The 72,089-nt window shown below is 39.7% G+C and overlaps 3 protein-coding genes and 3 non-coding genes across 7 annotated transcripts in view; 2 read left to right on the forward strand and 4 right to left on the reverse strand.

The window, feature by feature from the left end:
- LOC148879757 (reticulon-like protein B2) overlaps positions 1–205 on the forward strand; it is a 2,124-nt gene extending 1,919 nt beyond the window's left edge. The window contains exon 6 of one of the 2 annotated variants that reach the window (XM_088961424.1): positions 27–205. The gene's annotated coding sequence lies outside the window, so the exon portion shown is untranslated. The remainder of the gene's footprint in view (positions 1–26) is intronic. The other variant, XM_088961425.1, reaches the window with a different exon arrangement.
- A 4,361-nt stretch (positions 206–4,566) lies between these two features.
- On the reverse strand, positions 4,567–6,742 carry LOC148879758 (S-adenosyl-L-methionine-dependent methyltransferases superfamily protein). Its single transcript, XM_088961423.1, has 2 exons — positions 6,472–6,742; positions 4,567–6,320 (listed from the first exon to the last, which is right to left on the reverse strand). Exon 2 carries the CDS (start codon positions 6,212–6,214, stop codon positions 4,790–4,792), a length of 1,425 nt encoding a protein of 474 aa, XP_088817549.1. The 5' UTR covers positions 6,215–6,320; positions 6,472–6,742; the 3' UTR covers positions 4,567–4,789.
- A 3,560-nt stretch (positions 6,743–10,302) lies between these two features.
- Positions 10,303–11,381, reverse strand: LOC148879759 (RING-H2 finger protein ATL67-like). Its single transcript, XM_088961426.1, has one exon. It carries the CDS (start codon positions 11,247–11,249, stop codon positions 10,638–10,640), a length of 612 nt encoding a protein of 203 aa, XP_088817552.1. The 5' UTR covers positions 11,250–11,381; the 3' UTR covers positions 10,303–10,637.
- Positions 11,382–29,880: 18,499 nt separating this feature from the next.
- On the reverse strand, positions 29,881–29,987 carry LOC148879760 (small nucleolar RNA R71). Its single transcript, XR_016106268.1, has one exon. It is a non-coding gene; the product is annotated as a small nucleolar RNA R71 (small nucleolar RNA).
- Positions 29,988–32,896: 2,909 nt separating this feature from the next.
- On the forward strand, positions 32,897–33,003 carry LOC148879761 (small nucleolar RNA R71). Its single transcript, XR_016106301.1, has one exon. It is a non-coding gene; the product is annotated as a small nucleolar RNA R71 (small nucleolar RNA).
- Positions 33,004–60,171: 27,168 nt separating this feature from the next.
- Positions 60,172–60,278, reverse strand: LOC148879762 (small nucleolar RNA R71). The gene has a single exon (XR_016106294.1). It is a non-coding gene; the product is annotated as a small nucleolar RNA R71 (small nucleolar RNA).
- Positions 60,279–72,089: the final 11,811 nt, after the last annotated feature.

Raw genomic sequence — 72,089 nt, forward strand, 5'->3', positions numbered from 1 at the left:
ATTTTTCTGTCATCTCATCTTTTCAGGTTCTCCAGTTGGGAGAACAGTGTTTTGTAGGATTTGCTGTTTGTGCTGTTATCTACATGTATGGGGAACATTCCATGGATATCTTGGCCATGAGCGTTCTTGTGATGACATTGATATATTGCCTTGTAAATGGGATTTCACATTCTGTTATATATTTGGTTTTATGATTTTCTACAAACATTAACTTCCTGTTTATCTTGTTTGCGATTATCGCCCATATACTAGTTTGCGGTTTCTATTATTAAAGGCTGCATTTTTTATACCTTTGAGACTAGGCACTTTTCGTGGAAGCTGTAGTTCCATTGAGATGTGTTGATGTGAGACCTCTACGTGAGGGAGCCAAGGATTCAAACACAAAGTAAGGTCGAGTTTCCATTTGAGGCTTCCTTGTTATGTTATGGTTAGCCTCTGCAAATGTCAATCCCAAGGAAAGCATTCACTATGGTGGTTGTCCATGTAAAAATGTTTGGCGTGCAAAAATGGTCTGTATCCATTGAAGCAAAGATGGAATTCCTTTTGTCCAATGATAATTTGTTACTTGTGCATATTCTATTCTTTAAATTCTAGAGAATTTACCTAACTGATGATATTCTATTTTGCATATTTTCATCCAATTGCCTTGTTTGAACTTTGAAGCAAAGGAAAATGCCATGCTCCAATTAGTATATGTAACCAAAAATGTCAAGAATAGAAAATAAGTTTGCAGGGGTTGGAGTATAAAGACTACAAGATGATTATTGCATTTTTATGAATTTTTTTTGGTTGTAATTAAAGAGCATCACCAAATACTGGTTTTTGAACCTTTTTCTTTTCTTGATAGGCAGTTTCTTTTAGAACTTGTGCCATTCCTTCGGATTATATATTTTCATGGATAATTTTCTTGCCTCGGGGCCGGTAATGACTAGCCTGAATTAATGGCTGGGTACAGTTTTTCAAAAAAATACAATCTGTCTTGCATGTTATGTAGAAGAATTGGGTAGTAACGATGGTAGTGAAAGTCGTCATAGAGTTCAGCACAGCATGATGTCGGGATTTACTGCTAGAGTTGTGATGGCGTTTGTCTTTCCTTCTTTCTTTTGGGACTGTAAGGCTTGATTTTTTATTAGGCCATTGGTTGTACTTAACTCCGATATGAGATATTGGCTTTGCACATTGAGTTATTCAGGGGATGGGGGGGGGGGGGACTATATAAATAGTTGGTTGGAGTCTTGGAGAATGCAATCTGCTTTCCTGCACTGTCATGCAGTTTTTTACGATGTACAGATGTGGATAAATTCTTAAACTGTTGGTCATTCTGTTTTCTCCTGAGGCGGTGGATGTGCAATTGTGATTATGAATTAAATGGTTCTAATAACTTGAAGTTGTCTGAAGAATATCTCCTTTTTCTTGGAGGTGGGGTGCGATAGCGCCATAGCGTTTTGCAACCTTGGGGGTGAACTCCTCGCTATCTATGTAAGTTTGTTCTCTTATGTGATCATAAAGTATCATTCACATTTTTTTTCTTTCAAATTAGGGTGAAGAAAGGCTAGATTGATAGATAGTTTCATTAAAACGATGCCAAGTTGTGTCTTTATGCCTTAATTCTTTAGCTGGAACTAGATTGTTAAAATTGCTATTAGAGAATGGGCTATATTATCCTGGTTGTATGCATCAATAGATGTTTTAAGAAGCCGAACAAAAAGGTGCCATGAATTGGGGGGTCTTGCAAGGAGGGCAAAGGAAGATATTATCGGTCTTCGTGGAAAAGTGGTTGGGATTCTCGTATTGGTTCAAGACAACCCCCAATGTCTCTAGATAATTTGTTTTTCGGGAAATTTATGGTTTGCTTCCCCTCAAACCCGACCTCTGAGATGGTACTCTTGTTAAATTGCGTTAGATTCTCCCACTGGCTGTTCAAATCAATGTTTTTAAAACCTATTGTGAAATGAAGCCATTTGTGTCTCCAGTTTTTTGGGTCAACCGTTCAACCATTTGAGTCAACCCGTGATGTCAATTGTTTGGAAATCCCCCACTCTAATTGTGTTTTAGGTGTTTCAATTTATGACATGGGTTCCATGAGTCACATTGTTAGCGGTTGATAATTTTCTCATATCTCATAAGTTGCTATGTTGGTAGGATTATGTATTATGTAGGCTAGGACCAGAGAGAGAGAGAGAGAGAGAGAGAGAGAGAGAGAGAGAGAGAGAGAAGTGAAGATGTATAAGATGTTGTGTTTCATAAACATCAGCTTTTGTGAATATTGAACAAAAAACAAGAAAGTGCAAATTTCAAATTTTAAAATACGGTGATATGAATCCGCAAACTGCTGATAGGGTCGAATGGTTTGACGGTTCAACTGTTTGGTTAGCAATTTTTCTTTGGCTTTTCAACAATTTTTAGCAAAATCACCAGTAAAAGCTTAAAGCGGTGTTTGATTTGAAAGAAAAGGTGGGGAAACCTTGTCTTTCCCTTCCTTTTCCTACCTTTTTCAAACCAAACACAGCCTGATGGAAGCTGCTCTGCAGTTCTGCGTCAAAGGTGTTGCCATGTCCCATGTATTCAGCACCCCAAAGCTATGTAATATTTTAATTTTTAACTTGTACAGCGTCCACAGTAGAGTTATTTTGTTGAAAATGTGATGAGGGATCTGGCGTCAAGTTTGCCTTTCACTAGGTTCCTCTCCATACATGCCCGGACCAGTCAAGAGATGATCAATATAGTACGATTCAGATCCTCCTAGCATGGGTATCGGATAGGAGATTAATTGTTCCACTCGAATTGAAGATTAATTGGCTTAGAATCTAGGGAGTTTTGGACTGCAATCTCTTTCAGAAATCTAATTTGCAGCCGTAACCCCCCTATAAATCATATCCTGCCTGTGAATTTGGCATCAATCCACGGGTAGGATTCAATCCACCCCTAATCTATTACTAGAGCTCCACCTAGGGGTGGAATGAATGGTAAAAAGCCCTAGAATCTATTTCTTTGGAGTCAAACATATGGATGAATGAATCAAACGAGTTTATTTGAAAGCTCTGAAAATGAAAAATAAAATGCAGGAACATCTCCATGGATCTCACTTGTCTTTGATTGCGAGATGTTTCCGATGCATGACTGCAATGGCTGCTCGGACCCTATTTGGGACTAGATCCAGACTCGTAAAGATTTACTCAGATCAAGGTTTTAAAAGGTTAGAGGCGTAGTTGAGACATAATAGCCTAAAAAGGTAAGATGTACGCCTAAGGCATTGCGAGGAATAAGCCTCAAAGCTTAAGAATAAAATTAATTAAAGTTTATAAATTGAAAATACTATATAATTTATATACTATACTAAGTTAGAATGATTAAAGGTATAAATATCCATAAAAGAAAAGTTCATAAGCAATAAATTTCAGCGGTTAAGCATCAAATAAAATAATAACAAATCAGCTAACAACTATAAATAAGAATGCAAAGTTCTCAAATAATTAAAATGATTGATTTGGAAGAAAGGAAACATATGAAGAATCATACACATAATTGGATATTATATTTATGGTTATTCAATAATTTAGAAGAAAGAAAATTACTTTGTTAATTTGGCCTCTGCAAAAAAAAAAAAAATCAATAAAAGAAAATAAATACATTAGGAAAAGAAATAAGAAAAATAACAAACTTAGGATGTTAGAATTAGAATAATAAGAAAAATCAGTTGATATATCTAAGAGAAACTAAGAACTTGACTGACCTGTTTTGCATTGAACTCTCCTAAAACATTAAGAAAAACTAATAGAACTTGATTTTCCCAATTGCTTTTTCATTTTCACATTTTATTAATTTAATTCATAATTATTGAAGCACTTATTACATATATTTTGAACTAAAATATGCATCAAATATACATTTTTTTACATCAAATAGCTAAATAATCATTGATACTTAAGGTTTATGCCTTTTTATGCCTCACGCATGACCAAGACTTAAGCGTTGAGTGTATGCCTCGCCTCGCCTTAATGCGTAAGCCTCACGCCTCAACCTCAAGGCTTAAGCCTTTTATAAGACTTTTAAAATAATAACTCCGATGAAGGGTTTAATTTGTGTGTGAGAAAAATGCTAGTTTTGGAGCTATCAGAGACGCATTCGGTGCTAGCTTGGCAGGCTGGCAGCTTGTTTTGGTTCGTGCAGTCTCCTCTCCTGTGCAGGCAGAAGCAACTGCAATCAGGAAGGGTCTGTGGCTTCACGAGGGTGTTGATTGAACGGGACTGTCAAAGCCTGGTTGCTGGTTTGAAGAATTTGAAGTTGGATAGAGTCCAGGTGTCCTCTTTTTGTATAGAGACATAGGCTATTTTAGCGTTAAAACTTTGTCTCTTCTGATTCTTTATACAGCTCGAGCAACAGGGGATGTAGCTCAGCGTGGTATGTGGGGTCAGGGCTGGTTTTGGTTGGGGATAAAATGAAGCAAAGCTACACGCTATTCGATCTAAAAACAGAGCTGACGAGTCTCTAAGTGTGATTGGGGATGAAATGAAGCAAAGCCACTCGTTACTCAATCTAGAAGCAGAGCTGACGGGTGCCTAATTATGGTTGGAGATTAAACTAAATAAAGTTACTAATTAGTCATTACAATCTAAAAACAGAGCTGACAAGTAGCGAATTTTGGTTGGGGTTGAAATTAAGCAAAGCTCTTCGTTGCTCAATCTAAAAACAGAGCTATTAATGTTTAATAAAAATTTCCTTTTTGTTTAACCTTGAGCAACAAAAAAAAAATGAATGGCTAAATAAGTTCTACAACCCCAACACGAGATTATCGGAATGGTCTCGGTGGCTTCTCTAGAATTGCAGAAAAGAACACCTCTCGATCATCTTTATCCAGCTTTGGTACAACCACCCATCTATGCTTCCTGTACCTCAGCCGCTTAAATATGTTTAAATAATCATTCAAATCTTCCTTTAAGCAGAAGAAACTGTCGATCCAGAGCAGACCTCCGGGCCGCAGAATCCTATCCCAATCGTACAGGATGAAGTCCAAGAGCACAAAATCGATCCAACCATCAAGAAATCTCGTTGTATGGATGAGGTCGAGAGTGTTGTCAAAGAAGGGGAGCCTTTGGTTTACAGTCAAGTACAGAGGGATGAGCCCCCGGAGGGCGATCATCTCATTGAACGGAGCCCCAAGATTGATGCTTGCAGAGACTATTGTAACATTGAACTCCCTCATCCTGGCGGCAAAAGTACCAGTCCCAACACTGAAATCGAATCCAATCCTGATCTCCCCTGGCTTAATATCTAGTACTTCAGGAATAAGAAAATCAGCCGTCAGATTTGAATTCGGATCCAAATTGACAGGTTTAATCCATCTGGGCATCTCATGATCGACAAGATTAAAGCAATCTGCACACTTGAAGAACCCTTTGCGAGTGGTGTTGCTAACCAGGCAGTTGAAGTTCTTGCACCTGTATTGACTCCACCGGACGTTTCGGTTGTCGGGGAGCTTCCACATGGACTCATCGATGGGTAGGGGCTTGCTGTAGAGCTGTGGGGCTCTTGCGAAGCACCTCCTCCTGGGCAATGGATCGCATCCATGAACCATCAGTCTCTGAGCAAGTTTCCAATCGTCCTTGCAGATGTCACCCACGTCGTAATCCATGTACTCTTCCAGCTCCTTTTTCATGGAGAAACAAGCATGGCCGATGCTAGTGAAGGTTCCGTTTGCTCCCATGAAGTTCTGTTTGCCTAGTCTATTGGGCTTGATCTTCACATACTTCCGGATCTCTTCCACCAGGAAGTAATTCTCTGGTTCTTCAGACTTGTCTGTAGGCCTCATCAGAGGATGGACCTCGCTATCTCCACTCTCTTGTTGATGGGTTCCTTCGATCGGCATCGGCTGTAAATGTTCCTGTACCGACTCTACTAGACCCAAAATGTCTGCGAGGAAGGCGCTGTATCTCAACACGGACAACTCTGCATTGGACTCCTTTATCTCGCTCATCTCTTCTTGGATCTTCCAGACTACAGTATCCACGGTCTTCCTCATCTCGTTTGCGTTTCCTCCTAGACCGTCATGGTTCACGTAATTGCAGAAGGTTTCAGGATGAAGGAGATAAGTGCGAGAGTAGAACTTGGATAAGGTGGTGACACTGAGGAGAAGAGCGAGGATACCCAGTAAAAAGAGGAAGCCATGCATCCCCCTCCACACTCCAAATTTAGGAAAAAAGTTCTGATTACGCATCTCTTGTATTTGCTACTGCAATTCTAATCTCTTTGGCTATAGATTAGAACAGCAATTTACACGTACATACCATGTGATAGCAATCAATACATGAATCCAAAACCCCCTGAAAAACCAAATTTAAAATCAGAATCAGATATGAAAATATCATCATATCTACAAAGCAACTGATCTGTCCAGCAATCTTCCAAATAAGTGCAAGGGAAAGACTGGAACTGCATATTTAGTTACAAGATGAAGAAGAAAATTAAACTAACAATGGCCGATGGAGAAGGGAATCCAGAGAGCAAAAAAGAGACGATGATCAAAACTTTTGAGAGGGCCGGTGGTAGTGGGGTATTGAAGAAGAGAGTGTATTTTACGTTAATTTGAAGATCGTCAAGAAACAGGGTCTGAAAAAAAAGAAAAACAGAGGTGGGAACGAGCTCTAGGAAGGAAGACATCGAGATCAGAGTCCATAGGTATTGTTTTTCTTTTCAAAATCCGTCGGACTCGTTGCTTGTGGGTTGGTTTATCGAGCACTAATGCACTATGACTATGGCGTTGTTTATTTATTTAAATAAAAATAAAATGTTGTTCCAATTACTCAAGCGTTCAGTAGACGCCTTTATTCCGGTACGTAGTTTATTCACCCAAGGGAACAATACGAATGTGATAAGAGTTGTTTGGACGTGAGAATCGAAGTGTATTCATTGGTGGGCTGCTAGCCAACTTGTTATTATTGATTGGGGGACTGGGGCGCTAATACCCAAACTAGGGGTGATCATGGGCCGGGCCGGACTTTTCTAAAAGATTTTGAATAGGAAAGGAATACAGCCCTGACTTAACTGCGGCTGTTTCTGTTTATATTTATAATGGTTACAGCCTACGGGATAGGATGAATACAAACATTTTGAATAAAAGAGGTTACAACCGAATAAACTTATCAAAACAAAAAACAGAAATGACTTAACTTTATAAAGAATAGTTGACGTGGCTATCCAAGAAGCTCAGGACTCTGAGGATGGAGTTGTATGAGATTCTTATCTCTAACATTTGCACTTATGATAAGGGTTATAGTTTAGGCTCGGGCCCGGTTCGGTTTGGGTATCAGGCCTGAAACATAAATCCTAGCCTAGGTCTATACGGGCCCAGGTCGGATTGGGCCTGATTCTGGGCCAATGTCACTCTATATATATACTAAATGATATAATATGCATATAAACTTATTTCATACATTATATAATATAAAATATTATATATAATATAAATTATACATGTCATATTATATATTTATATATAAAAAATATGTTATAATGTAAAATAACATGTATACATTATACACAAAATGTGTAAGTTTAAATATATGCAGACCAGGTTGGGTTTAAAGTATTAAGCCCAAACCTATCCATAAAATTTATGGGCCTGATGTGGGCCCGAGCCCGGGCCAGGTCAGGCTGAAATGATCACCCTTAACCCAAACCCAACGGTAAAGAATTGACTCAAGGGTTGGATTAAGGGTCGGGTTCAAGATGCCCCACCCACCACCAGACTCTCTGTGAAAGCAAAGAACCTAGGACAGCTCTCTTAAAATGGGTATTCTCGTTTGGGAGAGTGTATGCTTAAGGTAAGTTGCTTTACAGTAACAAGTGACAATAACCCAGGAGCAGCAGCAAGAAAGAGTGAAGCAACTTTTGAATTTTGACGAGCATCTGCTGACTGCATGTGGGTGCTTTTGTGTTTTGTCATTAAAAAATGTTGGCATGAAATGAATGAAATTTTAATGAAGAGAAGGTAAAATGAACAGTTCCCTCTAATGGAACATTTTAAAAGCAAAAAACACATAGAGAGATGAACCAAATTTACAGAAACAGGCTTAATTATTGGAGTCATTCAAATTTGCAAATGGTTGAATGACCTCCAACTTGGCTCTCTACATTTTTTACCGAGGAATGTTTTACAGCCTTTTTCTTCCTCCAAATTGTTAAAAGCTAAAACAAAAGCGATAATCTTGAGTTTTACAGCTTCCCGAAGCCAAAATCTAGGTTCAAAATATTAATCAAGTGTCTTCCCATTGGGTTGTAGTGCTCTCCAGAACCATTTCTCGATTCTGTGCATGTCAAACTCCATGCCAACCCCAAAATACAAATTACAATTCTAAAGGTCACTGACTCACTTCCAATTCGTTTGCTTAAAAATAATGCATCAAGCAGAATGAAAATAATAATAATAATAATAAAGCATTGACAAAACTGTTAGGTTTCAAAACGAGGTGTAACCGTAAGCTATGGTTTGGCCTTTAGATTTGTAGTGGGGATGCAGATAAAGCTAGTGAGTGGCCAAGGATGCAATTAATGTTGCTTTGAAATTAAGAGCATAATCAGACTCCTCGTGCTGTGATACTACTTCCTTTCTGTTGTACCTTCGTAGTTTTCTGTCTTTCTGCACACCAAAACGAAGGGGGATTGGAGGAAAAAGCATAAATAGCTACACAGTGGGTGTTCATTACTTCATTGTATTTGGCATTGTGGTCGGTGGATGTTCAGTTCGGCCCTATGCTGTTGTACAACCCAAAGTTTGACTGGGAGAAACGAGTAAAAACATGAAGAATTCAACGTGAGTGTGGGTCGGTTGATCTGTGGCTTTGGAGTGGTACACACCACTCCACCTGGATCTGGATGAGACTCTCAACTCTCAAAACACTCAAGAGTCAAGAGTCAACACTAATCATAATAAATAAAAAAAAATAATGAAGAAATAGGCCAGCCTGAGCTAATTAGGGCACCGTGTTTGGCAGCTAAACTTAAGCAGCAAATCCGTGCTTTGCCTCTCAGCGCCCAAACCCATTCCCCTAAAACCAGCTACATAGGGTTACCATTCAATGAATACATCTTATGTCGTAGCTCATAAGCATCGTTCTTTATTTGTTTAATCCAATCACGACAATTAATTAATACATTAATGCAGAGAGCAGACGTCATGTCACACGTGAAGAACACCACAAGCTTTCCATGGCTGCTGCATATTAGTCTTTGAACTTGAAGGGGACCTCTACAAACCAGATTTATTTATTAGGGCTTCTTTGATTCACGAGAACGCTATACTTGATACTTGTTTGAAAATGAAATGAAAGCAAGCCTTCAGGAAACAACTTGTAATTTTTCATTTATTAACAGATATAATTCCTATAATAATACAACGTTTTTTATCAGCTTGATATAAAATCATTCATGACTACTTACTTGGGTTTTACTTTTAAGTCAATTTTACAAACACAAATGACTATGGCTTGCTTCAATTCAACTATATATATGGACTTTTTTTAAACCTGAAACTTTTTTATGGTTTATGAAATTATGCCCTATTTCCTGGTTAGAAACTTGAATATGTGGATGCAGTCAACTTCTCCGATGTTCATACAAATAATCAGAAGTTCAGCCAGATCCACCCACTTTAGCCTTAATCGTTCCTAGTGATGATAAATTTGCAGATTTAGAATATAACCCTCAAAGGGTACCATAATTCTGCCAGAAGAAAGAAGCAAAAACAAAAAGCCGAAGTAGAACTTAAGTCAATTTGTCGGTCACACCTCACACCCACCATCCTTTGGTTCAAGATTTCATCCTCCGAATTCCGAAACCAATGAATCAACTCAACCCCATCGTATTGTTCTGAATTTGTTAAAACGTTGATGGTATTTTCAAGACCTATCTGGCTCATGAATCGGCAGGTTTGTCTGTTTTAAGACTAAAACTAAGTCATAAAATGGTGGTTTACACTTTACAGAGCCAAAATCAAAAGATTTGCTTAAATGGAGAATCAAAATGCATATAAATTAAATACCATCTCATCCGTTTACAGAGCCAATCTATTTCATTCGTTTTGGCATAGAGAGAGAGAGAAAAGATGCGGCACGATGAAATGGTTATAGGGAATACGACAATTACAATTTATCCCAGGTTCTCTCCCATAAAATTATGGCAAAATTGTAAGATATGACTGTAAAAAGGAGGATTATCTGAAGTATTTGCCCACACTCTTAACATATAAATCCATATTGAACTGTATTATAATCCATGTATATAGTTCAGAAAGAGAAGTTACAGATATTGGTAAGAAGAGTTGAAGAAATTTAATATGCAAGGTGATGTGTTTGCTTCCAAAGCCAAAGTTTGTAACAGAGTACCCAGATCAGGCATTTCACTCTGTAGTAAAATAAGCCCAACTCCCAAAAAAACACAAATTACATCCTCCCCATGTCCAAAGACCACCATCAAACACATTTTCAGTGTTACAGAAAAAAACAGTCTCTCCCAAAAACTTGAAAAAGGAAACAAGTTGAAGCTTTGATCTTTAAAGCATCTATAACTCAAAATTTACATGCAAGAAACAGACAGTTGGAAGAAATGATGAAGAACAAAAACATGTGAGGGAACAAGAAGGGTCATCTCCTTCGGTTCCCCGGATACTGCGATAACGGCACAAGCTCCGACAGCGGCGTCGAAAGCGGAGTCGGTAAGGGTGAATTGCGACAAACAGGGCAAGAAGCATTAAGCCTCAACCAAGCATCAATGCAGCAGAGGTGAAAGAAATGTCGACAGTCGGGCATCATCCTCAACATCTCTCCATCCTTGTAGTCACAAAGACAGATAGAACAGACAGAGTCACCCCGATCCTTGGATTTGCAAAACGGGAACTTGGGGTACGAATTGATAACCGACTGGTCCAAACCCACAACAACGCTCTCGTCATCTCTGCTGCCATCGTCATCTTCTGCAACAAAGATTATCCGAGGGAGAATGATACCGTTAGGGCTTGAAGAGTCAGGGTTGGAGTCGGAGTTGTCGGGGTTTGAAGAGCGATGGCGGTTACGAGATGCTCGGCAGCAGATGTAGGAGGAGAGGACGACGGTGGAGAGGAGGACAAGAAACCCTAAAGCGATAGCGATTGCATAGCCGAAGCCGAGGTTGGTAAGGTTCTGAAGGAAGTAGCCGGAGCTTCCACCACCACCACCACCACCGCCACCGCCAGCAGCGGTAGAAGGGCTGCTGGACATTTTGAGTGAAGGAAGAAGGTGGTTTTCATTGTGGTAGAAGAGAGAGAAAGAGAGGGGGAATAGGCAGATTTTTTTTGGGGTGGTTTCGGGGGTGGGTGGGTTTCCCCAGCTGCTGCATTTAATACAAGTTCTGGAACCAGGGAAGGTTATTAAAGAGGTTATATATTTGGGTTGATGGACTTCCAGGCTTGATTCTGGGCTGAGAAAACCTTTTTATTCCTGGTGGGCTTGACGTTGATCTATCCGCATCTCATCCCATCCCATCCAACCATTTCAATATTCACATAAAACCAAACCTAACTCATAATAATCTCTTGTTCAACGCTTCAACCTACAAATCTGAAAATCTGAAATGCCCCGGCCAGGTTTTCTTTCAAGAGTGAAGGAAGACTACTCGTCTAGTCTATTGAATCAAGTCAATGAACAAAAGAAAAGGTATAGAAAGAGGTGGGAACAATATATATATATATATATAAAGCAAGCTCCCTAACTTTTCTTTTTTTCTTTTGAGAAACAAAACTTTGGAATTGGCATCATTGTTTACAGCTAGCTCAGTAACTTCAGAAGGAATTCAGTTATTTATGCAGATCTTACTGGGTTTTAGATTCTCCCTCCCTTAGTAAAGCCAAATGTTTTCTGGGTTAAGGCCGGTTCTTTTCACAGTTCATTCATACTTTGGTTTAAATGAGGATGAGAATGAGATAACAACTTACAAACTTATTGGCGTCATTTACATGGGGAAGATGCAGAAATTGAAAAGTCACAGCGACAAGCATTGATTTACAAAGGAGCGAATTAAGTAAACTAGCCACGTATTAGAAATGCATCTCATTCTCATTCTCATTCTCATGCAATGCAAGTTACAACCAAAATCAATTCTGAGTTAGGTGAAGAGAGCTTTTGGATGACTCAATGCATCGTTATATCGTGCTAAATTTGTGTCTCACTACTATACCACAGTTTTAATTTGGGCACACAGAAAATAAATAAACAATATCAAATTTGTGGGACTCATGCATGTGGTTTGATAGAAGAATGTTAAATGGTGCTTTAAATGTCCTTGGTTTATGTATGGAGCTACCACGGGACCCTATTTCATGTGAACTCTGAAGTGCAACTGAATAATGGTTTCTTTAAATGTCCTCATAAAACTCAAATGCTCACTGAGCCACAGTTTTACCAAGTGGCAATCCATTCAAATTGTCGAATTAGTGAAAATTGAAAAGATTAATCAGGGTGTCATCAAGTCATTAGTTTAATCTTGCAAAAAATGGTTTATGTAAGATTCAAATATGATACATTTATTAATGTTCACTCAATCAGTTTCTTGGTTCATATTTTCCAAAGTGTAATTTTAATTTTAAGGTGTATTTTTCATCACGTCTTTTATCGTACAATGCAGTGAATTAGTTTGCTTGCTTTTTCTTGATTCATGTTTAGGTTAAATAAATCAAAATGCACTTACCATCACATTCAATCAATTTTTACTGCATAAAGTTTGCTTTTATTCAAAAAGCAAAAGCCAGATGGTTTTCAGCAAGAAGAAAACTGATCCGTATTCTCTGATTAACAAAGCAAGTATTGAATTAAAGGCGACCAAAAAATAAATAAAAGGAATAAGTTTTGATGTTACTTAAAACAAATAGGAAGATGTAGTGTTTGCAAGAAATCAGTAAGGAGCACCAATTATGGGAAAAGCCAACTTTTTTTTTTTTTTTTTTCTGGATAAATGGTCATGACTCATACTTGCAGCTGAAGCCTTAGAAGTGAGAAGAGCATGATCATAGCAATAGCAATGGAGGTGCAAGAAGAAATTAAGAAGGAAACTCTGAAGGGGTAACCGACAACATCATTGGGTGAGTTAGGAACATGGTGGCAGATACACTCAATATCATAAATGACATTCAAGGCCTCCTCACTCCTTGCTCATTTATTCTGAAGGAATTCTATGTTTTCACACGTCTCTCAAGGAAAGTGGCAGGCTAGGTATCAGCCTAGCTAGTAGGGTAATTGAAAGGAAAAAATAACAATTTAATTTATACTATTTTTCATAACTTGATGGAGACTGGATCTAGTTCTGAGTAATCACTCAATGTATATTCTCATTTCTCACAGCACACTTAGTTTGGACACAAGTTGAAGCCAGAAACCCTTTCTTTTTGTTTAAGCGAAAATGGAAACAAAAAAAAGCACCTTTTATTTTCATAGGTGGACTACACTCTACAGAGGCCCCAAAGCAAGAATGATCGATCGATGACCCAGTAGTTGAGATAGTCATTTGGCCTCCCTCCAAATAGGGGTGAGCCAATGAGTCTGTTTCTACCCAAAATTGATTGGAATTGATCTCAATTCAATCGATTCTAGGGTTTGATTCCAAATTCTTGAAACTGACCCTAGGCCTATTCTAGACCAGGGTCTAAGACTTGAACCAGCCTTGATTTTGCCTTGATGGAACTGACATTGATGTAATATTAGGTCACATGTATAATTCTTAATGTTATACTAACATCAGTCAACATATATTATATTAAAGAACAAGTTCCATGAATTAACCTTGAAATTAATGTTGATAGGGTAGGTTCTGATTCTAAAAATTTGAAAAAAAAAAAATCCCTACAGGTAGATTCCAGATTCTACATTAAAAACAAACAAACAAACCAAACTAACCTATGCTCTTGATCCCTTGTTAATCTTGTAATACTAAAAAAGAAAGAACTCAAACCCAGGTGAAGTTGAGATATTGTAATCTTGTAATACTAAAAAAGAAAAATAAAATAAAAATTCAAACTTAAAAACCCTCCAAACCCACTTGAGTTGAGATTTGATTTCAAATCTCCACGCAAAGGTAGAACCAGTAAAGGACTGATCAACAACCAACAAAACTCCATCCATCCAACTCCTCACTGGAGTTGATAAGGACTTCATCCTACAACGATACAACCTAAATAAACAGTAGTGAATGGCAGATTTGAACTGTTGTTGATGGCAAACATCAATACTTGGCCCACATAATATTGTCCAACTCTTCATCGACTTCTTTCCTCCGGCCCATCTACAGCATTCTTTTCTCTTCATACTTTATTGACCCAATTCAATTCAATTTCTCATCTGATGAGGAAGCAAGCGTCCTTTTCGCTGATGTACACACATAGTCAAACTGAACATCAGCTTGAAAAATAGTAAGAAAATTTTCAAAGCCTTAATATACAAAGCTGGTTTGTTGATAGGAGTCCATCAGCCGAGTGAGGCCACGCCATCGTCACCATTCTCCAATTGTACTCTGTCCTCGTCTCTCATTGCTAACAACTTCTGCAGACCGCAACAGCTGTTCCGTCCGAATTTCTATATGTTGTTTCTCACAAATTCAACGTCAAAATTAAATGTTCATTTTAATGACTGATAGAATAATGAATCAATTTTGATGTTATGTCGTGACTGATATTACTAAATCATTTGTGCTTAACAAAGCTTACAGAGACTGATTTGCATTAAGAGAAGAAAAGAGGAACAGACACGTCCTTTTAAGCTGTGTTTGGTTTGGAGGAAAAAGTAGGAAAAGGAAGAAAAACCTTTACAAAACTCGTATGGGTTTCTTTATCTTTACCTTCACTTTCCTACTCTTTCCTTCAAACCAAACATAACCTCAATTCTTGTGCTTGGACAGAAAAGATAAAAGAGATATTAGGTTTTTTGTTGAATGAGCCAAAAGTCGCTTGCACAAGTGGGGCATGGGCGAGTGGATAAAGATAGAAAGTAATTAAGGCCATTGGGTAATGCTTGGTCGCAACATTTCTGATATATCTTTTGAGTAAATAGTTGTTTTGGCATTCCCTCACTCACTACCACCAAATTTCCAATCCTTTTTCTACCCAAAAGTAAACAAGACTACCAGAAATGAACTCACATCATAAGTGTTGTTTTACCTGTCCTTAAAAGACATGGCCAATAAACTGCACTCAATTCTAACTATACATCATATGGTGTAGGTGTGTAACCAATCCTTATCATATAAATATAGATATAATGTTTTTTATGATTGTGCTTTTACTGTATTTTATATTGGATCGGTTTTGGATTGGACCCTGTCCAAATAAAAATCAATTTGAACAGATTGGATGGACCAATAAGAACGTATTAAATTGGACCAGTCCAGCCCTAATGGTCCGGAAGTATATTTTTGGATTAGATTGGACCTGATCCATTTGTATGGATTTATATTTGATTGGGTCAGATTGAATCAATATCTAATCCATTGATAGAAGATAACAATATAGGTGTCAATGGACTAGGTTTGGATTGAACAAATTTAAATTAAAATCAATTTGAACAGATTAAACGGTTTAGACATTGAAATAGAACAATCCAAAATGGTCAGACAGTATTCATTAGATTGGATTTAATTTGGATCTAATCCATTTGTAATAGACTCATATAAGACCAGATCAGATTGGACCAAATCCGGTCCAATTGACACCCCTTTTTCCATCAGACGGACTGTGTTAGAATGAAAAGGATGGTTTGATACTTGTGCAAAGACCTAATGGTTGAAATCATAATGGGATAATGGTGTTTTCTGCTAACACTCTGTCGGGCAGTACAGATTTTTATGGTTGCACCTAAACCTTTATACGCATTACATGGTACTTACAACCAACAGCAACATGGACTTCATATTTGTTCTTGGACCCGAAAGTACTTACATTGGGTACAATTTTTCAGTTTCACATAAGAGTGATTAATGCTGATAAATGTTTTTTGTTGCCGCGCGGAATGGCCTGGGGCAACGAGGTAAATTTATTCTTCAGGTTTCGGGTGTTGGCCGAGGACCATAGGCCGAGGTGAGGTAATCTTTCCGATGACTATGGTAGCCGAGGACTGTAGGCCGAGGCGAAGTCCCTAGTGACCTGAGGTGTCGCAAGATAGAGAATGTCAGAGGCCTCCAGCGAATATCCGAGGCAGAGGCTCCGACGCTCAACTTAGTACGAGGTGTAAAGTAGGAGAGGCTTTGGAGATGGTCCTCGGATGCACCAGATCTCCCTGAATAAAAGCTAAGAAGACAAGGTAGGTGCAGGGAGTAAATGAGTGAGTGGTGTTGGAATTTTTTGTTCTGAATTCCCTTTAAGGGGTAGTTAGTTACCTCTTGTTTATACTTGAGTGTGTTGGAGGTAGGTGAAGATGAATGCCCCGGATGAGAGTCGTACGAGGTCAGGCTATAGGCCCTGGTGGGTATGTTTGACCGTCATGTGGTTGGTTCCTTACAGAGGCAGCAAGGCTCCTTCTGACTGTGGCTGACGCTGTCAGGCGTCAGTGGGCTGGACCTCCCAGCCCACGGTGGACTGGGCCAAGCTTACCCACATCACTTGCCTCCCACTCCCGAGACCGAGGTGAGGCCTCAGCTTTGGCTGGTAATGAGGGTAGTAGTCGAAGTAGGGCTTCGGCTTTGGTCGTTGGGAGTAGTTTTTGTTACGCCTTCGGATTCGTCAACCGAGGGATGTCCTGCCGTGGTGTCATTTTTGCGATTTGCGTCGTCCCTCTTTGGTTCGGAAACGCGTACAATGTGGATGCCTCTGCTTGGTGGAGGTTTCCCGTATCATGCACAGGTAGATCACGTTAGGGGGGCTACCGTGCAGGGGACGACCGTCCTAGGAGTTGTGCATTTTTTGGGTTGATCAGTTCGCCTAGTGGTCCGCGATGAGTGGGCCTTGCTTTTCGCTCGGTGGGTTGCCACGAGCGATCTTTGTAGTCCACCTGACGTCGTTTCGCTTTTTGAGGGCATGCACTAGGAGGTCCAGTGGGACTGGTTTGCAGGAGCGGAGGGCTCCCGCATCTGTTGGATTCGCATCGATTTTCATCTTCCGAGGCTGAGCGCCGAGTGGCGCATCACAATTGGATGGTGGGAGCGGATTTGTTTCAGCCGTCGGATTTGGAGAAATCCAAGCCGTCCATTTTCTTTTAAATAGGGGCCTTGGTAGTGACTTTCTTCTTCATTTGAACTTAGGCACCCTTGCTCTCGAGTGAACGCAACTCCCTAACTCTCAACTCCCCAGAACTTTCCTATTTCTTCCTTTCTTTGGGACATTTCACCCTCTCTTAGGTAATCAAATATGTTGTTTTCAGATTCTGGCCCTGAATGCCATGAACTCCTGAACATCTCAGAGGGAGCTCTCTTGAAACCCCCTCTCCCCTGGGTTCCTTAGCCGTAGCCCCCCTTCGATGGGAGGTGGCCATTTTCAAGGAGAGGTTAACCTCAGGGGGTGTCGAGGGCAGTCACCGGGGGGAATGACTCTCCCTATGAAAGCGCCACCAAGGGAGCTCAAGAGATCTCCTCTCTCCGAGGATGATGTTGTGGAACTCGTCACCAGACCAATGGGAGGGAGTGCTGCTCGAAGGGTGGCTGACACTGGTGTCCCGCGTTTGGAGTTTGACATCTCCTTAGACGTGTGCCATGCCAAATCCCTAGCGAGGAGGTTCCACATACCCCATTCTTATTACTTGAGGGTCTCCGATGTGGGCGATAGGTCATGGGCCCCCGAGGAGGGGGAAATTTGTGTCTACAACATTTTTTGGAGTATGGCCTTATGTTTCCCCTCCCTACCTTAATCTCCGAGTTGCTAGAGTGGTACAACATCACTAGCAGCCAGCTCATTCCCAACGCCCTTAGGACCATCGTGGGGATGATGGTGTGGGCTCGACTCAAGGGCGTGGAGTTGACGTTGAGGCTGTTCCATGCCATGTTCGCATCGAGGAAACACGCTTCCGATGCCAACATGTATTACTTCCACCCGAGGAGCGAGAAGCCTATGATGGGGGAGGCCTGCGTCATTGTCGAGATATCCCCATCGCTCCGAGATGAAGAGGCTGCAGCTGTAACTCACCTGCTTGTGATGGGGACATTCTAGGCAAAGCCGTCGGTGAAGGAGGAGGTCTCCATAGTCTTCGCTGGGATTAGCCCAGCCCCCCTCGGTAGGAGAGGTTCTGTGGTTAGTGCGCCTTCCACATGCTTTTCTTTTTCACTTTTAACTGTTTTTCTTTGTTGTTTCACATAAGTGCCAATGGATGCCAAGCAACGTTTGTTGGAGAAGGTTCGAGCGAAGCAGGCCGGGATGAAAGCGGGAGGGCAAACACCAAAGAGGCTCGGAGATGAAGCTGCCCCCTGCCCTGGCGAAGGGGGGTGACCCGCAGGCTCCCGCCAAGGGGAAGCACCTGGTGATGGCATTGAAGAAGTAGATGGAGGTGCCGAAGAAGCCCACCACCGGGATAGAGGCACCGAAGAAGCCCATAGATGGGCCCAAGGCGGGTAGGAAGAGGCCCGCTGTAGACACACCAAAGGAGGAGCCTCCATAGAAGCTTGCCAACACCGATAGACAGGCCAAGGAGGTGGTGCAGAGGTCCACGCCCAGGGAGCGTCCATTCAGGCCTTCATCAGTCCCTCCATCAGTACAAGGGGTCCCCGAGAGAACCAAAGGGGCTGGGAAGACCTTCTGCCCATAATGGCATCTCTAAGAGGGTGACTCCATTCGAGATGAGGGGGTCAGTGAAGAGTTGGTTAGCGGGTCCATTTTGTCGAGGGATCGCTACCGCCTTCTGTAAAGCGACCCCAAGGCCGTCTACGACGAGGGCCTATACCATTTAGCTGAGGTAAGGCATTCTTCAATTTTTTGTACTCTTTTGTTTGCTAATTAGTTTTGTGATAGGCCTGCCTGTACTTCATCGGTTTGGGGGACCAAACAAGACTGGCCATGTCTCGTGTTGACAAGGCAGAGAAGGAGAAGCTCCAAAAGGAATGAGAGAAGCTACAGAATGTAGCTACCACTACCGAGGACAAGTAGTAGATATTTTGAAAGGCACTCCCAGATGAGCAATCAGTTTGGGAGCTCCTCGAGGCTCAGTTGAAGGAGGCGCAGCAAGGGCTCTCCAAAGAGTAGATGGAGCCGGTGAGATTGGAAAGCATCGTCACAGAAGCAGAGAAACAAGCTACTGAGGCCATAAAGAAGGTTGTTGAGGTGGAGGCAAAAGCTACCGAAGCCCTAGCCTTGGCAAAACAATCACAGAAGGCAGCAGCCGTGGTGGTGGAGGTATACAAGAAGTCTTCCGACTACCTAGATGCACTGATGGAGTATGCTTCGTCATCCTACCTCGATGATATTGAAGATACCAAGAAGGCACTCCTACTGGTGCTGCCAGATTTTGATGTTGAGGGACTGCAAGTGATCCCTAATGCTCCTACCGAGGCTCAACCAGCCGAAGACGCCGTTTCCCCTCCTTCAAACGATGAGGCGGAAGTGTAGATTTCACCCCCTCTTTTCTCCTTTTTTTTGTTCTATTGTTGTAATACTTGTCGTTTGTTTTGATTTTTTTTTACAGAGTAGTGAATGAAGCCATTTTCTGTATTTACTGTGCTTCGTGCATGTTGTCTCTTCCCCTTTCTCTCTCTTTTTTTTTGTGAGAGGTCCTTTCCCCTCCGAACGATTGAGACCACGATACACAAGGCATACACGATTCGGTCGTAGTATTTGTTTATTTGCATGTTCGTCTCGACTTGTTGGGACATTGGGAGCCGAGGCGGACTCATACATTTGAAGTGGGGCTTGCCTGGTGATGGAGGGTGATTTGGCTTGACCTCGTAGCACGGGGACACATGGGTACAACCTGGCATAAGTGACAGCTCAGCGTGGCAGTCTGGCCATAACTCGGCGTACTGAACTCGCCGAAGCCCATCAATACAACTCGGCGGATGTGGCAGCTCGCCGAGAAGAAACATCCAGCATACTCTGAATTCTCCCCAAAGGAGGAGGACTCCCGAGCTCCTCCCAGTGGGCCCCGAACTCTTCCTTCCTGAGAAGGGAACACCCCGATCTATGGGAAGTATCCCGAAGTGGGGACACTTCGGGACAACCCCATTAACGCTCCTGCCCATACTTGCCTAAGGCTCATCTCAAGCACTCGCACCTCGGCTACCCCCAACACTCCGGTGTAGGGTAGCTCGGACCAAGGTAGCTCGACAACTGCAGAAAAGATCTGCCAGACAATAGTACCTGCCGAATCTGGAGGCTGCGCCCACATCTCTTGTCAGGCAGCGTTGTGCCTGCCACTTCTACCAGATGTGGCATGCTTGACAGGTCCGTACCCTGCAACGGCTACCCACATCTGCCTCCTCGGCTCTGGCAGTAATGACTGTGGCAGAGGCAGTTATGCCTGATTTGAGAGATCTTCAATATAAAAGACCCTGACCCTCGAAGAGAAAAGGTATTGAACTTGCGCCATGTGCACTCTCAGCTCTTTGTTTATATTCTCCAGTTCTCTCAGAGTTCTAACTTAAGCACTGTAGTGTTCCCACTGGGCGAGCTCCCCAGGAATTCTTCACCTTCCTCTTCGCCATCCGTCACCAGCTAGGAGCCAGGTTTCTGGCAGCTAGGAGTGCCCGGATCGTACAACATCACCTGGCTTCTAAATTATCCTAGGCAAGGCCAAAATATACCACCAAGGTACTTGGGTGGATGAAGAGCCACGACAAAGTAGCACCATCGGGGGTGCAGTTCTCCTGACTCGTTCTTACCAAGGGTTTTCTTGGGGGAAGTGAAGAGGAACTTTGCTTCATTCATTCATTACTTCATCAAAAAATTACATTCATCTGTAGTACATCCGGAGGTTCTTTGAGTTCCACGTCCAAGGGATGGGTCTTCCATTTAAATTTTTAGCCGAAATGTGTCAGGGCCGAGAGCTTTCTTAATCCGGTTGGGGCCTTCCCAGTTGAGGCCCAACTTTCCTACTCTAGGTTCGGAAACCATGACCTTCCTGAGGACAAGGTCTCCCTCTCTATAGTGCCTTTCTTTCACCCTGGAATTGTAGTAGCGAGCCGCTCGCTGCTGATAGGCGGTCATCCTAATCTGTGCTTGTTCTCAGATTTCTTCCAGTAGGTCTAAGTTTGTTCTGAGTGCCTCATCATTCTTGGCCTCGGTATACCCTTCGATCTGAAGCATTGGTTAGCCAATTTTTGTTGGGATCACTGCTTCCGCACCGTAGGTCAGGCCGAAAGGGATATCTCCTGTGGCTGTCCGAGGTGTGGTTCGATACGCTCAGAGGATGTTGTGTAGTTCATTGGCCCACAGGCATTTAGCTCTATCCAACCTGGTTTTTAGTCCATCCAGGATGGTTCTGTTCATAACCTTGGCCAGGCTGTTCGTTTGGGGGTAGCTCACCGAGGTGTATTGTTGTCTGATGCTGAGGGAGGTGCACTATTCTCGGAATTTAGCATCATCGAACTGTTTTCTGTTGTTCATGACTAGCATGTGGGGAAGGCCGAAACAATAGATATTGTTCCTCCAAAAGAAGTTCTAAATTGCCCCCGCAGTGATAATGGCTGGGGTTCGGCCTCCACCCACTTCGTGAAGTAATCCACAACAATGACGAGGTACTTCCTACATCCCATTTCCTAAGGGAAGGGGCCGAGGAGGTCTATCCCCCACTTGGCGAAGGGCCAGGGGCTGCTGAGGGCCGAGAGGGTGGTGGCTGGTTGATGGCAGAGGTTGGCATGTCTCTAGCACTAGTTGCATTTCCGCACCAGTTCTGGGCTAGGGTCTGACCGCCAAGGTGGTTGCCACATATTCCTTTGTGAATTTCCCAGAGCACATACTCGCCCTCCTCCTTGCGGAGGCATCGATGGTAAGGCAAAGTGAAGGACCACCTGTACAATTTTCCTTCTAGCAGAGTGTAGTGTGCTGCCAGCCGTCGGAGTCTTCAGGCTTCGTTCCTGTCGTCGGGTAGCCTTCTCGTTAGTAGGAAGTCGATGATAGGATCCATCCAAGATGGTTCGGCCTCTACGGGGAGGATTTGGATATCCTCTATGGAGGGTCGGGCTAATCTTTCCATGCATACAGTGCGGCCGTGGACTGCGTCGGAGGTGCTTGCCAATTTGGAGAGGGCATCGGCTCGGGTTTTCTCGGCTTGCGGGACTTGTTGCAGAGAGAAACGTTGGGAGTGGTGGGCTAACTCTTGAACTTTGGCCAGGTATTTAGCCATTCTTTGTTCTATGGCCTCGTACTCACCGTTGACTTGATTCACCACCAACTGCGAGTCGCTAAGGACTTCGACGTGCTTGGAGCTGAGATCTCTAGCAAGCTATAACCCTGCCAAGATGGATTCGTACTCGGCTTTGTTGTTGGATGCAGGGAACTCGAATCTCAGTGCATACTCTATGACGACATCGTTGGGGGTAAGGAGAATGAGGCCCACTCCACTCCCTTTGGCGTTGGATGAACCGTCGATAAAAAGTCTCCATGCAGGGGGGGGGGAGGAGCTCCTCGACTGGGCGTGCTTCTTCTAATTCATCTTCGTGATGCTGGCCAAGGGGCCTGTTGAAGGTATTTTCTGATATAAAGTCAGCCAAGGCTTGCACTTTGATTGCGGGCTTTGGCTGCTATTGTATGTCAAACTCTGACAATTCGATCGCCCACTTAATTAGGTGTCCCGAATCTTTGGCTTGGCAAGGACCACTCTAAGGGGCTGATTTGTCAGGACCACTATAGAATGGGCTTGGAAATAGAGCCTAAGCTTTATGGCCAAGGTGACGAGGGCGTAAGCTAGCTTTTCCACTTTGGGGTACCTGGTTTCGGTGTCATAGAGGATCTTGCTAACATAGTATACAGGTCTCCAGACTCTGTCATCTTTCACCAAGACTGAGTTGATTGCCTCGTCTCCGGCTGATAAGTACAAATATAGAGTTTTCCCTGATACCGGCTGAGCAAGGAGCGGGAGTGAGGCGAGGTATAACTTGAGCTCATCGAAGGCACGCTAGCACTCCGTCCACTAAAAATTTTTCAGCTTCTTGATGGCGTGGAAGAAGGGAAGGCAGCGACCTGCCAACTTCGACATGAAATGGTTGAGGGCAGCTATCTTGCCTGTGAGTCTCTGATTCTCCCTTTACTGATCGAGGGGGTGCCATATCTAGTATGGTCTGTACCTTGCTCGGGTTGCTTCAATGCCTCTTTAAGTGATGGCGAAGCCTAAGAATTTTTCTGAGGTAACTCTGAAGGCACACTTGCTCGGCCTGAGCTTCATGTTGAACTTGCGCAAAGTATCAAAGGTCTTGGCCAAGTCCGAGGTGTGTGCTTCGACCTTCAGACTCTTTACCCCCATTTCATCCACGTAGGTTTTGATGTTCCTCCCCATCTGATTCTTGAAAACCTTGTTGACAAGGCACTGATAGGTGGCCCCTGCATTCTTAAGGCTGAACAACATTACCTTATAGCAGTACGTGTCGTGCTCAGTGATGAAAGATATCTTCTCCTCGTCGTCGGGGTGCATCTAGATCTGGTTGTACCTGGAGAAGGCATCCATGAAGCTTAGTAGTTCATTCCCTACAATGGCATCGACGAGGTGGTGTATCTTCGGCAAAGGAAAACTGTCCTTTGGGCAGGCTCGGTTAAGGTCTGTGAAGTCAATACAGATCTACCATTTCCCATTAGCTTTCCTTGAAGGAATGAGAGATCCATCACATGGACGGCCGAACCCTGCAAATTTAAAAAATTTCTCTCTCTCCCATCTTGGAATCACATTTCCAATTTTAGAAAACTGCATTTTGAAGAATTAATCTTGAACCAAAACCGTACCAGATCTGAAACCAAAAGGGAGGGGAGGGATATACCTGATACGAAGTAGCAGTAACACTCAATGAAGGTGTTCATGCCCAAGGAGAAAACCAAAACCCGCTTTCACTGAAGATGACACAGTGTGTAGTGAAGCAGGATCAACAGGACGACTCTTCAGCAAGAACGGAGTGGAGAGCTGGTGAGCACGACTTCAGATTGCTTCTTTTACCAAGAAGCAATATCAAGAACAATTCTTGGTCACTCCCACAAGTGTAGAACGAACTGGGTAGGGGTGGCAAGAATAGGGAAGAACTCTACAGATTGTTGTGTTGTATAATTGAGGAATTCGCCCCCTTTATTTATAGCCTTCTCGGGATCAGCCTCTTAATCCAATTAGGAGAGAGTTCCTTAATCCAAATCTGATATTTGGATCTGGAATCTTGAATGGATAAGACTTATCTTATCCTTCAGCTACTCCTAATTAGATAATAAATCCTATCGTGCCTCCTTTTAATTAACTGACTTAAGCCAGTTTGAATTGGGCTTTAGGTCCATTAAGTTTATTTGCTCACTTAACCTCTTAACCTGCTGCCCAGTTGGTTCTCTTTGTATGGCGTGGGACCCAAACATTGATCTACACATCAACCACATGGATTCAGCCCATCCTTTGTTACAAGGCCTGGCCGAATTCACTATAGGACACAGTGAACCCCTGAGTCCATCACCATGAGCACTTAATGGGCACAACATTTACACTAAATGGTCATTGGGTCCAACCACCTTATGAAAATCCAAAGACTATGGGCAGATGCAAGATTAGCCGATCAGGTATTACCCTTAATGATCTTACACTTAACCTCTTAGCCCATAATGATCAAACACAACCCGACAAGAAATGACCTCTCCTTCAGCTATAAGGAACAATGTTGCACTCTCTACTCACATGGATCCTGGGAATTAAAACCTTTTGCAAACATTTTGAAACCATAATATATATATAATATATATATATATATATATATATATATATATATATATATATATATATATATATTATGTATGTATATATGTATGTATGTATATATACATACAGTTTGAAACCATAATATATGTATGTATGTTTGTATGTATATATATATATATATATGTATATCTCTATTTAAATATATTTTGCAAAAACAAATTTCAATGGTTGGAATCAACTACCGACAGTTTAGGTTTCCATCAGAGAGAGTGCATTCCCTGATCAATTACTTTGCCCGACAAAGGGGCTGGTCCTATCACTATGATCACCCACTCAGGTGAATTCTCAGAATGTCCCAACATTCCTAGGTTTTGACCCCTTCTAAGGATCTCACTGATTGGCATATCAAAGATAACCCAGTTCGACACCTAGTGCAATACCATAATCGAGTCTTGGGATTAGGTGTAACATTCCAGTTTTGCCCATCTGTCTCCAAGGTCCAGGGTAATACTGGAATTTTTGTCCGATTCAAGGTTTCAAGAAAAACCCACACTGCATGTACCTCAGGTCTCACCCTGGCAGCTAAGACAAGCCATCCCAACCAACTTGGTGGTATATTAGTGTCAACCTTGGCAGGTCTCATAAATGTCTAGTTTAAGGGTATTACCTAGAAACACACCAAAATGACATGAATCAATTACGTACTTTATTCATTTACAATAAATATCAAAAGGTGCATCAATCTGATTGGAGCTAAGGGCATAACTATCTAACATTCCTTACCAAAACCATGTTAGACAACTAGTTGGGGTAATGTACCTCACGGATGAAGCCGACGTCGAGTAGTTTATCAACTTCCTCTCTTATAGTCTTCCATTGTTTTGGTGCAAAGTTCCTCTTCTTTTGTTGGACTGGCCTAGAGCTCGGGTCCATGCTCAGCCTGTGAATAATGACCGAGGGGTCAATTCCGAACATGCCAGTGGTGGACCAAGAAAAGACGTTGGCGTTAGTTCTAAGGAAACTTACCCGTTCATATAGGCGTTCAGGGGGGAGGTTGGACCTGACGCAGATTGTCTTTTCTAGGGTCGATTCATCCAGGAGAACCAAGACGAGGTCCTCGGCTGGCTGACCTCTACTCGTTGGCCCTTCCCGGGGGTTAAGGCCTTCCAGTGACAAGGCCTCCTTATTCTTTCCTTTTAGCGCCGCCATGTAGCATTGGCGGGTGATCTGCTGGTTCCCATGAACAACTCCGACGCCGTTAAGGGCTAGGTGATAGGCGGACATGGCTGCCCCTAGTGCATGAAGGGTTGGTCTTCCCATTATCGTGTTGTAGGGAGAGGCAAACTTCACCACCAAGAACTCATGTATCCAAATCACCTTGTGTGGCACTGTTCCTACCATGATGGATAGGGTAATTTTTCCTTTCGGCTTAATGACACTGCCGGAGAAGCCGACAAGGAGAGCGTTGGCATGCTTGATTCGATCTAGCATGATATTCTCTATAGGTGTCATAGAAAAGGATATCGACTGATGAGCCTCTATCTACCAAGATCTTCTTCACGATAAAATTAGAGATGATGGCTGCGACCACGAGGGCATCGTCGTGGGGGACTGTAACCCCTTGTAAGTCCTTGTTAGTGAAGACGAGGGCATGTGGACAGTTTGACCTATACGGAGCGTCCGGGTACTTCTTCTTCTTCGGGGCAAGCTCCTGAATGTTAAGGTGTCTGGCATAGGCTTTTCGAGCCGAGGCTGAGACTCCACTCTAGGCGATGCCCCAATGATGACGTCGATAACGCCTGCCACTTATTGATGCTGCTGCTACTATTGGGAGGACGAGGCATCAGCCTCTCCTTCGACGAACTGCTTAAGGTTCCTGCATCGGATAAGGAACTCTTTTTCATTCTTTAGATCGTAGCAGTCCTCGGTTCCGCTTTAGCTTTGTTGGTCACTTCACAAACTTCTCTTCCCCTATTTGCATCAGTATTTGAGTGCGGGTGGAGTTGAGCGGCGTGTAATCCTTGTAAGCTAAGGCCGGAGTCGTTGGCTTCTTGTTGTCTTTGCCGCCATGGTTGCTGGGGTGTCATTGGTCCCCTCACCTTTGCTCTTTTTCTCTGGGAGCCCGTCGTGGCACTTGGCTGCCCTTTCTTGGTTGTCCCTGGCCGAAGACTCTTCAGTCGTGATGTATTTTTGGGCCTTCTTGAGGAATTCGAGTTGTCTTTAGCAGGATCTTAGCGACCGAGCACTTGAGGGCCGAGCTGGGGTGGAGTCTGTTGATGGCTGCGCGCATGGAGACCATAGGGTTGAGGTCTCAAACTTCGAGCCCTTTTATCTTAAAGTGGTCATATAAGACCACAGGTTTTCACCCTTATTTGAGTGACATCAGAGAGACTACACTCTTTTGGTATTGTCTAATGCTGATGAAATGGGCGAGAAACAAGGTTGTAAATTGCTCCCAAGAGCTGATTGATCAAGGAGAAAGGTTGGAGAACCAGTGGCAAGCGGCCCCCCTAAAGGTGGCCTGGAAGGTCCGGTACGTCAAGGCATCGAAATAGCCGTATAGTATCTTGAGCGCCTTGAAACCCTCTAGGTGGTCATCGAGGTCAGTGCTCCCGTCGTACATTTCCAGTGTAGGGGAAGAGGCTCCGAGATGATTTTCGGGGTAAATGCGTCCATGCGGCCAGTGGAGTTGCCATGATTGGTTGAGGCATCGACTCGGCTGTCCTTAACCTAGCGGAGCTTGTCCTTGATGGCCCCTATCTCAACAAGCCCTGGGTCAACACGGGCATGGACCCCACTTCTGTCTTCAAAGACCCAGTGGGTGTCAGCTCGGACTCCTAAATACTTCGAGACAGGATTGCGCGCTCCTCTACGGGCGCGACGATCATTCAATACGTCCCTGAGATCTGAGACGAGAGGTGAATGGGGTGGCATCGACTCTCACCTTGGGAGCGAACTCCAAGGTGGCCGAGGTGCCCGCCATCGTCCCGGGAGGCCTCCCTACCAGCAGCGGTGATGTTGCTCCGAAGATTGATGACTATCTTCAGATTGAGCTGGCACGCTGTCCCTTTGGCTAGGAGGATCGATGTTTCTTTGTGGTGAATCCGAGAGGCGGTTGTTGCCCAATTCTAATGTTTCGACCAGCGGATTACTATGGCCAAGGGCCGATGGCTCAACGATCTCGTGTCAGCCTTGATCCTTTGACACCCCAGTGGGGTGGTCGCCTTGAGAGGGACCTCCTACTCGGGGGGCAAACTTCTTCCATTCGTTGGGTGAGGCAGTCCAAATGATCGAGGATGGCTTGAGAAGAGTCCTTCTAGATCTAAATTCTTGATGTAATCTCAGAGAGATAAGATGATTGAATACATTAGATAAAAAGATAAGATTAGAATTAGGATATGACTTTCTATTCTTGTAAAGATCAACTTCAAGAGGAAGTAGGAGACCACCCCCTCCCCTTTAAGCTATATAAAGGAGGGGGAGGACCAGCTTTAGGTATCACTCAATCTCTGGAGGGGATCACGAATTGCATTGAGCTATCAGTCAAGAGGGGAGAAAAGAAGTCAAGAAAGAGAGAAAAGGAGATCAAGAATTCAAGAAATCTCAAGAAGAAGGTGGCGACAAGAAGAGGAGATCTCAGCACCATGGACGAATTCAAGAGTTCTTTCTTTCCCTTTGTTTGCTTTAATTCTCTTATCATGAACTGATTTGTTTCTTGCTAGGGTTGAGGAAAGCCTAATTATGTTAATGAATATATTTTTATCTTTATGATTTATCCAAGATTGTGATTTTCATATAGTCTATGAATTATTGTGCTTAATGCAATTAAGAACTTGGCCACCTCTTAATTGATTTGAGTTATGTGAATGAATTGAGAGAGGAATTCACATAATTGACTGAATATATATATATATATATAATTCATCTGAATTTCATGGTCTTCTTGGACTTAATGCACTCCCATCTTGAGAGTTCTACACGAGAGATCGAAGGCTACCTGATGGCCGTAGGTTTAGTATATCTCGAGAGAGAATATTAAATAAAATTGGAAAAACTTCAGCTTATGAGAATGACAACTAATCTTGGTAAATCGAACCCATAAATATTCATTGCATTGGTTAGGTGAACCAAAAGCCCTAGAGGTTCCATCCTTTGCAGATTTGATTAGTGATCACCTTTGCTTTTATTTTCTTAAGCTAATTTTTATTCTCAATAGTCCTTTCTCAATTCTGAATTTTGATTGTCCAGATAATTAGGGAAGATTGTGGTTCTAATACTTATTTTGTTAAATCCCAGTGGGAACGATATTTTATACTACTTGATAAGTAGTGCACTTGCTAGAATTATATATTTATAGCTATCAAGTTTTTGGCGCCATTGCCGGGGATTTAATCCTAAGATAATATTAGAATTTGTTAACCTTGATTAATTTGGACCTTTTATTTCTTTTTTTTTATTATTATTCTATTTTCCTTTTATTTCTTTCTATTTCTGTTATTATTTTTATTTCTGTTTGTTGGTTCGAATTTTTTTTTTGTTTCTTTTTTGTTGGTTCAGATTTACTAGTGCATGACACGCACTAGACAGGAAGGGTTAGCTGAATTCGATCCAGAAATTGAAAGGACCCTTCGTTTGTTGCAAAGGGCCAACAAAGGAAAATCAAGATAAGAGGTTGTTATTTGCAAACCAGCCATAGAGATTGAAGGAGAGATGGCAGAAGGAAATCACACCCTCTTGGATTATGCTTGTCCAAACATTGATGGGGCGACATCCAGCATTTGCAAGCCTACCATCCATGCCAATAATTTTAAAATAAAACCTGCAATAATTCAAATGATCCAAACTAGTATTCAGTTTAGTAGGTTACCAAGTGATGACCCTAATACACACATCGTTAACTTCCTTAAAATATGTGATACATTTAAATACAATGGAGTTAGTGATGATGCAATTAGGCTAAGATTATTTCATTTTTCATTGCGTGATAGAGCTAAAGATTGGCTCTACAAGAAGCATCACCACTTGGAATGATTTAACCCAGAAATTTTTGGCTAAATATTTCACACCCTCCAAAACAGCAAAATTAATTAATGATATTACCACTTTTGCTCAATTTGAGAGGGAGTCCCTGTATGAAGCATGGGAAAGATTCAAGGAGATGCTTAGGTGGTGTCCTCACCATGGGATACCAATTTGGCGACAAATACAAACTTTTTATAATGGTATCACCCCCTCTAATCGATCCATTATTGATGCAGCCGCAGGTGGTACACTCATGAGAAAAACTCCAGAGGAAGCATATGACTTAGTGGAGGAGATGGCATCAAACAGCTACCAGTGGAACAATTATCGAACCAATCAGAGGGGAGTACACCACATTGATTCCTTTGCATCCTTATCTGTTATGGATCCCTTTTAAGGGGCAATTACCTCTTATTTATACTTGAGCGTGTTGGAGGTAGGTGAAGATGAACGCCCCGGATAAGAGCCGTACAAGGTCAAGCTATAGGCCCCGGTGGGTACGTCTGACCGTCATGTGGTTTGCTCCGTACAGAGGCAGCAGGGCTCCCTCTTGCTGTGGCTGACACTGTCAGGCGTCAGTGGGCTGGGCCAAGCTTACCCACATCATTTTTAAAACCAGACTGGTTCCCGGGTTGAATGGTTCGACCATTCTATCCAAATGGATAACCCATTTTAACAAAAATTAAAAAAATAAAAAATGGCCAAAACCGTTGTCCAAGTTAACGATTTGATGGTTCGATCACCTGGGTTAGTGAATCACTGACCAAATCAACGATTTATGGCCAAAAATCGATTTTGGAGTGAAACAGAATTGGTCAAGTGACCATATGGTCCAATATGGTTTTGAAAATATTGATGCAATCAAGCTAATGAATTGGAAATTAGTATTTAGTAGGGACAAAGGCAGGATGCACATGAGGATTCCACATCTCATCCCCACAAGGGGCCTTCCCACAATGTCACACAGCACATCCCCATAGTGTATTGGGAACATCTCCTGATGATAGTACCAGATCAATAATATTGATGAGAGTAGAATTTATCATATTTTTATCCCCAATTATTCTATATTTCATACTAAATTAGCATCTAATTGGACTCATATCTCTTGTATTTTGGTCCAGGGTATGAAAAAAGGCATCAAGAGCAAAGAAAGACAAATCGGATGATTTTTCACAGTTTCGACATCGTTCAGTGATTTGGGCCTAACTCACGTCTCCGAACTCCGAATGGGCTGATTCAAGATCCACTGGAAAGATAAGAGAAAAATACACAATGTTTATGTTTTGGGATTTCGCAGATTCGGCATGCATCGAAGTCAAATCCGGGTCCGAAGTCGTGGAAAATTTGTAGAAAGGTCCAATCCGCAACTGAAGCCCAACTTGTAGAAAAGCCTGACAGCAGCCCAATTCGCAAAGGAGGTCTAATACGAATCTAAGAACAAAAAACTGAGAAGAGTCAGTCCAGATCTAAATTCTTGATATAATCTTATAAAGATAAAAGGATTGAGTTCATTTGATAAAGAGATAAGAGTAGGATTAGAATAGGACTTTCTATTCTTGTAAAATAAACTTCAAGAGGAAGTAGGAGACCACCCCCTCCCCTTAAGCTATATAAAGGTGGGGAAGGACCAGCTTTAGGCATCACACAATCACTCAATCTTGTAACTCGCCCATGGTGCTGAGATATCCTCTTCTTGCTGCCACCTTCTTCTTGAAGTTTCTTGAATTCTTGACCCTTTCTTGACTGATTGCTCCTTGCTTCTTGATTCAATCCCCAAGATTGAGTGATTGTGTGATGCCTAAAGCTGGTCCTTCCCCTCCTTTATATATTTTAAGGGGAGGGGGTGGTCTCCTACTTCCTCTTGAAGTTTATCTTACAAGAATAGAAAGTCATATTCTAATCCAACTCTTATCTTTTTATCTAATGAACTCAATCCTTTTATCTTTATAAGATTACATCAACAATTTAGATCTGGAAGGACTTTTCTCAGTTTCTTGTTTTTGGATTCGTATTGGACCTCCTCTGCGAATTGGGCTGCTACCAGGCTTTTCTACAAGTTGGGCTTTAGCTGCGGATTGGGCCTTCTTGCAAATTTGCCGCGACTTCAGGCCCAGATTTGACTTCGATGCATGCCGAATCTGCGAAAGTCCAAAACATAAACGTTGTGGATTTTTCTCTTATCTTTCCAGTGGATCTTGAATCAGCCCATTCGGATTTCAGAGACGCGAGTTAGGCCCAGATCACTGAACAATGTCGAAACATTGAAAAATCATCCGATTTGGCCCCTTGTGGGGATGAGATGTGAAATCCTCATGTGCATCCTGCCTTTGTCCCTACTAAATACTAATTTCCAATTCATTAGCCTAATTGCATCAATATTTTCAAAACCAGATTGGACCAGATGGTCACTTGACTAGTTCTATTTCACTCCAAAATTGCTTTTTGGCCATAAATCATTGATTTGGTCAGCGATTCGCTAACCTAGGCGATTGAACCATCAAATCGTTAACTTGGACAATGGTTTTGGCCATTTTTTGTTAAAATGGGTTATCCATTTGGATAGAATGGTCGAACCATTCAACCCGAGAAGCAGTCCCAAAATGGTTCCCTGTTCGGTCTGGTTTTAAAAATGATGTGGGTAAGCTTGGCCCAGCCCACTGACTCCTGACAGCGTCAGCCATAGCAGGAGGGAGCCTTGCTGTCTCTATACGGAGCCAACCACATGACGGTCAGACGTACCCACCGGGACCTGTAGCCGAACCTTGTACGACTCTTATCCGGGGCGTTCATCTTCACCTACCTCCAACACGCTCAAGTATAAATAAGAGGTAATTGCCCCTTAAAAGGGATTCATAACAGATAAGGATGCAAAGGAATCAATGTGGTGTACTCCCCTCTGATTGGTTCGATCATTGCTCCACTGGTAGCTGTTTGATGCCATCTCCTCCACTAAGTCATATGCTTCCTCTGGAGTTTTTCTCATGATTGTACCAGTTGCGGCTGCATCAATAATGGATCGATTAGAGGGGGTGACACCATTATAAAAAGTCTGTATTTGTCGCCAAATTGGTATCCCATGGTGAGGACACCTCCTAAGCATCTCTTTGAATCTTTTCCATGCTTCATATAGGGACTCCATCTCAAATTGAGCAAAAGTGGTAATATCATTAATTAATTTTGTTGTTTTAGAGGGTGGGAAATATTTAGCCAAAAATTTCTGTGTTAAATAATTCTAAGTGGTGATGCTTCCTGCAGGGAGTGAGTTGAGCCAATCTTTAGCTTTATCACGCAATGAAAAATGAAATAATCTTAGCCTAATTGCATCATCACTAACTCCATTGTGTTTAAATGTATCACATATTTCAAGGAAGCTAACGATGTGTGCATTAGGGTCATCACTTGGTAACCCACTAAACTGAATACTAGTTTGGATCATTTGAATTATTGCAGGTTTTATTTCAAAATTATTGGCATGGATGGTAGGCTTGCAAATGCTGGATGTTGCCCTATCAATGTTTGGACAAGCATAATCCAAGAGGGTGCGATTTCCTTCTGCCATCTCTCCTTCAATCTCTATGGCTGGTTCACAAATAACAACCTCTTATCTTTATTTTCCTTTGTTGGCCCTTTGCAACAAACGAAGGGTCCTTTCAATTTCTGGATCGAATTCAGCTAACCCTTCCTGTCTAGTGCGTGTCATGCACTAGTAAATCTAAACCAACAAAAAAAACAAAAAAAAAATTGAACAAACAAATAAAAGTAAAAATAAAAACAGAAATAGAAAGAAATAAAAGGAAGATAGAATAATAATAAAAAAAGAAATAAAAGGTCCAAATTAATCAATGTTAACAAATTCTAATATTATATTAGGATTAAATCCCTGACAACGGCGCCAAAAACTTGATAGCTATAAATATATAATTCTAGCAAGTGCACTAGTTATTAAGTAGTATAAAATGTCGTTCCGATGGGGATTTAACAAAATAAGTATTAAAACTACAATCTTCCGTAATTATCAGGACAACCGAAATTTCGAATTGAGCAAGGACTGTTGAGAATAAAAATTAGCATAAGAAAATAAAAGCAAATGTGATCACTAATCGAAACTGCAAATGATGGAATCACTAGGGCTTTTGGTCCACCTAACCAATACAATAATATTTATGGGTTCGATTTACCAAGATTAGTTGCCATTCTCATAAGCTGAAGTCTTTCCAATTTTATTTAATATTCTCTCTCGAGATATATTAAACCTACGACCATCAGGTAGCCCTTCGATCTCTCGAGTAGAACTCTCAAGATGGGAGTGCATTAAGTCCAAGAAGACCATGAAATTCAGATGAATCATGTGTATATATCTCTACATGCCATTCAATTCACACTGAATTATTCAGTCGATTATGTGAATTCCTCTCGCGATTCATTCACATAACTCAAATCAATTAAGATGTGGCCAAGTTCTTAATTGCATTAAGCACAATAATTCATAGACTACATGAAAATTACAATCTTGGATAAATCATAAAGATAAAAATGTATTCATTAACATAATTAGACTTTCCTCAGCCCTAGTAAGAAACAAATCAGTTCATGATAAGAGAATTAAAGCAAACAAAGGAAAAGAAAGAACTTTTGAATTCGTCCATGGTGCTGAGATCTCCTCTTCTTGTCGCCACCTTCTTCTTGAGATTTTTGAATTCTTGATCTCCTTTCCTCTCTTTCTTGACTTCTTTTTTCCTCTCTTGACTGATAGCTCAATGCAATTCATGATCCCCTCCAGAGATTGAGTGATACCTAAAGCTGGTCCGCCCCCTCCTTTATATAGCTTAAAGGGGAGGGGGTGGTATCCTACTTCCTCTTGAAGTTGATATTTACAAGAATAGATAGTCTATCCTAATTCTAATCTTATCTTTTTATCTAATGAATTCAATCCTCTTGCCTCTCTAAGATTACATCAAGAATTTAGATCTAGAAGGACTCTTCTCAGTTTCTTGTTCTTGGATTCGTATTAGACCTCATCTGCGAATTGGGATTCAGCTGCGGATTGGGCTTTCTTGTGAAATTGCCCCGACTTCGGGCCCAGATTTGACTCCGATGCTGGCCGATTCAGCGAATGCCCAAAATACGAAAGTTGTGTCTTTTTCTCTTATCTTTCCAGTGAGTCTTGAATCAGTCCATTCGGAGTTCGGAAACGCAATTTAGGCTCAGATCACTGAATGATGTCGAAACTGTGAAATATCATCCGATTTGTCTTTCTTTGCTCTTGATGCTTTTTTTTATGCCCTGAACAGAAATATGAGTCCAATTAGGTGCTAATCCAGTATAAAAGGCAGTAATTAGAGATAAAAATATGATAAATTCTCCTCTCATCAAATATCATCATCAGAAGATATTCCCAATACATAACGGATGTGCTGTGGGACGTTGTGGGGCGGAGATGTGAACTCGCACATGAGGCCTTTGTTCCCAACGTCATTCTTGCTTGCTACTTTAGTAATTAGTTCTTCAGAGGATGCATGTTCATTAGCATAAGGAGTCAGGCCCAACCCAACGGCTTTTAGGCCTGATTGGATAAACTTGGCCCAATAGAAAATCCCCTCATAAGGGAAAGATTAAAAAAGAAAAGATTGGAAAGAAGAAATACTATTACGAGATTACATCAGCGCCTACATTCACATCTCAGCATGTATTAGGAACATCCCTGTATTTGTCAGATGTTCCCAATACACGAATGGGATTATTATGGAATGTGAAAGACATCTATCCCGTCCAGATCAATGGCAGGGCTGGTCATTGCCCAATACATATTTCAGAGTTGAATCCAAACTCGATCCAGAACAAGAGTGGGAGCAGGCTGAATTGGCCCGGCCCTATTGAAGCCCAATTTACAAATTAGGCTCAGTTTGGAAAGAGTAAAAATAGAAATATGTACAGAACAAATACAAAAAACAAAATTTTTCCCTCTACATATTTGTGTTTATACTCTTACCAAACAAAGCCTTAGATTCTCCAATGTAAAGGCAAATTCAATACAGCCCAGTCATGAATGCAACCAAGGCAATGAGAGCTCAGATCTAGCTGGCCTGGTAAAGCCATATTGGGCTTCTTCGGACGCTCTCTTGAATTGAGAACAAGTGGAGAGCCATTTGACGTTCCGAAGTGATGACTTTGAATGTTGAAACCCATTAAGCAATGAAGAATTGTAGTAGTAAATGGGAAGCAGGTTGTTAGTGGAGTCGCTAATTAAGCAGTAAGCATCATAAGCTCATCATCTCACTTGAGACTTGGCCCACTTGGGAAAATGTTAGCCTCAAAGCAGTAGAAAATGCTTGAAAGCTGCCCACCCACTACCCAGATGGAACTGGGATGGTGGGAGTTTCCCCATGTGAAACCATCAGAGAACGAAGCATCCAAAATCCGGAACCCAGTCAGTTACAGTTACGTTGCTCACATCATCTGGGTCAATGCAAGTTTGAAAGCGCTACAAAAGCAAAGCATTTCCAAAGTGGTGACTGAACAAAGCACTTTTCTTGGAAAAGTTTTGTATTAAACCGCAAATTTAATTTTTAGTGGAGGAAGCACTAATATCTGTATGTAAGGTGGGATGTAGGGATACTGCAGTAACGTGAAAAGGGGGACTGAGAATTGAGGCAAAGAGTCCTGTACTCGATGAAATGACAATATTTAGTCTGCCACATCATCCATCCACATGGAAGAAATTGATCAAATCGTGTAGGGAAACTCCCTGTTTATCATGGAACCGCTCCAACTTATAAAACTTAAGCTGTTTGGTGAGTTCTTGAATAGTTTTTTTTTTTTTTCTAACACTGTTTAACCCATACCAAACTCCTCCATATAAATTAGATATTTGCCTGAATTTCTCATAAAAGTTAAATCACTTAATTCCATACATACAACAAGGATGTACTTTTTATCCTTATCATGTACATGCTCTTACACTAATAATAATGAAGCAAAACTTCATGTGGGAGCTCAGCGACCTGATTCTCTCTCTGAAACTGTTTCACAGAGAGAGAGAGAGAGAGCGCAAAGTTGTGTAACAAGAAGGCAACAAAGCTAGTGGGCTGGTGGGCTATGCACAACCCGCCACAAAAGAACATAAGTTCAAAATTCTGAGATCTCAATAGAAACGGAAAGTTGATGGATAGGAATTGTCATGATCATGAGACAACAAACAGGATGACACATAAATGGACCTGGTAGAGTGGGGCGCCTTTCTCAGTTTCTCTCTTTGTGCAGAAATAATAATAATAATAATAATAATAATAATAATAATAATAATAATAATAATAAAAAAAAAGGAGAAACAAAAGTAGCCTCGCCAAATTCCAAAATTATCATTCACAACTACCCTTTTAATGATAAAAGGAATGATCTCTATAGTTGATGTTCCTCAAATAACACATAATTTTTGCTTACCACAATGAAAACTGAACATAGTTTCCCACGATGTAAAATAATTCCTACGTGATTAACTTACATTAATGGTCCCCAACAGTGATCCAATGGGGGAATATTGACGGATGGTGAGTTTTGGGAAAGGGTGTCAATAGTATTCGAGATTCAACATAATCGAATTAAATTGAGATAATTTGAATATCTAATCAGTCAAATTGGAATATGACCTGATTCGATTCAATAAATATCTTAATTCAACTGATTATTTAATTTTTATATATAATAAATAAAATATTTAAATGGTTTATATAATTAATATAGTTTATATAAATAAAATATATATTTTATATATTTATTAATTACCTAAAATAATTAATTGGTCGAATATGAATCAAACCGATTATTCGAATATTTAATCGAATTCGAATCCGAATATTAATTTCAATATCCGTCGGATATTGAATTTGAATTCAAATATTGCCTGATTCGATTCAAATTTGATTCGTTTATACTCTTAGTTTTGAACAATAAAATTCATTGACAAATGGATCTCTTGAGGTTTTGAAAAGTCGTGGTGAGTTTTAGATATATCCCTTTTGAAATACCGATTGATAAAATTATTTATGGTTAAATGGATCGTTGAAAAGTGGCATTGAATTGGCAATTGGACATGAATAGACTAGACCTTATACATACTTGACCCATTTGGTAAAAGTGTCATATAATTAGCGGTGTCAATTGGACCAGAATTGGCTCAATCCTATCCATCCAATATGAGTCCATTACAGATGGACCAAGTCAAATCCAGCCCAATGAATACTCTGGACCATATTGTATCAGTCCAAATCAACATCTAGACCTTCTAATCTATTCAAATCTGTTTTAATTTAGATTGGTTCCAATGCATATATGGTCCATTGACACCTGTATTCTTATCTTTTATCAATTAATTGTATATTATTTCAATCCAATATAAATCCATTGCAAATGGACCACGTACAATCCGATCCAATAAATACTTTGGACCTCTGGGCTAGTCTAATTCAATGTGTCTTATTGGTCCATCCGATACGTCCAAATTGATTTTAATTTGGATGTGGTCCAACCCAAAATCGGTTTATTGACACCCCTACATACCATTTAGGCGTTGTTCAGTTTGGTGTTTATCTCGTGGATAGGACCATTTCGGTCTAGTCCACAGGATGAACACCTGTTCGGCTAGCTGTAGACGGGACCGGTCCCTGCTAGATCGTGGACCAGTCCCATCCACACCCCAATTTAGCAGCGATGGAAAAATATCATGGTTATGCCCCATCCACAAGTAATTATTTGATCCCCCTGCTTCACACTCTCCTTGAAACCCTATTATGCTTCACATTTTACCATTGGAGGTCTCCACCACTTGCTGAAGCTCTCCATTGCTGCAACTCTCCTCCATCAGTCCACCTGCCAAGGCTCCATCTTAAAGAAACTCATGATATAAGTTTCTCTCTTTCTCTCTCTCTCTGATCAATTACGTTTCAAGTGTTGTTCTTGACAAATGTTAGATCAACATCCGAAAATCCTATATATTGTGTTTTCCTCTTGATGCAATCCTTCTTTATTGTGCAAATAGTACTGTGTTTCCCTCTTAGCTATTGAATGATGCTAAATCCTGAAATTTAGATAATATTTTTGTCAATAAAATATTAATTATTTTATTCAAAATTTTAAAATTTTAATTATTTTACTATTATTTTTATGAAAATTAAAATTTATTGGTTAATATTAATTCATTGATGCCCTTTTCATTATATTTATCATATAAATTGCAAAAATTAGATATTTATGATTAAATGTATAGATAATTCATAAAATTATATGAGATACATGGAATCAAAAAGTGTGGTGTGGAATAGCAGAATGCCACTGTGGATCCAATCCACACAGTTTGTCCATAGTTCAAGGTGTGGTGTAGAACAGTCCACACCCTTAGTTTGCAATTACAGTCTATTTTATCTTTTCAAATGCTTGAGTGAGCTTGATTTTAGGCCAAGGTAGTGGAGAAATTGAGCTCGCATCTAATGAATTCTTTGGTTCATAGGAAGCATGTACCATCCAATGAGAGATGAACGCATCCTCTCTACAGTCTTAACAACAACTTAATGGGTTTTCGTTGTTAACAGGGTTAGGAACCTATCGAAACCCCAAAAGGCAGAACTATAATCGACGATACCCTTGACCTGAACTCCCTGGAGGTTTCTTTCCACTAGGATGTGTCATAGGGATTCCTGTTATTGGCAACAATAGACTACATTGTTTGTTCCTGATCAAACGCCTCTGGTAGAAATTAGATTCATTCCTCCTGTTTTGTCCATACCATTAATGTCGTCAGTTGGAAATGAAGAACAAATCAAGAAACAACACATAAGTTTTACAATTTGGTTTGATTATCAACAATTTGAAATAGATCGGAATCATCTAGGGTTTCCAAGTCAAATCAATCTTGTTTAGTTACTTGAGCTATAGGAGATTCAGTCGAGGAATGAGATGGTTAAGATAGAGAGTTTGTGAAAAGAAAAAAGGGCTTGCTTCCAACTTCTCCTTTCAATGAATGCATAACATGTTGGGGTGTCATTAATGATGGAACTCGAGGATTGTAGACCCTAACTAGAGATTCACTGAATTATAGAATCTCATCTACAATATTGTTACAGTGAATTGTATGGACTAGACCAAACTATAGTCCACAATTGTTCTAAACTGTGGACAAATTGTATGGGCTAGACCAGTCCACACTTACAATGGCGTTCTATAGTGTGGTGTGGATCAGTCCATACCACACTTTTTTTTATTCCATATATCTCGTTTACATTTTATGAATGATATACACAGTTAATCATAAATATCTAATTTTTGCAATTTATATGATAAATAATTAAAAAAATGCATCAATGAATTAATATTAACCAATAAATATTATTTTTATAAAATAATAAAAATAAATAAATAATATATTTTTAATTTTTAAAAATATTATTTTATTGTTAAAAACATTAAAGATTTATAAAAATTAAATAAAATAATTAATATTTTAGATCATACAACCAAAATGTCCTGCTCTCTCTTTCTCTCTCTCTCACCATCTTTTATCATGCTAAAACAAATGCTTTCTAATCCTGCAAAGAAGAATCTTTTTTCCTTTTTGAGACTGTTCATCTCAAGTAAGAGATTTTAAAAAATGGGCACTTCAGGGAAATGATTGAAAAATTTCATGGGTTTACAAAATCCGAGTAAGACGACCATGTAATTGTTGGGTTATAGGCAAATCCATTCACGGGATACAACAAAGTCATGGGTGAGAATCTGCAACCAGCAAAGTTGAAGAGTCTCCGAAGAAACCTTTTGTGAGATAGTAATACACTGGACTGAGAGAGAGACAAAGTGATTTTCAAAATTGTATGTGCAAATGCTTGATTCACGCTCCTTAAATAAATTCTGAAGAGTCATGGAGCAAAGGAAGGTGTTGGTTCAGAAAAGGCTCCTTTAATAGAGTCATAATTTAAAAAATTGTGACTGTTAAAAAGGTAATTAATGTTTAATGACTATTAACTTTGAATGAAGCCTCTTGATCACCATGATTGAATCATGGTAATTAACAGTTAATGACCGCCCTTCGTGAGCGACACGGCTACGCAGGAACTGTGAGCAAAGTGCACATCTAAAGCGCCTCATTGCGCCGCACACAAGCGCGGCGCGCGTGCGTTGCACAGTAGCAAACCCCCATACTCTCCTCTTTATATCTAAGGAGTGTAAATCAGCTCTTATTTAAAAGACCCAAAACAATTCTTGTAATTTTTCAATGTGGGACAAGTTAGAAACTGGTTTTAGTAAGAGAAAAACTATTTTTCAAAACATGTGTGCAGGTGTATTTTTTCATGTAATTGACCAATCAAACCCCATTGGATTTAATCTCTAATGAGATCAAAATCCAACAGTAATCTTGAACCCCCAGTTGTTCTCTATGGTTCTCTCTTCTTCTTCTTCTTCTTCTTCTTCTTCTTCTTCGTCTTCTTTGTTTCTTTGTTTTGTTCCCTTCATTTCCTGACCTTTGGTTTTTGGTATTTCTTGACTTTTACAAGAGAAGGTTGGTAGTAAGAGTTGGAAGTGGAAGCTTTGGAGGAGTTCTTTTGGTGATATTGGATCTTCATGGAAAAGTTTCAAAGGGGGATCAAAAGCAGCATCAAATGCATTTGATTCTTCATCTGTAGCTGATGTCCTTGGTGTTGTAGTTGCCACTATTGTTAGAGATCCACCTAAAGAAATATTTCAAGTTGTGACTTGTGAGATTGGAATGGGTTGTGATACAGGTCCAAACATTGTTTTTGTGCCTTTCTGGTAAATGGACTTCTCTGCTTTATAGTTACTTTTATTCATATTTTTCCTTGGTTAAATTGACTAGATGCATCCTTAACATAGACCGGTAGATTGTATTGGAGAAGACAGATGGTTAGTCAGTTATAGTCTAGCTATAAATGATGTGGCAATTCATGCCCCCCTCCAATCCTTGATTCTTGAACCCATGATAGACTATATATATAGATATATATGTATGTATGTGTGTATGTATGTATACAACTAAGATTATGAATATACACAAAATTCTTTTCTTTGCTCTCTATTTTTTATATTGTATTAGAGTGTTGATCGAGTTTTGCATTGATCAAACACTACACCGCTGCAATGTCACCATCATCAACCATGTTTGATCTTGATTCGGTGTCACCCTAGTGTGGTCTTGGTTTTGTCTCCGCTTATAGGGCAAAACCGAACATGGAAGAGAGCGATGTGGATCGCATTAGAAGCCAAAAATAAGTTTGGCTTTGTTGATGGAACAATATTGAAACTTGAAAAACCTCCAGCATAAGTAAGAGCATGGATCAAATGCAACAGTATGGTCACTTCATGGATCTTCAATTCTCTCGCATGAGAATTCCATGAAAATATTGCATATGCGTCTTTTGCAAGGGAGATTTGGTCTGATCTTGAAGAAAGGTTTTCCCAATGCCACAATCCCCGGTTATATCAACTAAAGCGAGATCTTTCCCTGTTACACCAAGGAACCATGTCAGTAACCTCCTATTTCACACAAATGAAGGGTCTTTGGGATGAAATCATAGTTCTTTCTGAATATCAAAGTGCTCTTGTTGATCTGCAAAAAAGTTGATTGCGGAAAGAGAGAAAGATAAAGTTCTATAGTTTTTTATGGTCCTTGCGGACACCTTCAACAATGTCCAATCCGCCATCCTTTCCATAGAGGCAATTCAAAATGTGAGTCATACTTACGCCATGGTCATACAAGAAGAGCACCACCAGGCCATGTTTCCTCAGAAGGCGCCAGTAATTAACAATGTTGTTGCTTTCTCTATGAATAAATCTAGTATTTGGAATAATGGGAACCCGACCAAACCTAAACCCAAATGTCAATATTGTAAAAGAACAGGACATAACAAAGAGAGGTGTTTTGAACTCCTCAGATATCCTAAAGGTTGAACAACAAAGAATGGAAAATCAACCCATGTAGCTTGTGTGGAAGGCAAATCATCTGGATCTCAAGAAGTCTCACTTATATCTCTCACTGTAGACCAATATAATCAGTTGCTAACGCTACTAAATGATGATAACCATGACCCATTGGCTACTTCAACCATGGCTGGTAAGGATCCTTTCACTTGTTCAATAGATTTGAGCATTTGGATTTTGGATAACAGGGCTTCAAATCACATGCCCCAAATAATTGTCTCCTACGTGCCACTCATATAGGAATAGTTACATTGGGACCTAATCTTGTAATTCAAAGTGTACTATATGTGCCTAACTTCAAATATAATCTCTTATCTATAAGAAGACTTACAACACATTTAAACTATGTTGTTCTCTTTTCTTCCACATCCTGTGTATTACAAGACCAACACTTGAAGACGATTGGAAAAGGGACATCTGTTTCATGGAGTCTACTACTTCGAATCTATTACCTCAATGGCAGTTCCTACTACATCACATATAGACAGAGATGGATATACTTCATGGCATAATAGGCTCGGGCATGCTCTTGGTCATTAGTTGTCCTTACTATTAAACAAGCATCTCACAAGTAACAGTAATGAAGTTTGTGATACTTGCCAACAAGCAAAACATACTAGAGTTCCATTTCCAATAAGCTCATCAAGAGCAAGTTCAACCTTTACTTTGATACATATTGACATATGGGGTCCTTATCACACTGCTTCACATTCAAGCGCAAGATATTTTTTTACCATTGTAGATGATTACAACAAATGCACTTGGCTATACCTGATGAAGTTTAAGTCAAAATCATTTTCTTTTCTTGCCTCATTCTACAACATGGTAAGAACTCAGTTCAAATGTAATGTTCAATAAGTCAGATCTAATAATTGGAAAGAGATTCTCTCTAACTCTATTCAATCATTCTTTACTCAATTTGGGATTATGCATCAAAGGACTTGTGTCGATTCCCCACAACAAAATGAGAGAGTTGAGAAAAAACACAGGCACTTGTTAGAGGTTGGCCGCGCTTTACGATTTCAAGCTTCACTACTAGTTAGCTTTTGGGGTGAATGTGTGCTCACTTCAACATACATAATCAACTATTTGCCAGCTATTCTCCTTCAAGGTAAGCCCCCATTTGAGTTACTTTTTGGAAGGCCTCCCACCCTCAATCACTTGTGCATCTTTGGGTGTTTATTCTATAACCAAGAGGAACCATTAGACACAAACAAATTACCTCATCAGACAACCCGATGTATATTTGTTGGTTATCCATACGGGCAGAAGTGATACTAAGTATATAGCCTTGAGACCCTTTGAATATTCACCTCAAGAGACCTAACCTTCTATGAAAGAAATTTCACATATGCCAGTGATTCTTTTAACCAACACCACAATACAAACATTGTGTTTCTGCTCCCTCAAACTGAGCAACAAATAGAACCCTTTGTTCTTAACCATCCAGATTAGTTCATTGAACCGTTGACATCTCAAGATAATGTCAAGATTGACTTGCACCCATCTCCCAATCCTATTGAGTTGTCTCAACCTCAACGTGCTAGAAGACTGCCCATGCACCTCAAAATCTTCATTTATAACCTGCCACATTTCACATCCACTTCAGCTTTAGCCTCATCTGAACCCATTGAGCCCAAATCATATGCACAGGTGGCCCTTGATCCAAATTGGCAACATGCCATGAATGAATAAATACAAGCACTCGAGAGAAATAAAACATGGTCCATAGTTGACCTTCCTTCGGGTAAGAAGCCTATTGGATGAATGTGGGTATACAAATTAAAATACTGTGTTGATGGCATGATAGAGCGCTACAAAGCACACTTAGTGGTAAAAGGATACAATCAAGTAAAGGGATATGATTATCATGATACATATGACCTCGTGGAAAATCTAGTCACACTCCGCTATTTATTAGCTATAGTAGCATCAAAGGGTTGGGAACTTCACCAGTTAGACATGAACAATGCTTTCTTGAATGAAAATTTGGTAGAAGATGTGTACATGAGCATACCCCTAGTTTTCCCAATCAACCATGTAGACACCCCATTTTTGTGCTCTTCAGTCTTTCTACAGCACTTTGAGCTTCAAGCATGCTTTAGCTAACCTCGCAGTCGACCTAAGGGTATTTTTGGAATTCTATAAAAATTTGGGCCTCAAGGATCCGAGACCATAGGCACATAGAATCCAAAAATCCAAATCCAATGACACCAAGATCACCCAAATCCAACACCTTTACCCCTTCATCCTAAGACCTAAAGCTGGAACCGATTTAGACCATCTGATTAGAGTCATTTTGATCCTAATCTTCACTTTAGATCAAATCCAAAATCCGAGACCATAGGTATGTAGAGCCCAAAAATCTGAATCCAACGATACCAAGATCACTGAAGTCCGACACCGTTTACCCCATCATCCGTATGTATCTACATTTGCCTCTTACTTGCACTTAGTTCTTGTTGTCTAGCATCTTCCCTTTTGTTGCATTTGTATTCTTGTTTTTGTCATTGCTTAAGCAAGCAAGTAGGAGCAGTTACAGGCCCACTCAAGTACAATTCTTCATTTTCTTTCAAATAAAAGTCTGCACAATCCAAAACCATGATTACAACCCTAGGTCAACCTAACCCAAGTATGGACTTCTCACAATACCTAAGGGTTATTCAACAAATGTATCGAAACCATATGGAAAAATTGCAAATTCAAATAGATCTGATCAAGAGTGAAGTTAAATAGCTCTGACCCAATGATCAGGCCCAGCCCAACCAAGGGCAAAGCAATCAGGGCCAACCATTGTGGGCCACATCTATGCCAATCCAAACCAACCAAGGGCTATACTACCAAGCCCACACTTCATGATCCCCGTTCTTTCCATTTCAGCCTAACCAAGGGCAAATCACTCAATCCCAACCATCATGGACCTCATCCATGCCAGTTCAGCCAAACCAAGGCCAAATCACTCAAGCCCAACCATCATGGACCACATCTATGCCAGTCTAGTTCAACCAAGTGCAATACAATCAGAGCCAACCATTGTGGGCCACATCTATGACAGTTCAGCCCAACCAGGGGCAAAATACACAGGCTCAACCATCATGGACCCCAGCTCATCCCAACCAAGGGCAATACAGTCAAACTCAACTTTCCTAAGCCCCATCATTGCCAACTCAGCCCATTCAAGGCCATCCAAGGCAAGCCTAACCATCATGGGCCACAATTCCAATGCAACCCATCTAAGGATATTCTTGTCCAACCTATCCCTCACCAATGCCAGTCCAGTCAAGCCAAGCCCAAGTCCTAATACAAGGGGAAACAATAGCCCAACCAATCCAGACCCAAACACCCTAGTCCTCTACTCTAACACATCCACCAACCACAAATTCCATGCAAGGCACAACCTTCTTGCCCGTGACCCCAATCGACCCAGGGTTGGATCAACGGTTAGACTGCATAGAGCAAAGGCTAAGCAAGTTGCAAGGCAACAACCTTAACTTAGCAGACCTTGACTTGACTACTGGACATAGGCTTCCTCCAGGATTTAAGTGGCCCGACATAGACAAATAAGATGGGACAGGATGCCCAAGGGCTCACATCAGAATGTATCAACAAATACTAAGGCCCATTTCTTAACTGATGAGCTTCTAGTCCAATCATTCTTAAGGAGCCTAACTGGACATGCTACAACTTGGTTAATGAACACCAACCCTAGCTTAGTGAAGACTTGGTCAAGTCTAGTTGAAGCATTTGTTAACCACTTCTCGTATAACACAGACATCCTATTGTAAAGGCATAAACTAGAATTGGTCAAGCAAGGACCAGAAAAATCATTCACAGACTACATAGCTAGGTAGAGGGCCCAAGCAGCCCAAGTCCTTAAGAGGCCTAGTGAGGATGACCAAATTTCAATGGTCTTAAAGAGCTTGAATAAAGAATATGCTAACAGGTTGACTCTGACTCATCATCCTACTTTTTAGGCTTTAGTTTGTGCAGGTTGCCAAGTGGAAGACTCTCTAATAGCCGGTAATGCATCCACCATGGAGGTATCACCAGCAATTGACAATACATCTGACAATGAGTAGATCATAGATGTCGAGTCATTAGAAATTGAGATGGACCAACTAGGTAGTGAGCTTCGAACTCAAGCAACAATTTACAGTGTGTCACCTCCTAATAGTTAACATCAACAAGCAATCTGTGAGAATAAGCCGATCCAAGCTCTAGAAGACCAACATCAAATTGATCATCAAGGCCCAACAAAGCTACAACAAGCCTTACCAAGTCATCAAGTCAGCACCACGCAATAAAAGATCTAACAATTTGATCCCACCAAGTACATCAAGCCCATCCAATCAGTGGGAGTTGTATCAAAGGCTAAAGAAGACAAGGCTTTTGATCCAACCCAACTAATCAAGCCGATTCAAATCACAGATGTCGAGTCGTTAGAAATCGAGGTGGACCAACTAGGGAGTAAGCTTCAAACTCAAGCAACGGTGTATAGTACACAATTTTCAAATAGTAAACCTCAACAACCAATCTATGAAGATAAGTCGACCCAAGCCCTCAAGGCCCGACAAAGGAGCAACAAACCCTACCTACTCATCAGATCAGTACCATGTAGCAAAAGAGTCAACCATTTGATCCCACCAAGTATAGTAGGCCTATCTAGTCTATGAAGGTGTTATCAATAGCCAAGGAAGATGAGGCTTTTGATTTGAAAAAACTCTTCAAACTGATTCAAAGGTTAGGAGAAGAACCCCCCAAAATGGTAACACACATTATCACTGTGATGCAACAAAAAACTAAAGAAGATCAACCGTTTGATCCAACTCAATTCATCAGGCCCATAAAGCAGATAGACATCAATGAACCAGTTCAAAAAGAAGAACATAATGTGCAATATGACCAACTAGACTTAAAACAAGGTTCTATTGCCACAATTCAACTTAGTACAGGTCTAGACTAGGGGAAAAGTTTTGCCCTAGAATCTCAGCAAGCCACCTTTGAATTTGGTATAGGAGATCAACATGGTATGATGCAAGACATAGACATATGGCATGGTACATGGAAATTGGAGCAAGACTCAAATTGGGTCGATCAAGACCTCATCATTGAATTAGAAGGTCAACATGGTGCACGGAAAGAAAAGCTAGAATTGAAGCAAGCTGACCTAGAGCCTATCTCAAACATTGAAACAAAAGACTGGCCTGACACAGGGCAAGTAAATCAAGAGCCTCAACAGAATAATCTAGAGCCTAGTCTCATCATAGAAATAAAAGATTGGCAGGGCAAAAGGCAAGGAAAGAGAAGCCAAAACTAGGTTGACCAAGACTCCACTATTGGCAGAGAACCAGAAGGTAGTAAACAACAAGAGTGGGTCAACCATGACCCTTATCAGCCTAACTTAGGGGTAACTGACAACTTGAGTCTAGAGATGCAGCCGGGAACCCATCATGCAGAATGGGCTAGCCATGACCTGGATCAGTCTGATCTTGAGCCCATTTATGACTCAAATGCAAAAAAAAAATGACCATCGATCTCCTACAAGAAATTAAGCAAACCAAGATTCTCTTATGTTGGACTAATTCAAATCTTGTCATTAACCTAGACATCAAGGTAGAACTCTTGGATCACTAATAAGGTATGCCTCTCAAACCTCCTGACCCACCATGGATGACACCCAAGTCCATCTTTGGTCAAGGCCCAAGTCTGAGGCCTCAAGACTCCCTACAACTACCTGAGTAAGGTTGCCTACTTCCTGACCCAACTCCGGGTAATCTGAATACTGATGCTCCATGTGCTAGTCTTAAGCCCACATTTGACTTCCACCCTAGTCGAGGCCCTCACAATTTATTGCAAAAACTTGATTCACTAGATCCACCATGGGCTGGACTTAAGCCCAAATTTTTCCTTGACTCGATCGAAGGGCCTCACAATTTTTCAGAACAGCTTGACTCACCATGGGCTAACCTTCAACCCATCTCAGGCATAAGCCCAAATCTAGGGCCACACAACTTCCAACTACATCAGAACTTTAAGAAAAACTCCCTTGCTTCAAGCATGAAGCGGTTTGATCAAGGACCCGTTACTGACTTCAGCCCATGTTTGGAGCATTCACATGTTTTTAGGATGAAAACACTACTAGTCAAAGAAAACATCATGATCCAACTAGATCGGTATCACCCAATACATCAACACTCTCAATTAAGCAAAATACTAAGTCATGCATGATCCCCTTTTTCTGGTGGTTGTTTCTCATCATTACTTTCATCCCTTTATGTGGCCTGGTCAACAACTTTCATATTCAAATTATTTTTGCATTTCTTCACTGCTTTTCCCCATCCCTTATGCACTTAATTCAACCAGGATCCCCCATTGTATATAATGAGTCAACTATTCCTCCAAGTACATTCATCTTCAAACTCAGAGACTCATTTTTGGATTTAAAGTGTATGAATTTCCTCAAACATCCCTCTTTGGGGTTCTTTATCTTAATCTTTGATCCAAGTGGTTACCATCTTTCAAAAGGGGATAGCTTTTCATAGCATCATTTTTCAAAAAGAAAACAAAAAAAAATTAAATATTTTCTTAAAAACAAAAAATAATCAAAAAGTTTTATAATACTAAAAAAATTAAAATAAAAAAAAATCCTCAAAACCCCAAAAAAATCCAAAAAAGAGTTTTCATTCATCTATTTCCAAAAATGAAGTTGGGATTTCTTTGTCTCTAGAAGCAAGGTTTGAGCAAAGGAATTCATTGGCATTGAAGCACATTGAGAAGGATTTGACCAATTGACATGCAAAGCTAAACTGCATACTCAAGATCAAATGGATCCCAGAAATGTTGAAGTCTACGGCTACCTACCAAGGAAAGTTGGCCAAGTGTTGGAATCATAGAAACAACAAAAGCGCAACATTATTGATCATCGTCAAAACACACTCATCAACACTTGGCATATCATCAATCATCAATCTAGTCCACAACATGGCAAGTGACTAGCATGACAAGGCACCATGATCCGTTCATGTCAAGACATTTGATTAGAATGACGGATCAACATCATGAGATCCTCAACGTGACAAGTCAGCCTATCAACTCTCAGTGCAACTCCTCAGCATGACATATAAAGATAGTCATATCCAGCAAGTACCAAATGTGTCATCAATTCAAGTATGAATGGACTTCCTAAGCTCAAAGTGCCTAGAAAAAAATGAAAAAAAAAAGAACAAAAAAGAACAAAAAGAACAAAACAAAGCAAAAAAAAATGGAAGATGTCCTTTCCATCCATTCCCAACTCTATTGAGACTAGGGCAAAGTATCTAATTAAGGTTCACCAAAAGAGAGGCCACCTTTGGCCGATCGTCACTCCACTAAGCCACTTATGTTCAGACATTCACCACTTGCGACCCATGAACGGACCTAAGCCCTTCCTTCTTGAAGCATGAAATCTGACCCCTAAACCCTTTCCTAAAGTGGATAGCTCACCTCAGCATGGCAAAAAAAGAAAAAAATTCAAGTGAGACAAGGATTCTTTGAGTTCACCTCTTATGTCTTAGGCAAAGGGCAATGAAAACCCTGCGGGATCCACAAAAGAGGATGCCATCTTTAGCCCAACACTTACCCTGAGCCACCCATGATCACATCTTAATCCAATGCAAGCCACTTTGGACCTAGCCTTTCCTTTCTAAAACCTCAACTTAAAAAAAAAAAAAAAAAGAAAACCCAAAAATATTTTCCTTTTTACATCCTTTCACCTTCCCTAGGATCCTTTTCAGGAATATTCGCCCACCTTCATCCAAACTTGGGGTAACATGGTAATGAGAACAAAAGTTTAGTTTTGACAAAAATTCCATGAAGAAAGAAAAAAAAATATCAAAGAAAGATACCTAGGACAAGTTGAGTCAAAGATGCAATATATCATGTCCCCAAACTATCTAGTTACTCAAGTGAGGTGTTATAGTGCACTCATAACCCCTCAATAGGCCCCTAGGTGCCACTTTCAATTTGAGCCTTTAATCCCTTCCTTTCATCACCCCAGTCCAGAGCCACATTTTGTCCTATGGAAAAGTCCTCCTCAGTCCCCTAGGCAATGAAAGCCTCGAATCAAAGGACATAGATGGTACAACTCTAAGACACTTCATTTCTCAAAGAAAAAATTGCTCTATAATTCTTAGCAAGAAGGTGACCCTTGAACACTTACAACCCACTGTTCTTTTCATCAGCCTACAAACCATCAAAGCAACCTTATATCCCTAATCTTTGAGCACTTTTATCCCTCCATTTCCTAACCTAAATGCAAAACCACATTTTGTCCCAAACAAAGTTCTCTCTGAATCTTAAGAAGTTGCCAAACACCTATTATCAGAATCAACTTCCCTAGAACTACGCTGGCTTGATCCCACATTGGGTACGTAGGCAATCTAGACTCTTGTTCTAAATGCAGCCGCTCCAAAGGAAGGAAATCTCCCTAGCCTGTAGAGATGAAAACTCGGAAGGCTAGCTCAGGAAAAAGATAGGGCACAAAAATAAAAATGAAAAGAAGCAAGAAAAAAAAGGAGAAATAATGGTAGATGAAAACTTGAAAGGGCATCTAGGCAAAAGATGAGGCACAAAATAATAAATGGCATGAGCAATGCGGTCCATATCCCTTCCAGATGAGCTCACAAAAGAACAAATGACACAAGCTACACATAGCTGAGAACGAAGGAAATTGAAGCCAAAGGCATGACTTATGTTAATCTTTGCTACATGATTCAAAATCGGGGAACTCGTGAATGACTAATCTTGCAATTAGGCCTAAACCTAGGTAGATTTGGGTGACATGTATATCTTGAGGAAATGGCTAACCTTCTAAATTAGTGGTTTAGATCAATTCTTTATGTGCAACATGTTCAAGCAGAATTTCTAAGGCAAGAAGCTCCCAACAACAACAAAAAAAAAAGTGTTTCCGCCAATCCATGCATTCACATTTATCAAAAAATAAATAAATAAAGTGTTCTTAGCATCTCATATAGTCCATCACCACCATTTACTCCATCGTACATCTCTAAGGCATATTAGCTATAATCAACAACATCAACCATCGAGTGTCAACACAGGTAAGCACTAGGTATACAATCATCAACTCAAGCATCTTCTCATTTGCATTATCTCGTCTTTACATCAGCATCAATAGCACCACAATCATTTCATTGCATCCATTTTGGGAGCCTTGAGTGTCCTATGCCCTTAATCTTCATATTAGGTGATTGACCCAACTCCCAACATCAAAGCATATTTTGGACTTTAATGCCAAATGCCCAAAGAGCCATGTATATTGACTTTCCCATGTCAAACATGCATGGCTCAGGTGTGAGAACTTGCTAGATGTCTTTCAGTTATGCTTAACAAGGAAATACTTTGGAATGACTTTCCCTCACTCAATAGTTTTTTGCAAAAAAGATTTTCTCAGTGACAAAAGTCTTTTTCCTTTTTCATCATCTATTTATCAAATCATGTATCTCGAAAAATCTCAAGGAATTGGCCAACGAGGGATTCTGTAATTCCTTTATTGCAGGGGTGACCGTAGTCCTAGACAACCATACAAACATTATAGGTGAGAGATTTCATTTCAAAAACCCCTTCAGGAAGATCTGGGGATTGGCCTGCGTACAGCAATCCTTCAGTCAACAGCCGAACGAGTGCTAGACAGCTATGGGAGCATACCATAGGAGGAGATTCCAAGGGCATCATTTTCAATCACAAGCAATAATCTTCTTTCAATCATCAACACTTTTGTCATGAAAAAGTTTTTTTAAGCAGCATTCTTTTGAACAAGACAGACATTCCATTGCATTTTTGCACAAAAATGGGTTGTCTCCTCAAGCTTTGTGGTTCAGATTATCATCCTCCAACAAAGAGGGGCAATTTCTAGACACCCTATTTTTGCACTCTTCAGTCTTTTTGCTGCACTTTGAGCTTCAAGCATGTTTTAGCTAACTTTGCAGTCAACCTGGGGGTATTTTTGGAATTTTACAAAAGTTGGGGCCTCAAGGATCTGAGACCATAGGAACATAGAGCCCAAAAATCCAAATACAACAACAACAAGATCACCAAAATCCAACACCTTTTATCCTAAGACCCGAAGCCGAAACCGATTCTAATCGTCCGATCGGAGTCATTTTGATCCTAATCTGTATTTCACATCAAATTCGAATCCAAGACCATAGGTACGTAGAGCCAAAAAATCTGAATCCAACGACACTAAGATCACCTGAGTCCGACACCGTTTACCCCATCATCCTAAGACCCGAACCCGGAATCGATTCTAATCGTTGATCGGAGTCATTTTAATCATAATCCTCATTTCACATCAAATCCAAAATCCAAGACCATAGGTACATAGAGCCCAAAAATCCAAATCCAACGACACCAAGATCACCCAAGTTCGACACCACTTACCCCATCATCCTAAGACCCGAAGCCGAAACCGATTTTGATAGTTTGATCAAAGTCATTCTCATTTCACATAAAATCCAAAATCAGAGACCATAGACATGTAGAGCCCAAAAATCCAAATCCAATGACACCAAGATCACTCGAATCAAACACCGCTTACCCCTTCATCTCAAAACTTGAAACCACAACCAATTCCAATTGTTCGATCGGGATCATCTCTGATCCTAAATCCTAACCCCCATAAAATCTGAAATCCAACCTTATAGGTGGATAGAGCTCAAAATGTTGAGTCCAACGGTTCCAAGATCATCCAATTCCAACACGGTTAGCCCCTCCATTTTGAGATCCAAAGCTAGACTCGATCTGGGCCCTCCGTTTAGAATCCTCTTCACAATAACTTCGAACCTAGGACATTTCATGACCAAAACTTCCCCTCAGCCTCTAGAAACATCTTAAAAATCTAACATTAGACCATCTATAGTTTCCAATTAAGCAAGCCAATCACCTAAATTTGGAATATCCAATTTAGGTAAATTGGTGAACTCTTTCACTATTTGTCTTGATTTATTGAGATAATCTCTCACAAAGCTGTCTTGACAGCCCATTCTCTCATTCAATCTCCCTCCAAAAACCATTTAAACATCAGTCATTGATCTCCCTTACCACCCATCTCAGCCCTAGATTCCCCTCTCAAAAAATCTATAAATACCACTCCTTTTTCACATCCAAAACACACAATCTAACCTACACAAGTTAGCTTAGGGAGAGAGCTCAACTCCCATGGCCATTACCCACATCCCAAAACCTCCCTACTCACTCTCCATCATCCCTAGAGTCCCCCATATCATTGTTACAGAAAAGTTACAGTCATCCAACATGTTTCTTAATCCTTAGGCTACAATTCAAACCCAAGAACAACCAATGAATGATCAAGAGCACCTACTATGAAAATCTCCAAGTAGAAATCATTGGAAATGTCTATGTTGTCAATCTGTCATAGAGATTGCATCGGTGGAGAGAAAGACAATTCCAGCTAGTTAAGTTCTTAAAAAAGGTATGCCCGTTAGCACCCCATCAACATAATTTCTATTCATCCTTTTTTCTCTCTTTGTAAGTATCGAGTAGGATTAGTCAGCAATCTATCCAAAGATGGATTTTGTTGTAAAGGTTTCAAGTTTCTTCTTTTGATTAGTTTATTAGTTCAATCATCATTCATCTTAAGATTGGCTAGCTTGTGTTAGATTTCATGTTTAACGTATATTCTCTTCATTCATTGAGTTTTCTTTTCTTTGTTTTGTATTTCATTGGTATTTTTATTGATGAACACACACTTTACCTATAATTTATAAGGTCTTTTCAATGAGTTTTATGCCGGTTTAATTAAATTTTGCCCTATTTTAGCTTGATTGCAAAGAAGATTTTAGGGGCAACCAATTCAAGGAAAAGAAGGCAAAAAGCAAGAAAAGAAAGCCAAAATTTTATCAAATTCAGCCCAGCCCAGTCGTAAGAGAAAGGGATTATCATTTGGCCCAAGTAGTGCAAGCTAACTCTTTGGGAAAACCCAAGGAAAAAAGCCTAGCAAGAAGGAAATTTCGGCCCAGTAAAGGGGAGGCCCATTTTCAGCCCAAAGAATAGCCTAGAATGCAGCCAACATGTACTCAAAAGCAAGCTAAGTTGCAACCCAAATAGCAGCCCAAAGGGAGCTAGGGGTGGCAACTCCTAGAAGTTTCTTGAAGAGAATGAGGGAGCACTCTAGAAGGTTCAAGAGGGGTGTAATACACCCAATTCTAGAGCCAACAAGAAGAGGCAAGAGCTGTTAGACAGTTTTGTATGCCCTTAGCTTCAATCTGATTTGATGTACTTTTGTTATTTAGTGGAAATAAATAAAGTGCATATTTGATTCATGTTGTTTGGTTTAATTCTGTGTAAAACCCTAAAACTGGACATTTATAGAGATTCATGTTAGTTTTAAATGTTCACAGCCGTTGGATAAGTCTGGGGAGATTTATCCTGCCAAGGCTGATACTGGTGTGCCACCAAGTGTTGGGATGGCCTGTCTCAGCCATCAGGGTAAGACCCGAGGCACATGCAGTATGGGATTACTTGAATCCTTGAACCGGACCAGATTTCCAGTATTGCCCTAGACCTTGGAGATAGATGGGCAAAACTGGAAAGTTACACCTGACCCCTAGACTCGATTATGACATTTCACTAGGTGTTGGATCAGGCTGCCTTTGATATGCCAATCAGTGAGATCCTTAGCGGGGATCAAAACCTGGGTATGTTGGGGCAGTTTGAGAATTCATTTGAGTGGGTGATCATAGTGACAGAATCAGCCACTTTGTCGGACAAAGGGTAATGATCGGGAATGCACTCTCTCTGATGGAAACCAAACTGCCGGCAGTTGATTTCAATCGTTGGAATTTTGTTTTGCAAAATTAATATATTTATATATATATATATATATGTACGGTTTCGAATTGTTTGCAAATGGTTTTAATTCCCGGGATCCATGTGAGAGGAGAGGGCGGCACTGTTCCTTGCAGCAAAGGGAGAGGTCCTCTCTTGTCGGGCAGTGCTTGATCATTAAGGGCTGAGAGGTTAACTGTAAGACCATTGAGGATAATACCTGATGGGCTAATCTTGCACCTGCCCACAGTCCCTGGGTTTTTATAAGATGGCTTGGCCCAGGGACCACTTAATGTAAGTGTTGGGCCCATAGGGTCCATATGATGGACTCAAGGGGTTCATTGAGTTTTTCAGTGAATTCGGCTGGGCCTTGTATTAAAGGCTGGGCCGAACCCATGTGTCTGGTGTGTAGATCAATGCTTGGGTCCCACGCCATACAAAGAAGCCCAACTGAGCAGCAGATTGGAAAGTAATTAGACACTGAACACTTAATGGGCCAGAAGCCCATTTCGAGGTGGGCTGATATGATCACCCATCCTTGGGGCGAATTTGAGATTAAAGTTAGTAAAAGGATTGGGCCTTTTAGCCTTATCCACTCTGAGAGACCAATTCAAATTAGATTTGAATCTGGTAACCTCCTGATAAGATCAGGAGTAAGCTAACTCTATCTGCAAAAGGATTAAGATTATCCCCTATCCAAATACTAATTTGGATTGGGATAACTCCTAAAAAGGAGGTTTTTTAATCAAGAAGAAAGGAGGAGATTTCGAACTACCTTGAAGAGGTATAGGATACCTCCTGCGAATTCAGATCTGATCTGATTCATACTCTCCAGAAAAACAGAAAAACAGTTCAGCCTTTTGTTTTGGAAATCTCCTCCTGCCGCCGCCATCTGCCTTTGGAAGATTAGATCTTTGCAGAGAAGAAAGTCAAGAAATCTGTTCTTGACATCAGTCTTGCAAGAAAGACTGAAAAGGATTCAGTGTTTAGTACTTCCAGAGGATTCTTGTGAAGGATCCAGTGTGTAGGACGCACCCTGCTAGTTCTGTTCCATTCACAGCTGTGTCATCTTCAGCAGGAACGGATCTTGGAGCATTCTTTGGGCGTGAACACCAACTTTGGGAGATACTGCTTCTCCAGATCAGGTATATTCCTCCCATTTATCTTTTGGTACAGATCTGGTTTGATTATGGTTCAAGTAGGATCCTTGAATATTGTATTCTAAATTTAGGGAATATGATTCCCAGTTGAGAGAGGGTAGGAAATTTTTTTTGAAATTCGCCCACCCATTCCGCAACCTTTATGGCGTCCATTAGATGGATCCTACCATTCTTTCAAGAGCTTCCTTGAAAACCTATATAAGGAGGCCTCTAGAAAGGGGAGAGTGTTCATTTGCCCAAGTTCAAGGCTCTTCATTCCTTTGGGGTTCGAATTCCTTGAAGAGAAGAAGAGAGAAGAGGAGCTAAGCGCAAGGAAGAAGGAGAAGGGCTAAAGAGATTCAAGAAAGGAAGAAGAGAAAAATGTTAGTTCGAATTGGGGGAAATTTTGATTGAAAGATCATTTGTTCTATTTTTACTTAGTCTTTATTTTCTTGAGTTTGAATTCAGCTTCTATCTATGTAATTTTCTCTTCCTCTATTTCATTGTTTCTTGTTGTAATTAATACTGTAAAATTTCAGATTGAGTAATCAAATTTCCTTATCATTCGAGTAGACCAGATATCTTCTTGTTGTTTCTTGAATAGAGTGTGAATTCTAGATCAAATTGGCCGATCTTATCTCTCACAAACTCAGATCTGAAATCTCTGATCTGAGATTTGTAAGGTCTGAATTGCTTGAAAAAGAATTCAGATCTTCAATTTTCAGATTGGCCGATTTGATCTAATGCTTGGAATTTCTAGAGTTCTTGAGAGAGACTCTAAGAATTCAAATCTACTATTCAAGAACTAAATTGCATGCAAGGTTAGAGATAAATTGCACAATTCAATTGATAATCAATTCAGATTTGAATTGATGCCCTTGATGTGTTTGAATTGATGCATGCATGAATGATTAGTTCCTTGATAGAGATATAAGGGTCATCATTCATGCAAAGGATGAACATGCTCTTGAAAAATGTTGTTCATGACCTTGGGTTATCACCAAAGCAAGGCTAAATAATGGCCTATTCGAATGAGTTAAGTAGTTTGTTTGCTAAATCATGAAATTGGATTTGCTTGCTTTCTCTTTTAACTTGAATAGAAGGTATTTGAGCCAATGCTTTTTAGTTAGATTTTAGTTTAGGAATTTAATTTTTGAATATAGTTATGATGTTTTGTTAATAAGATAAGAATTGACCAATTTAGTATTAGTAGTTATTTCCTAAATCCTCATGGGAACGATACTCTATTCACCTCTCTACTACTTGAACGACTAGTGCACTTACTAGTGTCACAATGAGCCACACCAAGTTTTTGGCGCCGTTGCCGGGGATTTATGGAAGTAATATTAGGAACTATTGGTCATTCTTAATTTGGTTTTTAGCATTGCATTCATGGCTGGTTTCAATTTTTCATCTTACATTTTAGCCTTGGATGCAATGGCTGCATTAATGGAGCCATGTTTCTTCTCTTGATACTTGATTGTTCCATCATTTGTTTCAGTTTTAATGTAGTTGAAGTAGAACTTATTTATCTTATTTGTGATTCTCTTATCTCCAAAAAGAAAAAGGAAATTATAAACCTCAAAATGAGTTCAGATCTGAATTGCATTCAGCAATCAGACCTGCACTCATCCAAAAAGATCTTGGTTGCATTGTTGTATTTTGTTTTAGCTTTCTTCCTTTTTAAAAAGAAAAAAATATATAGAAAAAGAAAAAAATGAAAGAATGGCATGTGAACTTTCAGATTTGAAGTTCATATCTGAGTTCAACCGGTTGCAGGTCTGCATTCATCTGGGTTTCTGAACCCACTCAATTCTGATGTAAATTCGGGTAGTAACAACACACAATTCACAATTTGAAGCATCTAACTTGACTCATTGATGAAAGTATAAGCAATAAATGGTAAAATCAGATCTGAAGTGCATGAAAATCTGAGGCAGTATGAGATCTGAAATCTCTGTGGACTGATGTTTTGTTTTAGATCACTTGCACCCAGTGTGAAATTTCTGAAGTCTGATGCTTTGATTGGTTGGGACTGATGTTTTTGAGGCCTGAAAGATCCAAAAAGAGCTTCATATTTTGGATTGTAATATATTGGCATTCAGATCTGAATCAAGGCTGCTTACAATATAAAGTTGCAGACCTGATTTCAGGTTTCTGCAATCACCTAATATGAGCTACACAGGCTTGGTTGTCCATTACTAAATTTAAATTTTTGATGGCTAGCTCTATTTTCTAATTTTGATTGGTATGAGATCCGATCTGAATTATATTTAGACTGAGTTTTGTTCTGTAAAATTGCTAACATCATATCTGAATTGCAGCAGTTAACAATATCAAACATTGCAGACCTAATTTCAGGTCTTAGCAATTGTTTGATATGCATGAGCTATATAGGTTTGGGCTTCAAATGTAAAGCTTAAAATCCTTAAACCAAGCCTAACTCAGGACTAGTTTCAATTTATTTCAGGTCCTCTTAATATATTTTTCAATTCAAATCTGATATCAGCCCTAAAGCATGACAGATCTGACCCCAGCCTAAATGAATGTATATTGTGGTGTATACCAATGAGTGTGTATATACAGCTTAGATCTGAATTATTGTTTGTTATTTTATCTATGGACCAACAATACCAAAAGGTTGCAAGTTTGAACTCAACTGAATTGAATCTGAATTCGGATACTGCAATTATTTGATGTTGTTAAGAAGTGCATATTGGAACCTTGAATAAGATGTTGGTTCATATCTGCTTTCAGTAAAGTCAACTTCGTTTATTTATGTTAGAATGTAGGTTTTTATTCCAATAATTCACTATACATTTTCAGTTGTAATAGAATTAGTTATTTATATTCTTTTTTGAATTTTGCCCTCTTTATTGCTCTTACCTTTATAGTTTATGACAAGCAGACCGGAACTAGAGAAGATTCTTTATGACCCAGAGATTGAAAGGACTCTCCATGTCCGTTTGAAAGTTACTAAGCAAGTCAGACAAGAAGCACAAGAAATGGCTGAACAAAGAACTATGATGGATTATGCCAAGCCCTCCCTCACCGGGGCTGCCTCCAGCATTATTAGGCCAATTATTGTTGCCAATAATTTTGAAATTAAACCGACCATAATCCAAATGATACAAAATATGATACAATTTTGTGGTATGGCCCACGAGGATCCAAATGCCCATATTGCCAACTTCTTGGAAATCTATGATACCTTCAAACACAATGGGGTAAGTGATGATGCCATCCAGCTGAGGTGATTCCCATTTTTTTTGAAGGATAAAGCCAAGGCTTGGTTGAACTCATTACCAGCAAGATCCATAGCCACGTGGGATGAAATGCCTGGCTGATTCCTTTCTAAATATTTCCTTCCTTCTAAAACTATAAAAATGAGAAATGATATTACTACCTTTTTCTAGCAAGAGAGGGAATCTTTATATGAGTCCTGGGAACGTTACAAGGAGCTACTAAGGAGGGTTCCTCACCATGGCCTTTCGATATGGCTGCAGGTGCAAATTTTTTATAATGGTCTGATCGATTCAAACAAAAACATCTTAGATGTAGCAGCCGGGGGCTCCATAAACAATAAGACTCCCGAGGTTGCCCATGCACTCATATAAGAAATGGCAGCCAATAATTACCAGTGGCATTATGAAAGAACTCAAGTAAGAAAGCAGCATGGCCTGCATAATGTTGACACATACACAGCTCTATCTACTCAACTTGGAGCACTCAACAAAAAGTTAGATGAAATGCAGATAGCAGCCATGCATGTATAGCCCATGACATGTGATTTGTGTGGGGGAGGCTACATCATTACTGACTGCCAAGTTGGCAATCAGTTTAGGCCATCTACAGAACAAGTCAACTTTATCAACAATCTTCCAAGACAACAGGGGTACCAATGTCATCATGCCTTTCATCCGGGATGGAGGGGACACCCAAACCAATCCTGGTCAAATCAGCATACATCCAAGCCATTCCACAAAAATTATCATCAACCGGAACCCAAATCTAACCTGGAGGAGTTGATGACAAAATTCATAGCTAGTGCTGAAACTAGGTTCCAGAATTAGGAAGCTTCAATTAAAAACCTAGAAAATCAAGTTGGGCAATTGGCGCAATTAATTTCATCAAGACTACCGGGAACTCTTCCAAGCAACACCGAGGTGAATTCATGTGAGCTGGTACAGGCTATCACTTTAAGGAGTGGTAAGGAGTTGCCCGAGGTAGAGAAGAAAGACAGGGCTGAACCCAAGGTAAAAACAAGCCTTGGAACTAGACAGCGAAAGAAGGAACAACCTGAAATACAACAAAAAATCCACCAACAACCACAAGTTCCATTTCCTAACAGGTTGAAGCAACAAAAGATGGAGAAGGAATTCGGTAAGTTCCTTGAAATATTTAAAAGTTTACATATTAATATTCCTTTTGTTGATGCTTTAGCCCAGATGCCACACTATGCAAAATTTTTGAAGGAACTATTGGCAAACAAAAGGAAACTGGGAGATGTGGCCACAGTTGCGTTAAATGAAGAATGTTCGACAATCCTTCTGAATAAGTTGCCTCAAAATCTTAAAGATACAAGGAGTTTCACTATCCCTTGTACTATAGGCAATTTAAAATTTTAAAAAGCTTTATGTGATTTGGGAGCTAGCATCAATTTAATGCCATATTCAATTTTCAAGAAATTGGGATTGGGGGAGCCCCAACCCACTAGAGTGGCATTACAATTAGCTGATAGATCCATTAAGCATCTTAGGGGGATCATTGAAGTTGTGTTGGTTAAAGTCGACAAATTCATTGTTTTGGACATGCAAGAAGGTGTGGATGTCCCTTTCATCCTAGGGAGACCTTTCCTGGCTACCGGGAAGGCAATGATTGATGTCCAACAAGGACAACTCAGCCTTAGGATACAAGATGAGAAGATAATTTTTAAAATGCCCCTGCCAGGAAATATGCACCCTCTAGTGATGACTCTTGTTACATGATTGATGCCATTGATGTTGCAATTAATGAATACTTCCAGGTGAGTTGATCCTCTTGAACTCTGCCTCCAGCAGGGAGAACTTGAAAAGGGTGAAAATGAAGAAATAAGCCTTATGATAGCATATCTGAAATAGCCTCAATTCAAGGGGAAGGGATTTCTCAAATTAGAAAACTTAGGCAAAATGCCTGGACCATCTAGTAAGCCATCATCTCAAGAACCCCCCACCCTTGAATTGAAGCAATTACCTCCCCATTTGGAGTATGCTTTTTTTTGAGGAACCATCAGCTCTCCCTGTAATAATTTTTGCATTCTTGAACCCATTACAAAAAGAAAAATTGTTAAGAGTGCTGCAGGAATATAAAAATGCTACAGCTTGGAAGGTAGAGGATATCAAGGGCATTAACCCATCAATCTGCACTCACAGAATTTTGATGGAAGAAGACAACAAACCTTCTGTTCAGACCCAAAGACGCCTGAACCCAAACATGAAAGATGTGGTAAAGGCTGAAGTCATTAAGTTCTTAGATGTTGGGATCATTTATCCTATCTCTGATAGTTCTTGGGTGAGCCATGTCCAAGTCGTGCCCAAGAAAGGGGGTATGACCATTATCCCAAATGAGAAAACTGAACTCATCCTGACTAGAACTGTCACCAGGTGGCGTGTATGTATTGACTATAGAAAATTAAATGAAGCCACCCGTAAGGACCACTTCCCTCTCCCATTCATGGACTAAATGTTAGAGAAGCTAGCCGGGCATGAGTACTATTGTTTCTTGGATAGATATTCAGGGTACAATCAAATCCCAATTGCCTCGGAGGACCAAGAAAAGACCACTTTCACTTGCCCTTATGGTACCTTTGTATACTGAAGGATGCCCTTTGGATTGTGTAATGCCCCAGCAACCTTTCAGCGGTGCATGATGTCCATATTTTCTGATATGGTTGAAAATTTTATTGAGATTTTTATGGATGATTTTTCAGTTTTTGGCTCTTCATTTGATGCATGCTAGAATAATCTGGAACGGGTGCTTTGGGGATGCAAAGATACACATCTTGTGTTGAATTGGGAAAAGTGTCATTATATGGTGCAAGAAGGCATAGTGCTTGGACACAAAATTTCACAAAGAGGTATAGAAGTCGACAAAGCCAAGGTGGAGGCAATTGAAAAATTTTCACCCCCATCATCTGTCTGTTTGTGAGAACTTTCTTGGGGCATGTTGGATTCTATAGGAGGTTTGTTAAGGACTTTTCAAAAATAGCCAAGCCACTGTCTACTTTGCTTTAGAAAGAAATGGCTTTTGAATTTTCAACTGAATGCTTTCATGCCTTCAACACCTTGAAAGAAAAATTGATCTAGGCACCTATCGTGATAGCACCGGATTGGATACTTCCATTTGAATTGATGTGTGACGTGAGTGATTCTGTCGTAGGAGTTGTTTAGGGACAAAGAGTGAACAAACATTTTCAGTCGATTTACTATGCTAGCAGAACCTTGAATGGAGCTCAACTAAATTATACCACAGTAGAGAAGGAGCTACTAGAGGTAATCTTTGCACTTGATAAGTTTCGTTCATATCTGATTTTGTCCAAGGTTATTGTGTACACAGACCACTCAGCATTGAGGCACTTGCTTACCAAGAAAAACTCAAAATCAAGACTAATAAGGTGGATCCTATTAAAAGATGGCATGATAAGAACTTACTGAGATGGGACTTTCATGTAGGCCAGCAAGTATTGTTATATAATTTGATTGAGAGATCCTTTGTTCTATTTTTACTTAGTCTTTATTTTCTTGAGTTTGAATTCAACTTCTATCTATGTAATTTTCTCTTCCTCTCTTTCATTCTTTCTTGTTGTAATTAATACTGTAAAATTTCAAACTGAGTAATCAAATTTCCTTATCATTCGAGTAGACTAGATCTCTTCTTGTTGTTTCTTGAATAGAGTGTGAATTTTAGATCAGATTGGCCGATCTCACAAATTCAAATCAAAGATTTGTAAGATCTGAATTGCTTGAAAAAGAATTCAGATCTTCAATTTTCAGGTTGGCCGATTTGATCTAATGCTTGGAATTTCTAGAGTGCTTGAGAGAGACTCTAGGAATTCAGATATACTATTCAAGAACTGAATTGCATGCAAGGTTAGAGATAACTTGCACAATTCAGTTAGTAATCAATTCAGATTTGAATTAAAGCCTTTGATGTGTTTGAATTAATGCATGCATGAATGATTAGATCCTTGATAGAGATATAATGGTCATCATTCATGCATAGGATGAACATGCTCTTGAAAAATATTGTTCATGACCTTAGGGTTTCACCAAACCAAGGCTAAATCATGGCCTATTCAAATGGGTTAAGTAGTTTGTTTGCTGAATCATGAAATTAGATTTGCTTGCTTACTCTTTTAACTTGAATAGAAGGTATTTGATCCAATGCTTTTTAGTTAGATTTTATCTTAGGAATTTAATTTTTGAATAGAGTTATGATGTTTTGTTAATCAGATAAGAATTGACCAATTTAGTATTAGTAGTTATTTCCTAAATCCTCGTGGGAACGATACTCTATTCACCTCTCTACTACTTGAACGACTAGTGCACTTGCTAGTGGCACAATGAGCCACGCCATTTATTTATTTGTTTACCTTTTCTTACACTTAAGTGGCACCATACGTAGTTAGATAATTTGCATGCATCATGTTTAAACTTATTTAGCTCTGTTGCTCTCCCTCTCCACCTTTTTCTATTAGTATTTGGACAATGCTCTCATCTAGTGTCGTGGTTGTTTGTTTTGTTCTTTTCTTTAGTTCATTTTTGTTAAATTACATGATCGTAGTCTGGTGTCCACAGTATGACCATGTTACTAGTTGCACATTTAGCCATTTCACATGTTTTCCTACCATTCCTTACTAGTCATCTAATTTGCATTAGCTATTCAACTCTTTTTTCTTATAAATTTGTTATTATAGTCTTTGTGACCTATCATTTCTTTAGTCTGTTCATTAATATAGTCCTTTTTATCTCTCACTCATTTTCTTAATTGGTTTTTTCTTTTGGCATGTTACGATAGAATAGATCATTTGCATATTTAGTTTAGCCCATTCATTTAATTATTTGTCTATCTTAGCATGATTCTTTAATTGTTAGTTTACTTTTTTTGTGCAATTCCAATAATTTCAAAAGCCAAAAAAATTATTAAATAATGCTTGGAACATTGGTGAAGAAGAGGCCAGTTTAATTGGGCGAGTATGGGGTGCCTAGCACCTCCCTACACCGTACCTTGGTCCCCAAACCCTAAGAATCTCATCCCCATCGGGCAACGAGTCACCAAGAAAACAAAATGTTTTTCTTGAAAAATCCGGTTTTTCCTAAATTCCCAATTCCAAAAGTTTAGGTGGTGATTCCATCCAAACTTCATATCAAATCCATCCCCCCCTCTGGGTCGGGAAGCCACAAACCACAAGATAAACTTTGCAAATTACACAAGTCCTTATATGGGCTTAAACAAGCCTCACGCTGCTGGTATGAAAAGTTTGCAACTATATTGGCAAACATCGGATTCAGTCAGTCCACAAATTACTCCCGCTTTACACAAAAGTAAGATGAATTATTCATTGTGGTTCTAGTGTATGTTGATGACCTGGTCATAATCGGAAATGATCCATCCCGGATAAATGATCTCAAGCATCATCTCCATGATTGTTTCTCATTGAAAGACCTAGGCCCACTTAAATATTTCTTGGCTTGAAAATTACATATAGCAGTTCTGTAATTTTTATATGTCAGAACAAATATGCTTTGGACATAATCTCCAATACAAGGATGGAGAATTGTAAACCTGCATTACATCCTATGGAGCAACAAAAACACTTCGTTGATGACAATAGCCTTCTATTGGATGATCCAAGTCAGTATAGGCAATTGGTGGGTTGGTTAGTCTACTTAACTGTCACTAGGCTAGAACTCAGTTTTCCGGTCCATATACTGACACAATTCTTGGGCAAGCCGCACAAAGAGCATATGGAGGCTGCTGAAAGAGTGGTCAGATTCATCAAAAACAATCTCTATCATGGAATATTCTTTTCAACTAACAATAAGATGCTACTCGAATCTATTGTGATTCTGATTGGACCTCTTGTCCATTAACTCAGAGGTCCACTACAGGTTATGTTGCATTACTTGGCAGCTCCATCATTTCATGAAAAACTAAGAAGCAATCAATCATGTCACGCTCATCTATGGAAGCTGAATATTGGGCCATGGTTGTTGCCATTAGTGAACTACTATGGCTTAAACGCCTATTCCGCAACTTAAACATTCCCATTTATGAGCCTATGGAACTTTTCTGTGACAGTCAATCAACCATACATATTGCCATGAACCCCATCTTCCACGAGTACATAAAATATATCGATATTGATTGTCATTTTGCGCGTAAACACATTCAAGATAACACCATCCAGCTCCGACATATTTCTACCAAATGTTAGCCTGCCGACCTTTTCACTATAGCATTGGGCGCAGACCAATCCTCTCATTTCATGTCCAAGTTGGGCATCACAAATGCTCCAACATGAGGGGGCATATTGGAGAAGACAGACAGTTAATCGGTTACAGACTAGTTGTAAATGACGTGGCAATCCATGCCCCCCCCCCCCAAATTCTTGATTCTTGAACCCATGACAGACTATATATATGTATTCGTGTATACAACTAAGATTATGAATATACATAGAATTATTTTCTCTGCTCTCTGTTTTTTATAGTTTGTTGCCTAAAAGATTAAGTGATGATTGATGAACTTGTGTCCAGTTGAAACCTCTGACAATCGCACTGGGGTTTAAGGTCTAGTTTTAAGGTCCAATTGAAACCTCAGCTCAGAACACCTTACTAAAGACTTGACAATGAATTTTGTTGTTCATGATCTACCTCTTGAATAGGGCGGAGATTTGCTTGAATGGAGTGAACCGTCCAATCAAATGGTCGATACTACTTTTCTTGAAGGAGTGAACCGTCCAATCCCATTAATCTCTATTTTCTGCAATTCTCTCGGTCAAAAACAATATAAGGATGAAAGTTTTGTCATTAACTACTTTTAAGTTTCAATTTCATTTTTAGATGGCGTGGCAAGTTTTTATTGGAAGGTACATGTAAAAGGTGGACCTAGGGTCCACAGAATGCATGTCCCATTTCATTCTTTAACCAAATTTATATGTGAACCCAAGAAGGAAATAAATAAATTCAGAAAAAACTAATCCAAATGGTTTTAAATTTAGATTTAATTTGTATTTTGAGATGATTTCAGCAATTTATGGTTATTCGATAACATGGTTGGTTTTGTTTTTAAACGTAGAAAATTCCTAATCAGTACCATGTACTTTAGGGGTTTGTCAAGTCAGTATCAAACTTCAAAACGTGCCTTTGTAATACTCTGAACTTTTAAATTGTGTCTAATAGGTCCCTATCTGGTAACAGACATTAATAGATAAGTGAAATGATAGAAATATCCATCAGGTATCATCTAATTTTCTTTATGTCACTTTCACATAAACCAATTCAAGAGCTGAGCAACTTGAAATGGTAGAGAATTGTTGCATTTGTTAATGTTGAGTTCTTGCAGTCTTCTTTTGCACGTCCGGGTATTACATTCCTATTTCATCCATATCTGGCAATGGGTAGTACAAAATTGCACTGATTCCTTCAAACTCAGTGAGTTGTTTCGTCTCCTCGGTATGACTTCTGAAAAGCTTATCAGTGATTAGTAAGGTCTGGATAGCCATCAACTCGTGCACGATCCCAACATGCTTGGTCCCATAACAAACCTTAACACTCAGATGAAATGGGTAAGATTGTCAGAAAAATACCATAAAGGGTAATTTTGCCATATTGAAATTATTTAATGCGCACCTGATGCCACATGGCGGCGTTGACTGACGGTCAACTAACAGTTGTGACCTATTAGACACAATTTGAAAGTTAAGGGTATTGTAGAGACACATTTTGAAGTTCGATGACTGACTTAACACAACCCCCAAAGTACAAAGTACTGATTAAGAATTTCCCCCTTTGAAAACAAAAACAATTGCCATGTCAGCAACCAACCATGTTGTCAAGCACCCCTTAATTATTGAAATCTCAAATCTTGTAAAGTTTTACATAGCAAAGTTGTAGTTACTTCTTCATATTCTCTTTATTAGGCTGAATTATTATTTAAATGGATCTCATGATTAAAGGTTGATCTATTTTTATCCCTTTTTTGGCATTTTTTAATCTCCTTTTTTGGTGAAACTCCCTCTATTTTTTATTTCAGGAGCATTTTTGTCTAGTCTAGTTCAAAAAAAAAATTTGGCTTCATCATTTGAAAAATGGATTGTGGGGCAAGGACAAGCATGACCCTACCTGACCCATATATGAATTTATTAAAATACCCTTAGTGCTTATAATTAAATTGTCAACTTATGTATTTATCAGTTGAATTTAATAATATTTTTGAATCCCATGTAAAGGTTAATTGATAGTTTATATATTTTCTACATACAAATAATTGGAATTTTGATATTTATTCATATTATTTTGCTTGTTTATTGTTTATGTATAACAGAAAATTAGATACAACCATATAGGTTTTAGACCAAACCTGCCAACCTAACGCACCCTACCCTCAAATGCAAGCAGTGTAGGGTTAGGGAGGGTTTTGCGTTTTATTGTTTAGGGTGGGAAAATCCAACCTACAACAGGTTATGGAGGGTATAGATTGGGAGGTTTGGGGAGGTGGGAAGCGTCTAGAATTTACAAAACTCTCCTCAAACCAGCCCCATTGCAATCCCTACTCTATACCCTTACCTCCCAACCTTAATGGTCACGAGATTCAATTTGGAGCCCTTACAATTGTACGATTTTTCCGATCTAAATCGAGCAGGTTTTACATGAAGAAGATTTTGCTCAGCATGTTCTATTCGATACGGGTAGGAGAAGAACCCGACTCGGTATTGTTAAAAAAGAGAGGAAGCAGAACCAAGTTAAGATGATATGGATCAACCCCTTCTTCTTGCGTCAAAGATCTTACCATTTCCAAAGGAATTGGAGTTACATCTCTTTTCCATTTCCATTCAAGAGTTCTTATGTGTTTTCATGCCCCCTTGAGACCTCAAAAAATGGACAAATTCATTTTCTTAGGAACACATACAAGATTCATCACTACACAAAGGAAGGATAAGATAATGGTAATCCCACCATTAACTACTTCATTTATGAATTTCATAGTAATAGAAATACTGATAAGAATAAAAATTATCATATTTTTATCCCTAAATCTTCAGTCTTTTATACTTAATTAGTACTTAATTGGACTCATTATGCTTGTATTTCGATTCAGGGCATGAAAGAAGGCATCAGGAGAAAAACAAGGCTAATCGGTTAATTTTGCATAGTTTCGGTGCCACGTAGTAATATGGGCATAACTCTCCTATCCGGAATCCGATTGAGATGATTCAAGATGCATTGGAAAGATAAGGAAAAACTATACAACTTTCATGTTTTTAGTTTTGATAGATTCAAAATGCATCAAAGTCAAAATCGGGCCTGAAGTCTGAGAAAATTCGTAGAGAAGCCCAGTTCGCAGCAGAAGCCCAATTTGCAGTAGAAGCCCAATTCACAAAGAAGCCTTGCAGCGGCCCAATTCGTTAAGGAAGCCTAATACGAATACAAGAATAAGAAATTGCAAAGAGTCCTATCAAATTTAATTTTCTGGTTTAATTCTAGAAAGATAAAGGAGATTGAAATTACTAGATAAGATAGGATAGGATTAGATTTAAACTAATTATTAGGAATTAGGACTTTCTATTTTTGATAAAGAACTCCAAAAATGAGTTGGAAACAGCCCCTCCTCCTAAAGTTATATAAAGTGGGGGGGGGGGGGGGGGGGGAGACTAGCACCAGGCATCAATAAATCAAGGGAGCAAGGAGAAATCCTCCAAGAGAACTTCAGCCTCCAAGGAAGCAGTCAGCAACCCAGGAGGAGAAGAAAGGCAGAGAAGAGGAGAATTGAAGATTCAAGGGCAAGGAGTTCCCCTCAATCAACTTCTATTCAAGAGTTTTTTTTTTCTTCAATAATATGAATAGCTAAATTTCTTGATCTAGGATTTGGATGTAGTCAATTTGATTTGCCTATGATAGATTTTGTTTAATTGATTGGGTCATTGATTGTTGGGATTTATCTTTTATCTTAAGGCTTAATGCTAGTAATTAATTAGCTATTAATTACTTCAATTAAGGTATTGTGTGAAGTAGCGAGAGTGGAAGCATAATACTAATTCATTGAGATAATTGACCTAGGGTATGTGTTGCTTAGAGATAAGAACGCCCCTTTGTGATTGTTTAACTGATTTCCATTGATCTTAATGGGTTTGTGTTCATTGTCCATGATCACTAGAGTAGACACACGGTTAGCATAAACACATGTGTTGTACCTTGAGAGAGAATTTCATATAATTTAAAAAAATCTGATCATAAATTCCTACAACAATAAACCAATCTAAGAAAATATAAGTATGTCATAGGTAATCATTTGATGAAACCCGAATCCTAGGCTTTTTATAATATTCTGAATTAAACATATTTACTTGCATTATCATTTCTTTAATTTGGTTTGGGAATTGAATTTCTAATTTCCAAATAATAGAGAAATCTTAAAATTTGGTACTTGACAACACCTTCCCTACACTCTATTCACACACTATTACTTGCCCACGATCTGTATACTTGCAAAAATCGTACAACAATGTCCTACCGAGACAGAATTTGGTCTTGTATGCTCTTGAGGCACCATTAGTTGGTAAAGAAATATTGAATTTGGAATTGGTGGGTTTGCCAATTCAGTAAGGATTTTCTTTTGCACTTGTTTTGTTTAAAGTTTTTGAAATAGGGTAGGACAAGAATGAACTATTCTTCTATGCTCTTTTATAGAAATTTTGTTGTATTTAAGCTATTGAGATTCAAAGGTTCTACGATGTGGATATTGTTTGGGTTGATCATCGAAAACCGAAAAAACGAATTGAATTGGAGAGGTCGAACTGGTTGATTCAATATTTTCGAAAAATCGAAGGCACCAGTTTGATTTCAGTTAACCAATATAATAAAATGGCAGTTGATCGAACCAACCAGTTACATATATTTTTCATATATATTATATATTATCTATATATTATAAATAAATATATATGCATCATACATATATTTATAATATATGATAGATAAGCTATTGTAGATTTAAACCCATTTGGAATTTAGGAATTAGAACTTATAGATTTAAACCAATCGAGGGCTGGTTTATTGGTGTATTAGCTGGTTTGTTACTTGGAGAAAGATTGTATAGGTTATGGCAAAGATTGGTACCCAAGAAAAAACCATTTGGTAAAGATTTGTCATCATCTACCTCAAACGACTTCACCAAAATAACAATACTTCATTACCAAATAAAAATTCTGTTAACTTATCTGTTAATTCAAAAAAGTAGTGGTTTTTAATCATTCTTAGTGTTTAAGTTGGATTTGAACTGGGGTTAATGCTTTAGCTTCTTCAAACTGAATAGAATTCAATGGAGCTTCTGGCTTGGCTAATATATAGATATTAGGGTGCACGTGAGGCCTAAGAAGATCCCCGTTGGGTACCCGAACACTCCCCCCCGCCCCCCGACCCAAGGAATGAGAATGGGGATAACCAGGGTCAGGATTATCCATTATTATAAGTAAACTTATTTCTGAAATTCAAATTATTAGTTTTATTGTAACATTTCGTTATATTATAGAGACTATAAATTTTCCATCAAATAAATGAAATATTACATCATGATATTTATAAAGTTTCATTAACCCATCTTTTCAGGCCTCTCTGCTTTCCTACTAGTAGTGGCTAACTTCATAAATAAAATTTTCAAGAAAGTAGGATGAGAGGATTTTGCTAGTGTTCAATAAAGTGATAGTTTGCTTAATTAATTTGCTAGCACTATTTCAACCTTTTGAATTTTGACATTTTTCTCCAAATTTGGCTGTGTTTCGTGGCAGTGCAAATTGGAGTGCAAATATTTTTTTCTGCTTTATGTCTTAATTCACTTCATTTGTATTGCAATCAAACAAAATAAGCTAAAATTAAAAAAAATAATAAATCAAAATTTACACTCAAATCATTTGTACTACCATGATTTTACACTAATGCAAATTTATTTACATTGCAACCAAGCACAGCCAAAAGGAAAATAACCTGAAAGAGTTGAAAAATGCAATGCACTTGGACATTCTTTCCACCCCAAAAAAAAAGAA

This window comes from Nelumbo lutea, chromosome 1, assembly GCF_056320005.1.
Source record: "Nelumbo lutea isolate HS-2025 chromosome 1, American lotus-T2T, whole genome shotgun sequence".
In the NCBI taxonomy this organism is placed as follows: domain Eukaryota; kingdom Viridiplantae; phylum Streptophyta; class Magnoliopsida; order Proteales; family Nelumbonaceae; genus Nelumbo; species Nelumbo lutea.

Excerpts from the sequence above, each read along its gene's own strand:
- LOC148879758 (XM_088961423.1), bottom strand. The coding sequence starts at position 6,214 with ATGCGTAATCAGAACTTTTTTCCTAAATTTGGAGTGTGGAGGGGGATG.
- LOC148879759 (XM_088961426.1), bottom strand. The coding sequence starts at position 11,249 with ATGTCCAGCAGCCCTTCTACCGCTGCTGGCGGTGGCGGTGGTGGTGGT.